Source organism: Arvicanthis niloticus, chromosome 3, assembly GCF_011762505.2.
Source record: "Arvicanthis niloticus isolate mArvNil1 chromosome 3, mArvNil1.pat.X, whole genome shotgun sequence".
NCBI classification, from domain to species: Eukaryota; Metazoa; Chordata; class Mammalia; order Rodentia; family Muridae; genus Arvicanthis; species Arvicanthis niloticus.
In genome coordinates this window covers 61,925,757-61,997,051 of record NC_047660.1, presented here as the reverse complement: position 1 = coordinate 61,997,051, position 71,295 = coordinate 61,925,757, and the positions used below count along the sequence as shown (strand labels likewise).

General features: G+C 45.7%; 2 protein-coding genes across 5 annotated transcripts; both read right to left on the bottom strand.

Annotated features, from left to right (window-relative positions):
* Window positions 1–22,659: 22,659 nt before the first annotated feature.
* On the bottom strand, window positions 22,660–28,839 carry Gjb2 (gap junction protein beta 2). 2 transcript variants are annotated; one of them, XM_034499229.2, is made up of 2 exons: window positions 28,478–28,839; window positions 22,660–24,966 (listed from the first exon to the last, which is right to left on the bottom strand). In XM_034499229.2, exon 2 carries the CDS (start codon window positions 24,942–24,944, stop codon window positions 24,264–24,266), a length of 681 nt encoding a protein of 226 aa, XP_034355120.1. In that variant the 5' UTR covers window positions 24,945–24,966; window positions 28,478–28,839; the 3' UTR covers window positions 22,660–24,263. The 2 variants fall into 2 exon arrangements, with proteins under 2 accessions (XP_034355120.1, XP_076787057.1); XM_076930942.1 differs by lacking the exon at window positions 28,478–28,839 and adding an exon at window positions 28,156–28,370.
* Window positions 28,840–47,476: 18,637 nt separating this feature from the next.
* Window positions 47,477–58,505, bottom strand: Gjb6 (gap junction protein beta 6). Of its 3 annotated transcripts, none has more exons than XM_034498069.2 (3): window positions 57,736–58,505; window positions 55,293–55,457; window positions 47,477–48,972 (listed from the first exon to the last, which is right to left on the bottom strand). In XM_034498069.2, the coding sequence occupies exon 3, from the start codon at window positions 48,956–48,958 to the stop codon at window positions 48,173–48,175; it is 786 nt and encodes a 261-aa protein (XP_034353960.1). In that variant the 5' UTR covers window positions 48,959–48,972; window positions 55,293–55,457; window positions 57,736–58,505; the 3' UTR covers window positions 47,477–48,172. The 3 variants fall into 3 exon arrangements, with proteins under 3 accessions (XP_034353960.1, XP_076787056.1, XP_034353961.1); XM_076930941.1 differs by lacking the exon at window positions 57,736–58,505 and adding an exon at window positions 56,960–57,370; XM_034498070.2 differs by lacking the exon at window positions 57,736–58,505 and adding an exon at window positions 56,549–56,900.
* Between the last annotated feature and the right edge of the window lie 12,790 nt (window positions 58,506–71,295).

Below are 71,295 nucleotides of genomic sequence, written 5' to 3'. Positions count from 1 at the left end.
AACCATGAAAAAAGCCAGCCACATCACATATAGCTGTATCCCAGTGCTGAGGGACAGGCAAAGACAGGAGGATCCCAGAAGCTCCCTGGCAGGCAATCCTAGTTGAGTCACTGAACGTCGTGTTCAGCAAGAGATGCTCTGTCAAGGAACTACTGTTACAAAGGTGGTAAGTGACTGAGCAAAGATCATCTTCTGAGATGGAGGGGTCCCCAATATCTTACTACTAATCTCATTTCCTTTTCTTTGTAAAACCTCCCTGCTGTGTCACTGGATCATCAACAGATTCCACAAATGTTGAAGGAATCCACTGCAAATCAAGCTGCCTGCTTAGTCTTCGGGGAGAAGAAACAGATTAAAAGGAAAGGCAGCTCCCCAGCCTCCTGCCCACTCTCTTTTGTGCCTGTGGTAACACCTGTTCTGTTATTAGCCCAGCTAAGAATGCATGCTAGTGCGCTCAACCTGCCCCTGAGCAGTCACACTTGATAAACCTAGACCAGGAACTCCAAGTCCCCATCCAAGAGAACTAACTGCCCCCACCCCTTTGCACTGACAGAGTTTCAAGGTGTAGCCCGGGCCATCCTGGAACTTGCTTTGTAGAACAGACTGGCGTCAAACTTAGAGTTCCACCTGCACAAGAGGACACATTTCATTTTCTACTCATCGAAGAATTATTTTGTCTCTTTGAGGACAGCCTGGTTATAAGTAGCTAGCTACTGTAAAGATTATAGAAGGGCAGCATTTCTTCAATAGACAAAGTCATCATGTCTCCTGAGGAAAAACTGACATCATTTTCGATAGAATCCCTTTGTGACGTCCACATTGCATAGCATGTTTGTCTTAAATCAAAATGGAAGACCTCAAGCATGTGGGTTTCAGCTTACAAAAGCCTTCTGTTTACAAAGGCCAGTTGTTTGCCAAGGAAAAGCAAGCAAGCAAGAGCTTTGTCAGAGCTCTCACAGACAGGACTCACATCCTTCTTCCTCTAAGGGTGAGGCAAGGTAAGCCCTTACTCTAGTGTCAAGGAGCACAGGCCCAGGGAGCACAGGCCCAGGGAGCACAGGCCCAGGGAGCATGAGATGTGACCTAGCATAGCTACTGTTCTTGGGTGTGTCTAAGTGCCAGTTCAGGAAGCATAGTGTATTCACTGGCTTATAATTCAATATGGATTAACATCAATTGTTTCCTAGCAATTCATCAAATACCTGGTGAGCACAGAGAGCCAAAGCTCGATAACATCTTCCATTTTGATTTAAGGCCCTGGTCCCTGTTGTGTTGGGATTTACAGATGATGGAGACATACCCACATAGGTAAGCACAAGCTAACATGTACCACATTTCATTGAAACCAAGATATTATTGATCATAAAACATTCTATAGAGGGCAGGCATGGGCAATGTCAAGGACCCCAGAGCCTCAAACCCATGGAGGAATGGCAAAGTCTCCTTACCCTCATCCCCAGGGTGAGGGTCGGAGGGAAATGTCAAAGCTTTTCTCTGGTCCATGTGTGGATTTGTTATTATGCACAGAAAATGTCCAAAGCAATGCCCTCCCCAGTTCTATGGATGTTTAAGTCCTAAAGCCTGCTCCCTACAGAGACTACTTCTGCTGAGATCAGCTAAACTTGTCCCTTGATCCAGCCGTTTGCCATAAACCCGCCTCCTGTTCAACTGTATGCAACAATCCCACCTCTCCATCCAACTCACAACACACTTAGTGTTCTGCATGCTGTGGTTTCGCCAGCAGATGGCCCAGTTCACCAGCCCAAGTTTTCCTGTCTGTCTTTTCTTCATTTGCTTGCCACTGGTTGTGACCCTGGAGTCCATATATGAACAATACATCATAGCATCACTCACATGCCAACAAAATAGAAGCTACAGCCATGGTCAGGGGTCACCAATTCTGAGACCCAGCTCTCCATTTTAGAGATGTGGCAGTAGGAAAGGATGCTGTGTCTTTGTCTCTCTGTGTTGGAGGAGTAGCCCAGTTGATAGAATGCTTGCCCAACACCCACTGAACCTCAAGTTCCATCCTCAATATCTAATAAGGCAGCTGTGGGGAGTCACCCCTGTGATCCCAGTACTTAGGAGGTGGAGGCAGGTGGATCTTTGAGTTCAATACCCATCAGGTCTACAGAGTTCCAAAATGGCCAGGACGACACAGAGAAATCCTGTCTAGGGGAAAAGAAAGAAAAGGCACAGGAAAGAGTGGAACCGGAGCTCAGAGTGGGTGGAAACAGTGTGGAGGCAGGAAATGGAGCTGGAGTTTGAATGGTTTGACTCCCAGCAGGAAGGGAAGAAGGTCAGCTCTGCCTGATGGCACAAGTTTCTGAAGAAGGCCGAGACAGACTGTAGGACAAAAGCCTGCTTGGGCTGCAGGTGAGTTCAAGGCCAGCCTCAGTAGCCTAATGAGACCCTGTCACGAGATTTAGAAAAAGAGAGCTAGAGATACAGCTCAGTGTGTGAGCACATGTGTGAGGCCTGATCCAATACTTAGTGCAAAAGCAAAACGACCAACCAAAATCAAGAACCAAAAAAGAAAGGAGCACAAGACCCCCGAAAGAACATAGTACTTCACAGCAAAAGCAAAGGTCTAAGCTGAGAAACATTTATCCTGTAAAATGTATCTGGAGTCTCGAGGGATGTCTAGTAGGTCATCTGCAAAAGGCAGAGCAAAACTGACTTCAAAACTCAGCACAAAGTCATCAGAATAGTGTGGTATTGACATAAAGACAGGCAGGCAGATTAACGGGTCGGAATAGAACCCAGAAGGAAACCTTTGTACATGTGGTCACATGACGCATGGTGGGTGCTAAGAGTGTCCCACCGAGGAAAGAACAGAATTTGAATAAATAACATTATTACGAATGTGGAAAATTTAGATGCAAAAAAAAAAAAAATGGTTTAAAGGCCTAAATCACTAGGTGTTTTGTTTTGTTTCGTTTTGAGATAAGTCTTTATTATGTAGCCTTGGCTGGCCCAGAACTCACTGACTAGACCAGGCTGACCTCAAACTCAGAGATCTGCTTGCCTCTGCACCATCATGCCAAGTTACCATATAGCTTTTGAAAACAAACATAGTAAAAAAAAAAATGACAACATTGGCTTTGGCAAGGATTTTTCCAGTGCAATACCAAAAGTATAGGAAACAAAGGCACAAAAACCACAGAGAGAAATTTGTGAATCCTAAAACTATGGTGCTTCCCGGACACTGTCCACAGGGCGTGGACCATGAAAGGAGAGCATAGTAGTGGATCTATGTTGGGTGCTGCCTTTCATGGTCCTACAGGGCAGTGTATCTGGTTAGGGCTAGGAATCTAAAACTGTAAAACACCATAATACACAATATATCCTATAACATGGACAAAAGGAGATGATACCCTGGACAAAGCACTGGCCTGTAACCCCGAGAACTGGAGTTCAGGGTCCCAGTGCACACAGAAACCCGCAGGGGTCCCACCTGTAATCCCAGGGTTCCAGAGGCAAAGGCAGGAGGTCCCCAGAGAAAGCTGGAGAGCTAGACCAGCTGAGTTGGCAAGCTTTGGGTTCAGTGAAAAATCTTGTGTCAGTAAATCAAGTATAGAAAGATCAAGGAAGATACCTGATATCAATGCCTGACCTCCACGTGCCTGCACATGTGTCCCTGTGTGTGTTGCTACACATGTGAACATACACACATGAAAAGTAAGCAAAAGATTTGAGAAGACATTTCTCCAGAGAAGGTCCCTATATGACCAAGAAGTACACAGATACACATCACACTAATCATCAGGGAAAGGCAAATTAAATAAACCCACAATGAGCTGTCACTTGTGTCTCAGAAGGATGGCTACTGACAAAAACAACAGCAATAAAACCAGGAACATAAACACTGTTACTGGATATGAGAGAAAAGTAGAATTTATGCCTGGCGTGGTGATAAAAACCTGTGTTTGGGAGGTGGAGGTAGGTGAGTTAGGAGTTCAAGGCCAGCCTTGGCTACATGAAACCCTACTAATGAAACAAAATCCTAAGACAAATAAGAAGCTTTGCTTAATGTTTATGGGAATATCAAGTGTAAATAAAACATTCAGTTCCTCAAAGATGTAAATATAGAAAAATATGTTATACACATAATTGTTCAATAAATATATAACCACAAGAATAAAAAAGAACAGCGCCTCAAAGTGGCATTTGCTCACCCATGTTCATAGCTTATTCAAAGCAGCTAGCATGTACGCAGACCAAATGTCCATTGACATAGAATGCACAAGCAAAAGGCGGAGTAGATCCATAATGCAACACTCACCCAGTCTCAAGAAGGCAGGACTGTTAGGGTTTCTATTGCCATGATGAAACGCCATGACCAAAGCAACTTGGAGAGGAAAAGGTTTGGTTTGGCTTACACTTCCACACAATTGTTCATCACTGAAGGAAGTGGGGTCAGGAACTCAAACAGGCAGGAATCTAGAGACAATCTAGAGACAATCTAGCTCAATCTAGAGACAGGAGCTGATGTAGAGGGCATGGGGGAGTGCTGCTTACTGACTTTCTTTCCCTGGTTTGCTCAGCCTTCTTCCTTATAGTACTCAGGACCACCAGGCCAGGGATGGCACCACCCACAATGGGCTGGGCCCTCCCCTATCAACCACTAATTAAGAAAAATACTTTACAGCTGGATGTTATGGAGGTATCTTCTCATCTGAGGTCCCGCCTTGCAGCTGACTCTAAAGTTGACACTAAATCAGCAGGACACGCTGTGAAATGCCCTATGCTTTGTAAAATCTTGAAAGCAGACTCTGAACAAGGAGACCATCTCTCGCATCTTTCAAAACTCCTTGTCCTGGGTCAAGTTGACTCTCTAACTCTTTAGCAAGCAGTAAAGGGTATTGAAGCGTCACATGGTCGACTTGTAATAGGCCAAAGTGCCATGCATAAGTAACTCTGAGTGCTCAACTGTGGATCTATGCTGGGTCTGTCAACTTCCCAATGTCCAAGGCTTAGGAACTTCATGGAAGACGTCATGGGAAGAACTTGAGAGCTGGTATGTAGGGCGGAGAGCTATGAAGTGTTGACTTCTAGATATGATGTAGCTGTTGCACTCACCAACCCACAGAGGGCATGGTTTCCTGAACAAGACCTATTCAAGATCAAGCCAGTCAAAATTCCAGGATGGATGGAGGACCTCGGAGGTCCTATGCCTATTGGAGGACCTATTGGCATCTGAGCACCATTGAGGCAAGGAGAGCCACACTCTTTGGGGGACATAACCACTGGTAGATTATTCGTGCCCCAGTGGATGTACACACGCCCATGTACATACGGGCAGCACTAATTTAGATGTGGGGTTATTAATAGCAATAAAAATAAAATAAAGAGAAGACATGCATTTGGGAGTAAGATAGGGTGGGGGCACACTAGGGAAAGTTAGAGGGAGATATGATCCATGTACATTGTATAAATATATGAAACTTTCATAGAGTAAAGAATATTATTTTTAAAATGTCGTTTAGAACAGCTAGAAGGTAAAGTGTTTCCAGCGGAGATTGCTGCTGTTTATGTAATACTACTGAAGTAGAAATGGGAAGCCGGAGGCTTCTCCATGGAGAGGATGGAGAAGACCCTACAGGGACCCTCTCATTTGGGAACTGACTAACTCTGAGTCCCCTGCTAGTTTCTGCCAGATGGTTTTAAGTGCCTGATTTGATGTTATTATCTATCTACTTCAATTTGCTTTTTTTTACATGTCCCTAAGAGGACACTCTGCCTGGCCTGAGAAGCTCCGTTGAGAAGTCCAGGCAGCTGCCTCAACGGGCCTTCTGCAGTTCGTTTCTCCTGGACGTTCATAAACCCTCTATTTGATGGTGGCATCTTTTACTTGCTCTATTAAGTGGGCTAGTCCGGTCTCTGCTTCGTGTTGTGTGCCTCATTTGACTGGATTTGGTTTGCTGTCTGCTGGAGCTGTCTGCTACTCACTCTTTAGCTTTTGCCTTTTTCTTGCTGCGTATCTAGTAAACTCACTCACTTAAAGCTGAAAATACAGCTATCTAGATCATTCTGTAAACCTTAGAGACTGTGCATATTGTGACACAGGTGAACCTTGAAGACATCGTTAAGTGAAACGAGCTAGTCACAAACCAAGAAAATGGTGAGGGGAAGGGTGAGTCGCTCTTGGAGAGCTCTGTCTGGGAAGATGTTCTCGAGCTGGATGGTGGTAAGTACACAGCAATAATGTATTCAAAGCCGCTGCATGTACACACCATAGATAAGGTGATGACTCAGACCCTAACCTTCACTCTGACCCTAATTAACACATGCACAAAAGATAATGCAGCACGTCCATGGGCCCAGCAGTGAAAAGCCTCACTCAAGAAGCAATGAAAAAGTGAGTTTTGGGCTGGGGAGAGAGCTTACTGGGTAAAGGCAGTTGCTGCAAAACCTGATGAGCTGAGTTCAACCTCCTGGACTCACATGGTAGAAGGAGAGAACTGACTTGTGTAAAGTGTCCTCTGACTTCCACACATATGCTGTAGCAGTGCCCACCCCCCAGTGAATGAATGAATGGATGAATGAATGAATGAATGAATGAATTTAACAAGCAAAAGCCCTGAGAGTTAATAGAGGCTTGTTCTTTCAAATGAGATTGGAGCATAGACTGGGGCCAGAGTCTAATAGGTTTGTGAGGAGAAAATGTACCATCTTGGTAAGCAGCAGAAATTTGTGGAAAGATTCTCACTCTCATGAATATCCAGTCTCCAGGTGCCAGAGTTTTCTCAGAAAATGAGCTGAGAACTGATTATCTCTTCCTTTCTTAGATCTTGGAGCGATAGAAGCAAGCGCTTGCTACAGCAGTTGTGTACTGGGCCCCTGGCCTTTAGGAGTAGGAGCCTAAGTTACCTTTGAGCCAAGCAGAGGTGGCCGTGACAGACGGTCCCAGAAGGAATGAGAATCTTTTCTGATGTTCTGAACAGGGGCAGGTACATCAAGGAGGCCAGGTAAGGAGCTCAGATGTTTCAGGTCGGGGACAGAGGCTGAGGGACCACCAGGATGGGAGTGGACAGGGGCATGGGAAGAGGATCTGATGGTAATATCGATGGAGGGTGGAGGCAGTGTGCTCAGAACTCATGGATTTTGATGGGCATTTGCCATGTGTCAGTGGGCGCCTGGGGCTGTGGCGCGTGCAGGCTTAAGCTGGTGTGTTCCCATCTCTTTTGTAAAGGATGACAAGAAAGGACAGTTTCCGGTTTAGTGGTCCATTTTGTATGGTCAGGCCCATTTTAGATTTCATTTGGAATGTTTTGGTCAGGGAATGCAGAGTGCATACCTCCCTGAATCCCTGCTGCTATATCCCTCCAATGCATTGCTCTAGGGGAGACAGGTCACTTTCAAGAGAAAATGTGATTTCTGTCAGTGCTTTGCCCAGGACTGAGCTCTGCCATCCCTTCCTTTTGAGCCTACTAGAGGTGGCTGTGGAGGCCTGCGTGGCCATGGGCCATGTGTTCTGTACACTCGGGTCTTTGCAGGATACCTCCTAGCAGCAGAACCCTCACCATGGTAGAGGAAGACTAGGAGCTCTCCAGACACGGCCAGTTTAAAGTTGGACAAATAAAGGCACCGAGGAGAGTCAGGGAGCATCTCAGTGAACACCTTTGACATCAAGCGAGGATGTGAAGGGCCTTCACTGTGAAACACTGACCCGGATCTCTAAGTAGGTCTGCTGAATGGGGGTCAGCTCCCAGGGAGAAGAGGAACCCGAGAGAGCCCTGGCCTGCACTGAGTCCTGAGGATGTATGATGCTCCTTGAATAGGCTGCCTCACTTTGCTTGGCTTGCCTTAGTGGATTTTGCTTTTCTGTACTTAACATCCTTTCCTACTGATTTGGGAACATTCATACCGCTGTGAAAAATTGTCTAGGCACCTGGAACAGAGGAGACCTCTGGCTTCTTTGTTCTGTAGGTGGAGATGCAACAGGCACAGAGATTAGAAGGGGGGGGGAGTGTACTCTGTGGATCCAGAATTTCACCGGCATGGATCCAAGCCAATGTTCGGTGGTCAGAGCCACCTCAGTCTGAGTCCCCTTTCTGTTGTAGAATGCCTGAATTGAGTGAGTTATAAAGAAAAAAATTTAAAGCTGAATGTGAGGATGCACCGCTGTATTTCCTACACTCAGGAGGCTGAGATAGGAGGATTGCTGTGAGTATTGGGCCAATCTGAGCTATACAAGAAGACTGGCTCAAAACACACTAAAGCAAGAAGCAGTCTCCATGTGTGGTAGGGCATGCCTTTAATGCTAGCACATGGGAAGCTGAGGCTAGTGGATCTTTGTGAGTTCAAGACAGCCTGATCTACATACTGAGTTCTAGGCCAGCCAGGGCTTCATAATGAGACCCCCACCAATATATATATGAAGGAAGGGGGGGGGAAGAAAGGGGTTTTAATTTGCTCTGTGGCCTGAAGGCTGGAAAGCTCAAGATTAGGTGCCAATATCTACCATGTTATGGTGAGGGCTTCATGCTTCTCACAGATGGTGGAAAGGGAGTGGTCCTTGAAGAGCAGGGGAGGTGAACTCTTATGGCCACTAACTGGCTCCCATGAAAAGACATTGTTTTATTCATGATGGCAGATTCCTTGTGGTCTCTTAAAATATCTCACCATCTCTCAGCACCATGGCCTCTACGCTGAGACCATGCCTCAGCACAAGTTTTGGTGATGACAAGCCGTATCCAAATTTGTACTTCCCAAGCTCAGAATGACACAAAAGGTCACACGCAGGATAGGCAGATGGAAACTTAGAGATCTCAGCTTTAAAAACTAGATTAAGGTGGCTTCATATTAATTTGATTTCATTGTTTATTTTTGTGTGGCTGTAGTAGTGTAGTGTGCATGTGTGTGTGCAGGCCAGTGACTGAAGGACCAGAAGCAGAAGCTCTTACTAACCCTGGAGTTTCCTGATTGGCCTTTACTAACCCTGGAGCTTACTGATTGGTCTTTACTAACCCTAGAGCTTCATAATTGGCCTTTACTAACCCTGGAGCTTACTGATTGGCTCTTAAAACCCTGGAGCTTACTGATTGGCTCTTAAAACCCTGGCGCTTACTGATTGGCTCTTTATAACCCTGGAGCTTCTGATTGGCTCTTACTAACCCTGGAGCTTACTGATTGGCTAGGCTGGCTAATCAACAAGCTCTAGGAATACTATCCAGTGAGGAGTTGCAGACAGGTGCCACAGAATGTGGATGCTGAGGATCCAAACTCAGGCCTCCAGGCTTGCACAGGAAACACTTTTTACCAAATGAACCTTTCCTCAGTTTGAATTTTATTTTATTTTCTGAGAGAGGGTCCCACCATCTAGCTCAGGTAGGTTACAAACTTGTGATCCTTCTATCTTGGCCTTCGTGAGTGCTGGGGTTTGCAAGTGTGTGCCACCATGCCAGCTGGAAAGATAACTTTTGATACCTTTTTCTAAAATAGATGCTGGCCTTTTGTAAGGACAGACCAAAAACCCCCTGGGCTTGAGGGTGATGCCACCCAGAACAAGGTAGAGGGAATTGATCCTTGCAGGTTGAATTCATCTTCCAAATGGAGAGGTCAGGGGAATTGTGGGGGTGGGTGGACGGTGGTCAGGGAGGGACATATAGAGGAAGACAGGACATAGATGTTAGTCTGGGTACTCTCTTGAACTAAGAGTGCACAGGGAGGGGCCTCATCTGAGATCAAGGTGTCATTGCATCCTGTATAAGGGGACAGGAGCACCTCCTTTCATGTTAGAGCGCATGGAGCTTACATTCTCTAATGCTTGACTAAGTAGGAGTGAAGATAGACCATGTATCTTCTCCTGGTCACGGCCCAGGGTCCCTGCACTTTCTTACTCTAATCGTCAACCTCACATCTCAGTGGGCTGGTCTCTGGCTGCCTCATCCAGCTTGTCCCCTCAGCTCATACTGACAACCTTGGCTAGTCAGTGCTGGCCTAGGACCCTAGGGCCTGAGTGCCTGTGATCCCCCTGCCTCCAGCTCTTCCTGCCCCAGAGTCTGCAACGATATCATTCTTTCCCTGTCCAGAGACTCGTATGCTTCCTCATTAGATGCCAGAGATGAGGCGCTCAAGCCTCCCACAAACCAGTCCTGACCTCATTTTGGCACGAACTCAAAGAGAAGTCAGAAGCTTGCTGAATCACCCACACTGGCCCAGCACCCTGGCAATGCCTGTAATTAGAGCTTCTTTTTCACACCTTGAATCTTGAGGGCCCCATGTCTGAAATGAGGGTTGTCTTGGTGCCTATTGCAAGTTTATGAGCAGTACATAGTCTCCTTTCTTTTGGAACTCAGGGTCGCTGCCTGCTTCTGGCTTCTGTGGAGGAGGAAGTAATACGTGTGGATTAGTAAAAGATCATTTTCCTACTGTTTGTCTTGGCCTCCGTACCTCAGAATTCAAACACTTGTACTCTTGACCCTGCAGTGGTGGCTGTTTTTGGGTCCACTTCCTGTCTGATTGCTAAAATACTCCCTCTCTGCGGAGCTTTAGTTGAAGTCACTGGCCTGCTAACACTTAATTAACTAATAATTAATATTATAATTAATTTTTGTGCAGGCTTAGCCATGAAACCCAGAGCCTCGTGCGTGCAAGCAGGCAGGGTACCATCAAACCATTTTCTTAATTTTTTACTTTTTTATTTTTTTGTGTGACAGGGTCTCAAGTAACCAGGTTGACCTCAAACTTTCTGTGTGGCCAGGATGGCTTTGAACCTCTGGCCTTCCTTCTCCCTCCCATGGTGCTGAGATTACAGGTATGTACCACCATGCCTGATGCCCTGCTGCTGTGGTGAACTCAAGGAATGCACATATCTAAGGTTGAATGCTAGCTGTTGAAATACTGGAGACATTTAAAATAATTTGCCAGTTACGAAAAGCTTTCTAGGGCACACAGTCCAATTGAGTCATAAAAAAAATACAAGAGGCTTAGGTCTTTAGAATTCCAGCGTGGTGGCTTGTTCCATGTCTTCTTTGGATAAGCCCTTGGGCTCTCCTCTGCTCAGCTGTAACTCAGGAATCATCACGCCCACTTTATTGGCATCCTAGAGATGCCAACATTGGCAAAGAGAAGGGACAATTAAATTCATTGAGGCCCGTGTGGTGTGTCAGCGACTCTGCCAACCACTTTCTTATCTTGATATCATTTAAATGAGTTTGAACACTTAAAAGGTTTTGTAAATGTGGGTGTCTAGTATTAGAAGCTGTTTTATATTATTATAAGTTATTATAAGTTGTATTCCCTCAGGGGAAGTGAGCTGCACTGAGCTCAGTTTCTTTATCTGCAAACTGGGCCTAATACCTCCAGACTCAAATGACTGTCACAGGACTTAGCTATGAAGGAAAAGGTTGAGGCAAAAGTCAGAGCAGTTTACAAATATTAGCCACATTACTGATACTCATGATAAATTCTTCAAATTGTTGTGTGATAAAGATCTAGTCAGGGTTTCTCAGGTCTCTGTCTTTCCCATCAGGGCTGTGTGTCCAAGTTAAAGACAGCTTACTGGAATATTTTTGTATCCTTTTATCCGATCCAGGATTTAAATATACCCTGTGATTAGATTGTAATGCCAATTAAAGAAAAGGGGGTTAATCAGAGCCCAAACCCACACTGTGGCAACCCTGGGGTTGGCATTCTAAATTCTGAGAGGGAGACTCTCTCTGGGAAGAGAGGCTCATGGCTTTTTGCAGTTTTTGCTTCCTGTTTTATCTTAATGAATTTGAACAGCTGTGAAAGCAAGCCAGCAATGCAGCTACTGTTCAGGTAGCCCCGTTCTGCTGTGAAGAGTTTGCATCTGGTAAAGTGAGTTCAGGAAACCCTGAACTTGGCACACCTGAGACTTGCTGAGTGGTGAAGTTTCCTGTCCCCCAAAGAGGAGGCATTTAAAGGAAGAGGAGGAACCAAAGAAATGGTCTCCTGGGCAACAGGGCATCGGATAGGAAGGAAGCCCTGTCTTGTTCACTCCTTGAATGTTGGGAGAGAACAGCCCGCCAAGACCCTGCCCTAGAGCCAAACTTATGAAAGCTGACTCAGGGACAGCGGCTCCTCCCCTCTAACTGCTCCTACTTCTACTGTCTCCAGGGGGGTCCCAAAGGGGCGCTGCGTACATGACCTATATTCTGGTGCCTACGCCCCACTCTGTGGATCCTATCAACTGAGTTAGCCTGAAGTTGGTGTGAGGAAATGTAACATTTAATATTATGGGTCTGGGCCACACCAATAAACTAACAGGCATTGTACTCAAAGCTGCTGATGCCTTTCAGTCACCTGACCTTGGTGGCCATTGAATAAGTGACCTTGGTCTAAAACAATTGCTCCAATGTTCCATTCTGATGCTCTGGGTGGATTTGCTTGTGTAAGAGCTGATGTTTCCAGGCTGTTGCTGGGGCCGATGTTACCATTACTGTTATTTTCACTTTGTTTTTTAGTTCTAGGCAGGGTCTCATTATGTACCCCAGCATGGCTCAAAAATTTCTAATTTTTATTCTTTGTGTATGAGTGTCTTGTGTGCTTGCACATATGTGCACCGTGTGCGTTCCCAGTAGTTCCTAGAAATTAGAAGAGGGGCTCAGATTCTCTGGAATTGGAATTACAGATAGTTATGAGTAACCATGTGGGTGCTAGTAACCAAACCCAGGTCTTAACCACTAAGCAATCTCTGGCTTCCCAGTCTAGATTTGAACTTGCAGTCCACCAGCCTCCAGCTGCTGATATTGCAGCTGTAGCACTGCCACATCTGGCTCTGTCCTTGTTTTGATCAAGGAGCTGACTGGGGGGTGGGGGGTATTGCTCAGCTGCTTCCAGTTCTCTGGGAAAGGATATAACAGGGCTTCTGCTCATAGCTTCTGGATGCATGGACAGGCTGAAAGGGGCAGGGACCTCCATCTGATCTGCCCTAATCCCCTTCCAGAAGCCCACTGTGGACACAAGCAATTCTGATGCTCCACACCCCGCCTTAGAGGTGTGGTGGACAGGCTGAGAAAGCCAGGGGCCCCAGATACTGGGCATAGATGAATCTGTATAGGATTCCCTGTTGCTCGGGAGGGAAAAGACTACAATCCCATGGTTGGTCTCAGTCCTTAAGAGCTCAGCAGGGTGGTGGCAGCAGTGGCTGCGCACACCTTTAATCCCAGCACTTGGGAGGCAGAGGCAGGCGGATTTCTGAGTTCGAGGCCAGCCTGGTCTACAGAGTGAGTTCCAGAACAGCCAGGGCTACACAGAGAAACCCTGTCTCGAAAAACCAAAAAAATAAAATAAAATAATAAAAAACAACAACAACAACAACAACAAAAAAAAAAAAAAAAAAAAAAAAAAAAAAACAAAGCTCAGCAAAGGTGCAGGTAGGACTAAGAGCACAGAGCAGAGCCAGGCACGTGGAGAGACCGGACATACACAGCAAGTCAGGACCCTGCTTCTGCCAGACTTCCATTCACACCCACCGGCTTTTGCCCCAAACCACTCGTGTTTTAAAGTTTTACTTCTCTTGTCATTGACAGAATAACTATCCATGTTTATCAGTCACACATTGTTTCTTTACATGTAAATATATCGCAAATGTCAAATAAAGACCACTTGAAGCCTGAAGGTGGTGACACACACCTTTGATCCCAGCACTCGGAGGTAGAGGCAGGTAGATCTCTGAGTTTGAGGCCAGCTTAGACTACAGATTGAGTTCCAGGACAGCCAGGGCTACACACAGAAACCCTGTCTTGAAAAACAGACAGTAAACATATAAACCAAGTCACTGGAATCTCTGTCAGCTCAGTTACCAGTGTTTTTAATGGTGAGGACACTCAGAATTTATTTCTCCAGCTACTTCCAAAGATTCTCCTTCCCTTCCTTCTTCCCTCCCTCCCTCACTCCCTCCATCTTCCCTCTCTTCTTTCCTTTCTCCTTTTCTCTCTTTTTGCCTCTCTGTCAGAGCCTAGGGCCTAAAGCACGTTCAGCCAGTGCTCTGTCCCTGAGCTGTGCCCCTTCCCAGTAAAGGTGACTATAATCACTGCCCTGTACAGTAGCCACCAAGACTCATTCTTCTACTGCACTCTTGACTCAGCTTCCCACATTCCCCATCCTCACTGTCCCCAGCATCCGGAACTACTTCCTTATTTCCTACTTTCATAAAATTAACCTCGTGAAGCAGTTGACACATACACTATCTGTCTTTCTGCATCTGGCTTATTTCACTTAACACAGTGTCCTTCAGGTTTATCTGTGTGTTTCCAATGGGCAGAATTTCTATTTTAGAATTGTTTTAAAATTAAAACAACTTAACACATTTATTTATGTTTTTTAATCAAGGTCTCCTGTATCCCAGACAACCCTTGAGTTCACTGTAGCTAAGGACCTTAAAATTCTAATCCTCCAATCTCCATCTCCCAAGTGTTACAACTTCTTTCCTCAAAGTGTATTTTTAGCTGACACATTAAAAACATACACATTGTACATGCTTTAAAAACCACATGTGTCTGTACATGCCCTGGAACACAGGTGGAGGCCAGAGCACAACTTGTGGGAGTCTGTTTTGTTTTCTGTTTATGCCATGTGGGTTCCAAGGATTGAACCCAGGGCATCGGGCTTGGCAGCAGGCTGCCCTTACTGACTGAGCTATCTCATTGCCCCTCCCCCCATATGTTTATAGTGTATTTTCCTTCATCCGTTTATCTGTGAGTGGATTCATGTGTTGATTTCATGTCTTGGCCTGTGTGGGTGAGTCACCATGGAAGCTACAGTCAACATGGAATACACACGTGTCTGCTGTATCAGTTTCCCGTCCTTTAAGACTATACTCGATCAGGGTCATAATGTGCGGTTGTTTTTACATCTTGAGGTATTCCCTTGTGGTTTTTACAATGGCTATATTACTTACATTTCCAAGTAAAGCTGTGCAAGGGTCCCTCTGTGCCCACATCTCAGCACTTATTATTTGGTCTTTTTGGTAAGCCATCCTAAGAGCTACGAGCTGTGTTTCCTTGTGATTTTGCTTCACAGTTCTGCTGACTAGGGTTGTCCATCGGCCTAACCAGTGCCCTTCAGTCCTAGCTCCACAGTGTGGCCTTCTCAGCCTCACCTTTGGATTCCTTCCTGCTGCCTGAGCTCTGGACACAAGATTCCCGAACACCGTTCCTGGCCAGATTGCCCCCAGCACCTGCCTTTCATTGGACTTTGCCTGTGAGCTGTCTCACTGTGCTTTCACTAATGATTGACAGGTGTGGGGTATACACGTCCAGTCCTTGTGACTGAACTAGCAGTTCTAAAAGCTCCCTTTTCAGGGAGGCTGTCACCCACTCTAGCTGGCTCAGCCAGGCTCCCTAAGGTTCCCTTCCATGGTCCCTTGCTTTAACCCAAGAGTTACAGATATTCTGTACAGTCACAGTGTTACTCTATGGGATCCCAGTGCCTTTTCTGACCATAGATAGCTCAGAGTTCACTTTTCTTTCTTCTCTTTCCCAGCCCCTGGTACTGTCACTCAGAATTCAGACCTTGCCACCTCCCCTGTGTGCACTTGTCCCGTTTTCCTTCAGTGATTGTGTCCAGAGATGTCCATTACATGACCCCAGATGGAAGCTCAGAGGCCGCTGCCCACATGCATGTTTCTGGCCCTGATGTTTTTGTACAGTGCTGGCGGTGGAACATGGGACATCTTGCATGCTGATCAAGCCCTCTGCCACTGAGCCATGCCCCTAGCCTGTAGCCCTGATCATATGTCATAAGTTTCTGCCGAGCCTTTCTAATGCTTGCCTTATCTCCCCACTTTGAACATAACTCATTTTCAACATGTCTTACCTGTCAACACAGACATCTCAGTTACCTCATTTCTGTTTCCCACTGCTCCGGCATGTCCCCGTGATCCCTCTGCTATGTGACCTAGGCTGGCTTCAAACTCACTATTCAGTTAAGAATAACCGTAAACTTGGTCCTCCTACTTTTATGTGGGGAGTGCTGGGATGATAGTCACACTTCTCCATGCCCCAGAGCTTCTGTTCAGGGGTCTGTGGCACCAGTACTCAGCACCCACCCTGATCCCTGACCCCTGACCCCTGGCCCCCAACACACACACACAGCCCTGAAGCATGATGAAACTCTGCATGGCTGTCCTTTGTTCTACAAGGTTCCAGGCCTGAGTTCAAAGGGCTTCCTAACTACTTCAGAGCCTAGCTGAGTTTATGTTTTTGTTTGTTTTTCTATTAAGTCATTCTTAGATTCAATTAAGCTTTCTCCCAAACCTTCTGAGATTTTTCTATTTAGTTCTGTAAATAAATGTAATAATGTCTCTTATAACACTTTGTGCAGATATAAGTAACTCAGAGAATTAATCTTGTAAATTTGTCATGTCCTCCTTTTTTAGAAGAATTCATCTTAAGTCTCCCATAATATAGTTCTATAAGCACAGGTGTGCCCTGGCTCCCACCTCTCCTGACTCAGTGGCTCTCAACCTTCCTAACGCTGGAGTCTTTTAATACAGTTCCTCATGGTGTGGTGACTCCCAACCATAAAATTATTTTGTTGCTACTTCACAACTGTAATGTTGCTACTGTTATGAATCGTAAATATCTGATATGTGACTGCCAAAGGGGTTGTGACCCACAGATTGGGAACTTCTGCTCTGACTGAACACAGACCCCTCCCTGTCTTCTCCTCTCCTTACCCCAGAATGAAGAAGGAGCCAAGAGGAAAAGCAAGCAAGTAGTAATAAAGTGAATGTTAGTAATAAAAGGTGTCCATTTCCTGCCTCCCTTAAAAATTTAGTTGATAATGGGGCCTGGTGGCGCAGGCTAATAAGTATCCTTACTGTTCAGGAAGCTGAGGCAGGAGGACTGAATCTTCAAGGCCTACTTGGACTATAGAGTGAGTTCGAGGCCAGCCTAAGCAGCTAATGGGAGTTTGTCTCAAAGTTTAAAGAAAAAGCAAAAAACAAAAAAACAGGCCTGGAGGTGTATCTCAGTGGTTTGTTCCCAGAAAAGACAAGCAGAGGAAAGAAAGGAAAAGATAGGAAAGGGAAGAGGATGGAAAGGAGGGGAGGGGAGGGGAAGGGAGAGAAGGGCAGGGAAGGGGGGTGAAGGGCAGGGGAAGAAAAATGCAGCCACTTCCAGGAGTATTGGGGATGTGTTTTTGGAAGACTTTTAAAATTTTCTTTTATTACATTTGTTTATTTGCATGTACATATACAGACACATGTGTTGCAGTCCATACATAGAGGTCAGAGGAAACCTTTTGGGAGTTGGGCCCCCATGTATTAGCTCAGGCAGTTAGTTTTAGTTGGTGGCAACTGTCTTTGCAATCTCTCACGTACTTGTGACTATAGAAGATGTTATGATTATTAAAACTTCTGTTTCTAAATTGGATAGAAATAAAATTCCTAAACAAGATCACTGACATAAATATGAATCCATGCAGGCTTCAGAATTAAGCAGTCATGGGCTCAACCAACCAGGAACCTAGAGAACTGGAGCTCTGAAGAGCTACCTTGGAGCTAGACTTCCATTTTTTAATCAATACTGTTTGAGAATAATATTTACAACATTCAACTCGGCATAGGCTTCCAAGAATACTGTCCGTAGCCTTGAGAGGAGCAAAGGTCCCTCCTGGCTGCCTCATGAGTGTGAGGCAGGATGGTTTTCTGGTATTTCTCCCTTACAGAACTTGAGCAGACTAGAACACAATTGTTTTTCATGAGGCTGGCTAAGCTTCAGTTACCTGTGTCAACTTGTCTCACTCATTTAATGCTTGTGGTTAATTTCTATAGGCTTTGGAGTTTAGTTTGGTGTCACACAGAACCAATAAAGCAAGCCAGAGTCATCAACAGTGTTACGATGTCTGCATTCAGAGCGTGTCTCAATGAGTTGTCTTTCACTCTGGACCATCCACCGTCTATTGTGTGGACAAAAGAGATTTTTTTCTCCTCATTAAAACAATGTGGTAAGAATATTTAAACAAGCTGTCATTTTAACTGTTTTCTTTCTTTCCTTTTCCTTTGAGATAGGGTTTCTCTATGTAGTCCTGCCTGTCCTGGAACTCACTCTGTAGACCAGGCTGGTCTTGAACTCAGAGATATATCTGTCTTTGCCTCCCAAGTGCTGGAATTAAAGGCATGAGCCACCACCACCCAGCTATATTAACTGTTTTTAAGTGTTAATCTTATTGCTGTATGACCAACTCCACCAGTCATCTTCAAAACTGTCTCATGCTCCAAGCTCAGCCAAATGGTACCAATTAATCAATAACCCCTCTCCTCTTTCCTTCCAATTTTTGACAAGCATTCCATCTTTATATTGTCTTGGCCTTTCCTGGAACTACAGGATATTTGTACTCTTGTGTCTGGCCTGTTTAACTTAGAAAGGTTTGTCCAGGGCATGAGTCAGATTCTTTCTCATTTTTAAGGCAGAAAGAGTCTTTATTCGGTGAACAGAGTATACTTTGTTGGTGGACGTCTTGGTGGTGTCAGTTCTGAAACAGGTTTACAAATATGTTCAATCAAGATTGCTTTTACCTTCTGAAAAAGGTTTGGTAGGTGAGAAAAATGCCTTCTTGAGCTATTATGATTCAGAATTTTCCTCAACTCATTTTTTTTGAGGTTTTGAGAAATAAATGCCACATTTGTGAAAGGCCTGGGATTCTTTGAACCGTGACCTCTATCCTTAAGAATATAAAGGGGCCTGGGTGTATCTCGGGGCAGACCACTTGCGTGGTTCGCGGCATGAGGCCCTGAGTTCCATTCCCTACCACAAACAGAGAAGCACAGGGCAGAAAACCAAGGAATCCCGATGTCCCACCTTGATGTTACCTAATAACATCAGAGTAAGGAATGTCCCTGCACAGAAGAGTGTTGAGAAAGAAGTCACCCGACTTCATTGCAGCTATGATAAAATGGTAGGCGTTTAAGACCAAAGCCAGGCAAAGAGTCAACGATTTAAACTATCTAAGACAAAGTACAGTGCGAGGCCTCACAAAGTGGCTAGGGCTGTCTTTGCCCCATTTGTGAGGAAATATTGTGTATGAACTTCAAGCTCCCTTTTACAGTCTCCCTCACTATGAATTTGAAATGTAAACTCCAGAGCCTTCTATGCGGGATGCTTGGGGAATTGCAGAGGCGACACCTTGCAATTACCCACGATGGACTGCAGGTGGCAGAAGAGAGAAGCATTCCACCTGAGGCAGCAGGTTGGGTAAGGGCTTCCAGGAAACCCCTTCAGCCAGTTATAAATGATAACAACTAGTGAAAGGAGCCCTTGGCAAGTTACTGAGCGTCTCACAGAAACAAAAAAAAGACCAAACTAACCACGAGTCTCAGGTCTTCCCTGAAATTAGTTGTCTTTCATGATTTAGCTTTTATGAAATTGTTCTTGAGGGCCCACAAAATCCAACCGAAACCCAAACCGTGCGACCTCCTGCCCGCCTGAGCTGTTGTAGGCTTTGGTACTCTTGTCGCCCGCTCCGCTGCACACAGTACAGCTGCTGCTTCTCCGCTTCTCCGTCTTCCGCCAATATGCTGCCTTCCACGCTCATCTTTGTCTTCGAGATCACAGGAAAATCTCAATAAACGGCCCTTTTTAAATGGGTCATGGGATGGCAGGCACGATCTCTCCATATTAATACAGAAGCCTGAAAACTAGATGTCACTAAGTTATCCTTAAAATCCAAACTCAAACCTTGCAGGTAAGTAAACCCATACAGCGCTGGGAGTCTTTGGTGACATTCCATATTTAACAGTTTTTATTGGCTTAAGTGACCACGAAAAATCACGTTTATTAAACTGATAGATGTTCTACAGTCTGAAGGAATTGCTAATAAGCAGAAGGCAGGGTTTGCGGTCTGGAAGGACAGGGGATGGACAGGCTAGAAAGGAGCCACATATTCTATTTATCAACTCCAGTCCCAGGGACTAATTGTGTCTGGTGCTTAGCTGGTCCTCAGTAGATAGCAGGCAATGAAAAAAAATCAAGAGGGATGTGTAGGAACGGACCACTGAGTCTTGCAGGACTGCAGTTACACCATGAGCTCCAGCAGCATTGCAACAGATGTAGGTTGCAGGCCTGTGGAGTTAGTCTTCCTTGTGGGAGGGATAATTCCACAAGTCCTGTCAACATAACCTCTGAGTGGTTGGACCACTCTTGCTGGCCTTTGATCTTGACAGTTATGAGAGCTTTGCCTTCTTCACCACCCCACCCCCACCCCTCCACAGGTGATGACTCGATGGTTTTTATGTTGCAGTGAGGATGACAGGAAGCAAGAGATGTGGTATACATATTAGGTAGTATGGAGGCCCTGATAGGACAAACCTGTAACATTCATTCTTAACGAACTGGCCCCTTTCCTAGTCGCTTATGTATATTCATTTAATCATTTAGTTTTTGCTGTTTTGATGCAGAGATCAGGCTGGCTTTGAACTAAGTATGCAGCTGAGGATAACCTTGAACTTCAGATTCTCCTACCTTCCTTCTCCCAGGAGCTGGAATTACAGGCATCTACCTCTGAACACCATTTCTATTTATTTACTTTCTCCAAGACAGGGGATGGAGCCTATGGCTGTGTGTGGTAGGGACAGGGGGGATGGAGCCTATGGCTGTGTGTGGTGGGCACAGGCGGGGGATGGAGCCTATGGCTGTGTGTGGTGGGCACAGGCGGGGGATGGAGCCTATGGCTGTGTGTGGTGGGCACAGGTGGGGGATGGACCCTATGACTGTGTGTGGTGGGCACAGGCGGGGGATGGAGCCTATGGCTGTGTGTGGTGGGCACAGGCGGGGGATGGAGCCTATGGCTGTGTGTGGTGGGCACAGGCGGGGGATGGAGCCTGTGACTGTGTGTGGTGGGCACAGGCGGGGGATGAAGCCTATGGCTGTGTGTGGTGGGCATAGGCAGGGGATGGACCCTATGGCTGTGTGTGGTAGGCACAGGCAGGGGATGGACCCTATGACTGTGTATGCTAGGTAGCATCTTGGCATTAATCTACTTACTCTCCAGCCCTTGATTTTTTTTTTTTTTTTTTTTTTTTTTTGAGTGATACAGCTGCCTGTTACTCATCTTTATTCTGCTTCTGTGTTTGCATCCAGTCCTCCTTCCCCTGCTGACATGGCTGGTCTCTGAGGTCACTGTGTTATGTTTCAGTGTCAACCTGCACATTCTCAAGCTTCCAGTTAATTGAGCTTTGCAGGAGACATTCCTATTTACGATGTCATTCACCATGCACTCAGGGTCTACTGAGTGGGAAAGAAATGGCATATTAATGGTAATAGCATTCTGCTGCCCTAGGTGGAGGAGAGGGTCTGTGTAAATCACCCCATTGATTTTCCCAGGCATGGGAAGTGTTCTGGAAGCCCACTGTACGGTGAAGAGCCTAGGCCAGGGTCAACAGGAAGCTCCCTTCTACCCACTGCCATCCAGTCAGCATTTGCAAGCTGCTCCCTGGTGAGTCACCTAGTTAGAACAGTGGCCCCTGAGACAGCTTAGGCCCAGGGAACCCAATAGAACACTCTGTTGTTCCACTTAGATGAGCAGTGGCCTGTCTCTACACAGGTAGTCAGTGAATGCCACCCAGGTTGGGGGGGGGGCATCACCTGTAACCTTTGGAGCTCACTCACACCAAGGCATCTCTTCACAGACAAACTGCCAACTGCTTGTTCAGGATGATCGTATTCCAGAGGCCAAGCTTTAATTTTCAAGCTTGTGGCCAGACCTCTCCGTCAGTCCTATGAAGTGGTTGTTGGTGGTTTGTAATTATTTTGGCCCTGTTCTTTAATACCTTAAGAGTGATAATCTTCATAATGTGTAGGAGTGGAACTAACCATTTAAAAGGCCGTGTGGTCTTTTAACAGGGTCTGTAAAGGGCAGGTGGGAGAGACTGTTCACCTGTTCTTCTGCCCGAGTGCAAGTGGGCTGAGTTTTACCCCTTTCAAGCTATGTTGCTTGGCCCTCCATTAAAAAAAAAAAAAAAAAAATAGTGTCACTGATGTTTAAAATGCTTTGACAGCCTCAGTGTAAAGCTTGTACCTTAAAGGATGAAAGTGTTGGTGCCATCCAGGAAAGAGCTGCATATTGGCAGTCACTTACCTGGGACAGGCTTGCCTGTCAAGGTATGTCCCATGGGAACAGACATTGAGGAAACATAAAGAACATGGGCCACATGCTTCTAGACACACACACACACACACACACACACACACACACACACACACACAATATTGGAAAGGTCCACAGAGGACGGTTCTCATGTCATAGTCTTCACAGTGGAAGATGTTTTATTTTTTAAATATAAAGAGTATTTTTTATTTTTTTTTTTGTGATACTGTTGTTGCAATATGGGGACTCATATATGGAGACAGGTGTTTTAGCACTGATTACACACTGAGTCTAAGGACCTTGTAGACTGTGAGTTCCTCTGGTTCTAGAAACTGGACTGATCCTGTCACCAGGACTTAGCCTCCTCATGCTGCTCTCTAGTTCTCAGACATTACAGTCCTTAGGATGGGTTCACTGAACATCAGACTGCTGTGGGTTGGGCGCCAATGTCCTGTCCCCGTAACTGGAGCAGAACCCCAGAACAGTGTGTGTTATAACATGTAAACATACTTCTGGGATGTTTTAAAATATAAATTATGAAAGACATACATAAACACACACATATATGTATATGTGTGTACACACACACACACACTAGTATAGTTGGGCATGGTGGTGTACACCTTTAATTTCAGTTCTTGAGAGGCAGGGGCAGGCAGATTTCTGACAGTTCTAGGCCGGCCTGGTGACAGAGTGAGGCCCTGTCTCAAAACAAAACAAAACAAAAACCAAAGCCAGAAAAACTTACTATTGATCAAGTTAAAGTTTGGTATTCTATTAAAAACCTTATTTAATTTTAAAGTATACAAAATAATCATATTTTAATAAATGACATTTAGGAGTTTACAAAATTATATCAGTGACAAGCATGAAACCACAACTCTTATTTATTGCTATGAAATGGCTTCCCAGTGACATTCTTGGTAGGAAGAAGTGTCCTCTGTTGGATTTGTTGACTGTCATCTTGTGGGAAACACATTAGACACGGTGGCAATGCTAAGGTTCAGCTTGCCCTAGGAAAGTTACATGCTGACCTAAACTAGTTTCTTCTATTTTTCCCAAATATCCACTTATCTGTTTCCAGTTAAGAAGGCACTGCTGAAGAGGGAGGCAAGCAGACTTTCAAAGTAGAAAAACTCAGTTTTAATCAATAGGATTTAGGGTCTAGAAGTTTCATTGGTTCTTTGAAAACCACCCCATTTGGTTTCTGCACCATTAAATTGTACCATGGCAGTGAAATCCCCAAGCAAACTCATGAAGCTGATCTGTCTTCCGATGCTGACTGCCACATCCCACAGCTACAGAGCTTACAAACTGGTGGGGGTTGGGGGCTGAATTAGACTCATGGCAGTTGTTGGTATATCCTATCTGTCTCTTACACAAAATTACAGTTGAATTTTTAAGTTGAGGCCTCTTCTTGTCAGAAGCCAGCATGAGAAATTTGCAGTTTGTCTCATTCGAGGCAGGCTGTAGCATTGCTGCCCTGTGCCAAGCGCACCGATATGCATACAATAGGTGGGTTCTCAGCTACACTGCAGGTTTCCCACAACCCAAAGGCCGAAGGTTTTAAAGACCTTGTGAGATCTGGTTACACATCAAGCTCACTTCACAAACTGAACTTCTGAAATGGGAGGAATGTATAATGTTTTCCAGACCATTTTAAGAGCAAAAGAACCTATCTTATTTTAAGGTTTTCATTTTTCTTAAAAGTACACAGCGCTTGAAGCATCAAATAGCTTTGCCCATTGTTAAAACTATCAAAGCAAATAACAGAATGGAGATTCTTTACCTTTAACTGGGGGCAACTTGGGGAAGGATACCCTGAAGGAGGAACTTTCCCAGCACCTTCCTCAGGACTGGACTCATCTCTCCTGTCCTCAGAGGAAGAGAAACAATGTGAGATCCCTTTGTTTAAACTGTGAATGTATCCTACAAGCATAGCCGCTACCAGCACGGGGTCTCAGTGGAACTAACTTTAGAACCCATTAATGCAGGCATAGAATTGGGCCTTTGTTTAGGAGCTTTGGGGGAAGGGAGGCCCATGGAGGCTTCTGGAGTTTCATGGGAGGCCTACAGGGACTTCAGATGGCGGCATTTAAGATGGGAATGTTTGTCTTGGGAAAAGCTGGTGGCTGAGCTTTGACCACTAGGCATGGTTGCCTCATCCTCTCCCTCAAGCTTTGCTCTAGCAGCCAGGCAATGCATTAGACTGGTCTTTTGGACTTTCTTGAACAATACCTAATGAACAAATAGCACAGCTCTGTGATATTTAGCAGGATGCAAATCCCAGACACAGAAATCATGAACACGGTGAAGACAGTCTTTTCTGTGGGCCTGGAAATGAAGCAGTCCACTGTATTGGGACAAGGCCAAGCGTTGCACTTCACCAGACGCTGCATGAAGAAGCCATTGTACATGATGTAAAAGACATACATGAAGACGGCTTCGAAGATGACCCGGAAGAAGATGCTGGTGGTGTAGGTCCACCACAGGGACCCTTCGATAGGGACCTTCTGGTTTTTGATCTCTTCGATGTCCTTAAACTCGTTCTTTATCTCTCCCTTCATGAACTTCCGTTTCTTTTCGTGTCTCCGGTAGGCCACGTGCATAGCTACCAGGAGGGCCGGCGTGGACACCATGATCAGCTGCAGAGCCCAGAGCCGGATGTGAGAGATGGGGAAGTGATGGTCGTAGCACACATTCTTGCAGCCAGGCTGGAGAGTGTTACAAACAAAATCAGCTTGCTCATCTCCCCACACCTCCTTCGCAGCCACCACGAGGATCATGATACGGAAGATGAAGAGGACGGTGAGCCAGATTTTCCCAATACTGGTGGAGTGTTTGTTGACACCCCCGAGGATGCTCTGGAGCGTGCCCCAATCCATTTTGTCCTCTGGGTGGTTGGCACTAGAGAAGACAAATAAACATAAAACAGGAATCATTGCTTTGGCCAGACAGTGGGTCCTATCTCTGGTTCTGGGTCTGTATTCTTAACTGTCTTACCCGGCAAACACCACAGCACACACAGCCTCCTCTTGGATGCTGGTGGGTGACAACACAACTTACTTTGCCATAGGATCATAGGATTAAGTGTGGAACTCCCAAACCATCTCCAACATACTTCTGTGTACTCTCTAGTATAGTTCTCAAAAAAAAAAAAAGTTTGTTTACCTGATTTAATTCACCTAGTCTTTTGTGAATAGTAAAGATGTGGGTACGGGGTACACCAAAGCAGAGTACTTGCTACTATAAAAGGCAAAACCAAGTTCTGGCTAAGCCCGCCTCATATGCTTACATTTCCATACAGGTCACTCAGTGGGCTGTGTCGGTAGCAGCAAGCTTTGCAGTGTAGCACAGTGACAGACAAAAACTTGGGCTGACCTCACTATAGAGGTATGGCTGCTGGGTTTGGGTTTATATGGCAGAATCTGTGAAATTCGACAGGACCCTGTGTCGTTTTCCTGTAGTTTCTAGGCTGAAGCTACTTCTTTAAAATATTTTAATATTTATGGGCTTGTCAGGCAAGAGCGCAATGGCATTACTAATGGTTTGTATTTACATTTGAGATTCCTTAACTTAACCTTTCACTTCCAAGCCTTGCTTCCATCTTCTGTGTGAGAGGAACAGGGTAAAACCAACAACAACAACAAACAAACAAAACAAAAGAAAACAAAACAAAAAAACAAAAGAACCCCCCCCCCCCCCAAGGACAAAAACAAACAGACAACACCAACATTAAAATGAGCACTTAGGTCTTTACATGCAGGCTGGTAGTTCCACTGTCAGGTTGGGACTGTTTGGTTAACGCTCCCTGTCTGTTTTGATATGTGTTGCAAGTGAGCACTGCACTGTGGACTATGGTTTTAACCTTGAAGTGATTCTAAAATAAATATATGATGAAAAATGACGGGACATTTAGCTCAGTGGTTCACCAGTTGCTGGTCCAAGGACCCACCTAATGGGATTTTGCCTTGGGTGACACAGTGTACATTGTCTGTGTCCTAGATGAGCTTCCATGAGCCAATGACCTTCTATTTCATCCCTGGGCAGGAACCTTCTGATTCATAGCTACACCTGTCTGTCACAATCAACCCCATCCTCCCTGCTGTCCTGACTCACTTGCTTCCATCCCTTCCAAGCTGTAATGAATCCTCTTGCACTTTCTTAAAAACATCCTACCCTCCTGCTTAGCAAGTTACATCCTGTTTCCCAGTGGACTCAGCAGGCACAGAGAGACGTCCCTCCTTGCCCATACATAGAGCACCAAGGAACCCAGTTGGTGGAACCCCCTCAATTCTGCCTTGGTCAGAGGAGATAGGGTGAGTGAGGGGTACGGAAGTTAGGGGAAGCTGACGTACACTGGTAAAACATCAAGTCCTATCCAATTTGGAAAACAGAAACACGGCAGGGAGAAACAGAGGCTCGGCAGGTTCTGCCCTGACCCATTTATACCTAGACTGTCAGGGCCCTTAGGGAAACTGGTTGTCCTTTGAACGTGTTACAGTTCCATGTGGTCTGCCCCTAACAGCAGGAGGATTGAAAAGCAACAGTGTTCCTTTAACAAAACAATCTGATTGGAATTAGACCTCCTGTTCTTCCTGTCTGCCTCTGCTGAGTGGAGCTCAGGACATTGAAATAAACATTCACAAACCTAACCCAAAATACAGAGCTGGAGGATCCCTGGGGCACGTACCTCTGCCTGTCTATAACACCCACAAACTAGCCCAATTACCAACATAGAAAACAAAACCAACTTCTGTGTAAACTTTGCACTTGTTTATAAAATTACTTTAAAGTGATTACTTGTTGAGTGTGAGCTTGCTGTGTTACCCGGCTCTGCTTCTAAATCCATGCAGCCGGGGTTAGCACAACAAGGGGTATAGATTTATAACAGCAGAACTGTGGAGGCTGAGGCAGGAGGATTGTGCTAACTTGAGGAAAACTTTTCTGCGCAGCAAAACCCTGGCTCAAGAAACAAACACCAAAAGAGACAAAAACAAAACACAACAGAACTAAAACAACAACAACAACAAAAAGGCAAACCAAAAATAGGAAAGGGGTGACCGGAATGAACAAATAAGGCCAAAACAAAAATGGAAAAAAAACAAAACCTCCAAAAGAAAACCAAGTAGCAGGGTCATAGCTGTGAGTCCCAGCATATCTGATTGCAGCTGCTTGTCTTAAAATGGCCTAAGAAGAGGGCGAGGTTAAAATTTGACCTCACAAAGGGGTTAGGAGTACTACGCCAGCAGGTGAAATGTCAATATTCAACTGCGGTGTGGGAGGTGATTTCCAGGCTGGCCTTAGGACTAGGAGGTCACATGGCAGGTCCCTACCTGGCCTGGGTCACCTGCAGATTGCCTTGAATCATGAATCTTTAGCTCCTGAAAAGAAGGGTGCTTCTCCTTGTTTATAGTGTATACAGCGTATGTGACCCGTATTTGCCTTAAAGAACACTTGAGAGAGCTGGTGGAACACCTCCAGATGCTGACCCCACTGCACCCTTCTCACAATTATGAGCTTAGCCCATAATTCCCAAAGGATTCCAGGGTAAGTGGAGCCACCACTGTGCCAGGCTTCTCAGGACAGTCCCGTGGACCTGAGCAATTGGTCCCATTTAGGCTTAAGCTCCCTTCCAGTGTGGCAGCACCGAGGGGCTGATGCAAGAGTCCTAAGGGACACGTTTCTCAGCAGTACACCCTCTGTGAACCTGTGCCTGGAAGCTTCCCTTCCAGCTGCAGCGTCTGGCCTGGACGCAAATCCTTTTTTAAAAAAAGCATTTAAGAAAGGAGAAAAAGCAATCAAACTCTCCACCCGAGTGCAGGCTGGGGTTCTGCAGTTCGCGGGAGCGGCTACGGACGCGCGTTTTGGGCCGTCGCCCACGTCACCCCAGTGCTTTAGGTGGTAAAGGTCACTGTCTTCCCACGGAGGCCTCCTGCTTAACAAATGAAACCGAGTTTTCCTGCTAAGCTTTCGGTTAGTTACAAACGTTCAATGGCGGTAGACAACGCAGTCAGGAAGCCTCGGGAAAATTCTAGCAAAGAAACACTGGCGACACGTCGCAGTCCCACGCGGAACAGCCTGGCCCCCACGTACCTCCCCACCCCGCGCTGTGCCGGACCTCCCGGCTCAGGCTGTGCGCGGCGGCGACAGCAGCCGGCTCCAACCCGGAGCCCGGGCAGACGCCTCCAGCCTCAGAAACAGGTTCACGGCTCGGGTCCCTATGCACCGGTGGCCCGTGGGGACCGCGCAGCGCGTTCCGGCCTCGGTTTCCCAGGACTGCGGCAGACCGCACCCATCCTCGCACCTCACAACTGAGTCCCTACTGGCTGAATCTCACCCCCCAGCCGCCGTGGGGCGTCCCGGTCGAGGGCGCGCTACATCAATGTGACTCGGTGGCGCGGATTGGCGGTCGTACCTGTGTCCCGAGGAGCGAGTAGCACTGGGTGGCGGGAAGCGGCGAGGCGCTGTCCCTCGTAAGGAGCAGGTCTGGAGTGGGTCCCGGGGTCGGTCCCAGGTTGGTCCGGAGTGGGTATCGGGCTGCTCCTGGGTTGGTCCGAAGTGGGTCGCCGGCTGATCCCGAGCTGGTCGCCGCGGGTCCCTGCTGGAGGCTGCGCTCAGTAGGCGGGAGCGCCGCCGACTGGCTGTGAGTTGAGAGAGCGGAGCGCGCCGCGCGCTGCGATCTTGGACACCTGTCGGCCGCGGCGCCTTTTAATCGAACCCCTCACCCCGCCTCTCTCACCCTGGAGCGATTGAGAAAGTTGCGGAGGAGGCGGCTCCCACTAGCCCGCCACCTCCAGCGCCGCGGGCGGGGCTCTCCGGGTACCCAGAGCCGTCAGGGCCAGCGAGCCGCGAGCTCTCCTGGAGCCTAGGTTACTCCCCGCCCCACTCCGCCCCACCCCACCCCACCCCCCAGCTCTCTTTGAGCTCAAGGCTCTCGCAGTGTCCTGTCCGTCTGGAGCGCAGCCTGAGCGGAGCCTGTAGACACTGTGTCTTCACTCAGGACGCAGGTCGCAAAGCTCCCAAGTCCCAGCTCCTGGCTTTTGGGGGAGTGGGTGGTATTGAAAGAGAGTTGATGTCGCTATTACTGCTCTCACTAGTGGAAAGCCTGCTGTTGCATTCGAAGCTTCGTTGTAGTAATATACATTATATATATTAGATAAACGGACGTTCCAGTTTTGTGTAGGCCTGCAGCTCCCAGTAGCGCACATGAGGCTCCTCTCCTGTAGGGGACCCGCAGCACAGTGAGCCAAGGAAGCTAAAATTTGGGTTCAAGGCTGACTAACAGAGAGCACCTTCAGGGCTGGCCAAATTCTGGCTTCTATTTCCCTGAATTCCCGATTTAATTCGATCACTTTTAACAGGGTGCCAGTGACAAGGACAGGAGGAAATATAGAGGTGAGTCTTCAAGGCTGGCCTGGAAGTGGACATGCCACAGTCTCTGAAGGGTTCTCTGTCTGTGCTCCGCTCTCTGTGTCCACTTTTCCACAACCGAGATCCTTGCAAGGAAGGGGCGCCCAGATTCTGCCGGGGGAGGCGGTGTAGAAGGGCAGGGGGAGCAGAAGAGATTAGGCGTGCCCAGCCCTCTTGGAGTCCAGGCTGCTGGGACGACCCTGGGCAGCCTGAGTCTACCACTCAATTCTCTCTCCGACAAGCTGGACGTGGGTTATGAAGACCCAGTGTTCACATTGCTTGGCTGTCTGCATAGTTTTGAGAGGCAAGTGACCTTATGTGGACATTCACAAGAGCCAGCTACGCTTGGGGATACCTAGGCCAGCTAGCTTCACCCTACTCAGTTACTTGCAACCCGAGTTTGGGATGCAAACAGCACATCCTCGCAAAGTTTTTTCAGATCAGGTTTACACAAAGTGAAGAGACAGTGATTCATTCTGACATTCATCTGGTGTAAGGAATGGCTTTCAATAAAAAGGGCCATAGTTGAAGGTACATGCTTTTCCTGCAAAGCTGGCTCATTGCCCTGGGCAGACATGGCTGCTCTTACTTGGGCAGAGGAGGGTTTTGCATGGGCGCTATTACCCTCACCTACTTCCTAACTGTAAGTCTTAATCTAAGAGGGAGTGTCTCAAAGGAAGAGAGCCTCAGATCCTTGTACCGCCCTTGAGAGAGAGAGAGAGAGAGAGAGAGAGAGAGAGAGAGAGAGAGAGAGAGAGAGAGATGCTGAATCAGCTTGTGAGAAATAACTGGCCAAGCCAGATGAGGTGGTACAACTCCCTTGGTCTGAGGACATCTAGAGATGAATCGAAGAGGTGATGAGGCGGTGGCAGCAGCCAGGGTGGAAGGATGTTGGCACCTTTAGCTTCTCATGGGTAGTATGGTTTTCAGTCATGGAGCTTCAGTTCAATGAGAATAAAAGAAACTTCTCGAGTCATTGTAGACAGCTGGCTGGTAAAAGATTCGTTGTAGATCAGAGCTGATTCACTTTCCCCATTGAACAATTTCTCGTGAGGTTTAGTGTCCACGTTATGATTACAGGCTCAGTGTCTAGTCCCCTAGCTTGCTTCCACAGATTTGCATAATGGCTGTGCGTTGGCTGATGGTCACAGCTGCTGGGAATATTGGGATTTATAGTTGGCCTCGTCCTTTGTTCCAGCCATTCCTTCTTCTTTCTTTGAGTTATGTTTCCTTCCCAACTAGACCAGAGGCTCCTCTAAGGCAAGAAATGCTAAATTTATTTGTGTATGTGCATACTCCAGAGGGGGAGACGAGAGAGGCGAGGAGGGGAGGGGAGAGGAAGAGAGGGGAGGGGAACAGAGGGGAGAGGAACAGAGGAGGAGAGGGGAGGGGAGGGGAGCAGAGGGGGAGAGGGGAAGCTAGAATAGAGCTGGAACGGGTGAGGTAGAGATTCTCTTCAAATGAGTCCAGACGTGTGTCTGATTAGCAAATCATAAGAAAGAATTTGTGTGCTCCTTATTGCGTGTTTCCATGATAAAGTGAGCACTGAAACTGAACCAGTCTTCTCATCCCAGCTCCCCAAGTCTTCCTGTTTCAACACTTGGGTCCATGAGAAGCTCCGCTCCAGCAACAGAGCAGGAAGGGAACAGGAAGCAGCAGGACCACTCACCTTTGTCTCAGTCATGTGTAGAAACTAACCAGACAGAGAATAGTTGTTGGTTTGGCTTTAAGCAGAATCCCACTGCATCTTCTAGGTTGGCCATGAATGAAGGGAACGGCAAGGCCAGATGTGGTGAGGGGTGAGCAGGGGCCTATGGAGCTGCTATTGATGATTAATCAGCGAGGATCTCTGAGCACTGCACCTTGTCACATCCACGTGTCTGGACAGGCTAGGGGCTGCTTTGCTCTGGTCAATTCCGAGAACATAAACCTTAGTTCATTACTGCTCAGCTGAACTTTCCTGATGATACTGAAAGCTCTTTTGAGGTGAAACAGCTAATATTTAGGCTACTTGTTATTATATATATATGTATATATATGTATATATATATACATATATGTATACATATATGTATATATGTATATATATATACATACATATATATATATATATATATCTAAAAGAACCTGCTATTGTGCAAAAAATCAGTGCAAGATAAATTGTAAGTACAACTTGCCATTTTGACAGATGACTGCTTGCCTTGCCGGCTCCCTTCTGGGGCCGTCTCTTGAATCCTGGGAAGGTTGCTCTGAACACACATAAAACACGTCTCACATTTCTGACTCATAGATCAAATGTAGGTGATGGCAGAGAATGTTTCAGAGCAAGAAAAGGCTTGTGAGTGCCTAGAGCCTCTGTCCTTCCATTTGACAAGTTTTCAGGCAAGTTGGGCCCATTGATCGCCTCTGGGAGAGTTGTCAACCTTTTGGGTTCCATACTCTTTTCCTGGGTTTCTACTGAGCCATTAATCCTATGGGCGTGATTAATAAATCATATTCAGCTCTTCCCAAAATAGCCTTTGGAAACTGAAGGGCCTCTGGCTTCTCTGGATAGTTAATGACTCCTTACACTTGGTAATGTAATGGCATGGCAGAAATGGCTTCTTGGCCCTGCCAGTCTGCGTGGGTGATTATTATATGGGATACGCTTTCCCCACAAACTACTGTTGTTATTTTGTTTGTTTTGAGTCAGCTTCTCCAGCCCAGGCTGGCCTTGGCCTCCCTGTGTGGCTCAGGATGGTGTGAATTCATGCTTCTGCCCTGCAACTTTAGTGCTGGCCTTGCAGGCTGTGTCTCTGAATTGATGTCTTTATTCATCCCCCAGTCAAACCGATCCCTATGCTTTCTAAAACATATTAATCTGAAACCATTTAGGAAGAAGAAAGCAGTTGTTATATTCAGGGTAAAACCAGTAGGTATTTCAGACTTCCAAAAATCTAACCTCTTCTAAATTAAAGACATCTCTAACATTTTAGCAGCAACAGCCCGCTGTAAGTGATGACGTTTCTTCATTTTTTTCCCCTTTTTCTTTTCTTTTCTTTTTTTTTTTTAAGTGTTGGCACATAAGGTGTTCTGGTGAGACCCAAGTGACCATGTCTCAGCTGCATGCACACGATGGAAGAGGCCAGTCCCAGGCATGGTTGGACGGGCAGGGATTCTTACGGGCATTGCAGTGCCTCTTCTGTGGTTATTTAAGCAGAGCATGGAAGAATTACAAAGGTTCTTTCAAACATGTTTGTGTCAAAAGCACACACAGATTACTCTGAAATGAAGCAACGATAGCCACCTTTGCTGACCAGCAGGAAACAGTCTCTCCTACTGAATATTTACTTCTCTGTGTTACAGTGGTTAGTCAGCATGGAGCCATTATTCACAGAGAGGAGCCAATGGGATTTCTGTATTCTAATTTTTGTGACAATGGTATTGTGTCCTATGTAATTTTTAATTGTTTTTGGAGCAAGTTTTGGGACACTAGGGGAACTAAAAAAAAAAAAAAAAAACATGTACTGTTGTAGAACAGAATTATAGCCAGGATTGATAATAGATCATTGGTTCTTTGCTATACTATATTTGATAGACAACAGTAATTCAATGTAAACCACTTGTCTACAGTGTTCTGAATTCACGGTTTGTTTCATGGAAACCACTGACTATGGTTAAGCTTTTGCTCCCAAGGTCCTAGTTACAGTGTGTTCTGCATCCTGTAAATCCCTCTTTCAAGGACTGAGTATGAAATATTTGGTCTTAGGATTCAGAATAGAACTCATGTGGTAGTTATTTGCTTAAACATCTCCTTAAACTGTTTGGGAAACATTTCTGCTTTTGGGGGGGCAGATGTTCTTAAAAGAGAAAGGGGGAAACTAAATCTCAGGGCCACAAAACAAAACAACAAAAACCAAACCAAACCAAACCAAACCAAACCAAACCAAACCAAACCAAACCAAACCAAACCAAACCAAACCCCACCAAACCCCAAATGCTTGCAATACACAGAATGCACAGTAGATGGCACTGTTAAGACTCACTCAGAAGCCCTGTACTGAGAGAATGTCTTACATTTTATTTTTCTAGTTTAGTGTTGCCCTCTTGATCTCCGGAGTAGGCTGGGAAATACATTTATTTCTTCCTACCCTCTCCCCCTTCCTCTTTTCCATCCCCCCTCTTCTTACTTAAGCAGGCATGAAACAATTAAAAAAGAAGAGAGAATATCAGAATGTATTGCTCCTAACAAGGGTAAGTAATGCTTTGTGAGGTATTTGCACATAAGATCTCCCAGTTCCAGTGTAAAGAGCACTTCTTCTTGCTGTCAGTCTCTTCCACAAGCAAATGTGGAAAGACACTGTTCTGTTCCATTCCCAGAGTGACAAGATCTACCACAGTGACTGCAGGTGAAGAGGCTCTAACAGAGGAGAGGCATGGGGCCTCTAAATGTCTAAAGATCTCTCTGCTGTGCCTTAAGTTCACAGCTGGCAACTCCAACAGGCTCCGAGCTGGTGGGCAGCTTGTGGATGGGCAGCTTAAGCACTTTCTTAAAGGAAAAGGACGTCTGGTCTATTACTACACCTCTTTCCCCAGGACTCCCTATTCTGAGCTGAGAGCAATAGCAATGTCTGGCTAGCTCTTTTTCTTCCCACTCACCCCGTTTTCTCCCTTCCCTTCCCTTCCCTTCCCTTCCCTTCCCTTCCCTTCCCTTCCCTTCCCTTCCCTTCCCTTCCCTTCCCTTCCCTCCCCTCCCCTCCCCTCCCCTCCCCTCCCCTCCCCTCTCCTCCCCTCTCTTCCCTCCCTCCCTCCCTCCCTCCCTCCCTCCCTCCCTCCCATCCCTTCCTTCCTTCCTTCCTTCCTTCCTTCCTTCCTTCCTTCCTTTCTTCCTTCCTTCCTTTTTCTTTGGACAGGGCTGACCTGGAGCTTGCTGTGTAGACCAGGCTGGCCTAGAACTCACAGAGATCCACCTGCCTCTGCCTTTTCATGCTGAGATTAAAGGTGTATGTCACCATGCCTAGCTTTTAGGTCTTTTACTAAATAAAAAGGAGTATAATTGGAGCTTTTGGTAAGTAGCACTGTCACCTATCAGTCATTTTAGTGGAATTATGTATGTAAAGAATGACATGGAAATGTGCATATGCAAGATGGGTGCATATGTATATATGCACTGTGTGTGTGTTGTCTGTGTGTCTGTGTGTCTGTGTGTGTAGGTAGGTAGATAGGTATACATGTAACAGCTGTGTTGGAGGCCTTAGGTTTTAGCCCTTGCCTTCTACCTTGTTTGAGACAGGCTTCCAGGAATTCTCTTGTCCCTGCTTTCTACTTTGCTGTAGGAGCACAGGGATTTCATGGTCCTGGGGATCCAAAGATGGGTCTTTATGCTTGCCTAGAAAGTAACTTACCCACTGGACCATCTTCCCTGCCTCTTCTTGGACACTTTCAATGTGAAAGTTTGCGTTGGAGAATTGGACTCTGAGAAGAGACAGCAAATGCTGAAGCTCTGTATCACCTCCTGGATTTGAAATGAAAGTACTGGCGAGAGTTTAGGGTGCTGGGCTGCTGCTGATTTGGGGATCCTGTACACGTGTAGCTTGCAGGCATGGAAATGGTGCTAAGCAGTTGGCAGAGTCTTGGCATTACCATTGGAAGGGACCATTCACTTTTCTTGACAATTCCATAATGAGCATGCAGTCTACTGGGCTGCTCAGATTGATTTTGATTTTGATTTTTGTTTTTGTTTTTTAAGACAGGGTCTCTTTATGTAGCCATGGATGTTCAGGAACACTCTGTGTAGGCCAGGTTGGCCTCAAACTCACAGAGATTCTCTTGCTTTTGCCTCCAAAGTGCTGGAATTAAAGTTATGTACCACTATGGCTGGCCTCTTGCTAGGCTTTTGAAAGATGGTTGGCGTGTGTGTGTGTGTGTGTGTGTGTGTGTGTGTGTGTTGTTGTTGTTGTTTTTGCTTATGATTCATCAAAGGAAAAGATGTCACAGATGTAACATGACTATGTTGAGATTGTGTAAGTGATAGACAAACACACACACGCACACACACACACACACACACACACAAAGGAATCTCTGGGTATAAAGCAATGCAGATTAGTGTGCTAATCATTTATGCAGAATTGAGTATTCCTACTCATGCAGATGCTTCATGCTTATTTCATTGCAGGAGTCCATGAAGAAAGTTTCTTCTCTCTTGCATGCTTTTCTTGCTTTTTTTCCTAAGACAAGACCTTGTTATGGCATCCCTAACTACCTGGAACTCACCATGTAGACCAGACTGACCTTGTACTTACAGTGAGTACTTCCCTCTACAGCTTCTGCCTTCCAAATCCTGGGTTTATAAATGTGTGTTACCAATCTTTCAACAGACATAGAAACAAAGTTAAGAATTTGAGAGCTGGGCACAGTCAGTGGCTCAGTCCAAAAAGTGGCCATGAATACATGAGGACCTGATTGGATCCACAGCACCTGTGAAATACTGCTGGTGGCAATAATTCAGAGCAAGTGAGGGGAGAAGTCGGATACTTGGAGCTAGCCAGTCTCACTGAATTGATGATGTCCAGTGCTCACCACCATGATGCTCTGCTTGCAACACAGCCAACTGATTAAAACTGTGAAACTTCTCTTCCCTCCCTGAGGATCCACGGCAGTTACTGGTTGGTGAGTGAGGGAGAGGTATTTTCTTTAGTGGAGTAGCTACTGGTAAGTTTCCTGTGTTCATGAGACCTTATAAACTTATAGCCATTTTCCTGTAAGTAACACTAATGAAATTCATTCATTGACACATGCAAACAACAGTAACAACAATAACCCCTCTTCAAAGTAAAAACACCCCAAACCTGACATGAAAGTAGAAGGAAGACTAACTAAGAAGAGGAAGAGGATCAGAAGTGACAGGAACAAAAAGAAGGTAAGGGTCTTGTAAATATTATCAAAGTACACAATATGAAAATAGGAGATATCATACTTGATAGCTATGCTGATAAAAACTTCAAAGGAAAAGTCAACCGTGAAGCCCCCAAAGCTTCTCCTCCCTTTAAGCTTCCTCAGGTATTTGGTCACAGAGACAGAAACCTGACCCAAATGCAGTGATGACGTCTGCGGTTTTTTATCACGCTTTCTCCTTGTTGACTGTAAAAGTGGCAGTTGATATAAGGCTGGAAAACAGAATTAAATAGTTTCTTTGTTTGAATTCTAGAACCATGTTAGAATTGACCACAAGGTATGTCTGGAGCAATACTTACTCTTCCTAGCTCAGACACTGATGAGACCAGAGACAAACCATAGAGAGGTAGGGAGGGAGTAATGAGCTTGGGGTAGGAGCGGAGGGTGGTTGTTTGTTCGTGTCAGGCTTCAGTTATGCACTCACATCTTCAGTCTGACTCAGCCTCAGCTCCACCTTCATCTTGAAATTTGACTCCGAGGGTCTCATTCTAACATCTGGCAGAAAGAAAGGCCTTGTGTTCACTGGAAATAAACAGTAAGACACCCTGGAGGGGGTTTATAGACAATACCCACCATTTGGTAAAAGATTGTAAAGTATGTAAAGAAGCAGGACAATGAAACCCTTTGGTTTCAAGAGGAAAACCAGGGAATAGAAGTAGATCTGCAGATACATGGAAATTAACAGGATGGAGAACAAGTCTAATGTCAACCCAAGTCAAAGGGAAGCCAGAGTGCTATATCATCAAAACACACCTCAAAATAAGATGAGAAGAATTGAAAAGGCATTGCAAATGGGCAGAGGGCCATTTATTTCATCAGGAAGACATGCATATTGACTGTGGAATCACTGCATACCAGAGTTGTAAAACATAAGAATAAAAATTGAAAATATTAAAGGGGAAAGTGACAACTTTGTATTTATAGACTAACAGAATTCATAGAAAATGTTCACAAAATCATTAAGAACATAGAAGATCTAAACCTTAACGTTAATATTTGGGGAGCATCATGAGCCCACCCCCATAAACTTATTTATGCATAACTGTCTCCCACAGACACCATTTGTTACCCCCCCCCAAAGATTCTGAATCATAACAAGTCTCAATAAGTTATAAAGAAGGGAAACTATATGGGTGTTTATAGAACCAAATTTGATAACTATGTATCTAGACATTACCAATAACACATGAATAAAAACATCATTATATGAGAAATTTAAAATACTTTATTTTTATCTTATTTTGTTTTGAGCCAAAATTCCACAGTGTTGCTCAGACTGGCCTTGGTCTTGGAATCCCTTGCCTGAGTCTACAGAATAGCTGAGATTCATATTTCAAATGGATAAAAATAAAAACATAAAGACAAAAATCGTAGGATGTGCTCTAAGTAATGTAAACACAGAGAGAATTACATGTGTGTGTCTAAAACAGAAGACGGTTTAAAGTTGATCGCTCACATTTCTACCTTAAAAAGCTTCGCACAAAGAACAAGTGAAACTCAGTGGTGGTATAAACAGGTAATAAAGATAAAAGTGTTTAAATTGGTGTCTCAGGATCCAAAGGCATATGTGTTGACTGGCAAGAAATACCAATGGACTTGATAACGGATCAGGAGACAGTCACAAACACTCAGACTAGGAAACAAAGTGTCCTTGGGCAGGCTCTGAGTCACCTAGAAGGCTGCTTCTCCCCAGGCCAGTACACTGGGATGTAATATTTGAGGGCAAAATGTAAACAACACCTTGGAATGTCTTTGATGAGACAACCAAGGCAGGCAATCTGCACCTTCACCACATCTCTACCTCCTGTCAGCCTCTGGTCCTTCCCCTGGTCAACTTGGTGGCCATAGGCAGAACGGCTTGACTATCTGCACCTGCTCTTCAGGAACTGAGGTTGTACACATCTTCCATGTAGGGTGGATAACACCTGTTACAGCATCATGGTGGGTTCTTGAGGAAAAGATCCCTTGGTATAACAGAGGGAATCCTGGTTGGAAGGAGGCACTACTAGGCCAGAGTTCTCTCCCTGCCCCCATCCTGGGAGGAGAGACTGATTGGAAGGAGACCTTTCATCCAATAACCACACCATAGTGGGGCTGGATCAATTTCTGGTGAAGGCACAGAGCAAATGGGGACAGTTGGTTCTCACCTGGGGATGATGAGTTTGCCTCCTGACCTTTTGTGGTACCAGAGGAGATAAGAGAGAACATTCTGAAAGAAAGAGAAAGAAGATAGCCCTAAAAACAAAGCAGGCTGCTGACATAGAAGCCATGAGGGCCAGGGCAGCAAAGGACACAGAATGGAGTAAAATAACTGGATAAAGAAAGGACCCAGGGGAACTCAGCAGAGGTCCGAAGTGTGGCCTCGCTCTGGAAGAGAGCAGGTGCAGGGCACTTGGAAAGGATGACTTACTGACCTCTGGAGGCTGATCACCAGGGTAATTCTGGAAACATACATGGGGTGTGGGGCTCTGCTGGGGGATTGGTGGACCACCCCTAGACCCTCTCCTTGAAGGGGAGAAGTAGTGAAAGACCAAACTACTGTTTTGAGCCCACTGGGCTGTAAAGACCCGAATCATTGTAGTGTTAGACAGTTGTTTTATTACTCTGTGGCTGAACAAGACACATTTCCAGGGTGGATATTTCAGAGAAGCAGCTGCTTTACAGCGCTTACTGGAAATTGTAGGTGTTTTGCTCTATTTAGAATGAGCACGAGGATTGCCTAAGGACCTTGAGGATTTCTGGGCTGTGAGATTAGACATTCTGATCATAGACCTCAGAGCCTGTGTCTACCTGTATGTGATTCCTGTGATCCGGTGACCGGATTCACCTGTTGAAATCCGTTTTAGAAGTTTTAGAAGGCAATGGGATGGAAAGGAATCCTGACAAGCTAGCGGAGAGAGCGCAGCCCATCCCTCATTTCTATGAAGACACAGGCAGAAATCATTGTCTGAAGTAAGAGCTGGTTCCTCACTGGACACCAGTGGAAATCTGTGGATGCCTTATCTTGGACCACCTAAGTCTCCAAGCTTCAAGAAATAGAGCTCCATTGTTTCTGAGCCTTGTCTATGCAATTCTGTTAGAGCCACCTCAGCTAAGCCAGGACAATTTTGAAAGAGGTGCTTGGAGGACCCTTGAGACCTTGACCCTTCTCCAGCAAAAGTCACAAATCCTGTGCATCTGGTCCATGGGTGAGAAGTTGGGATATGCTTTTAGCCACAATAAGCTCTGACTCAAATACTAATGCCTTTGTGATATGATTTCACTCTCTAGGGCAAGCTGGCCTTGTACCCACTATCACTTTGCCAGCGCTGGGATTACAGGCATGCGTACTACACCACACTCAGCTCAAACCCCAGCTCTTGACTGCTATGAAACTCCCCTCTCCTGTGACTATTCAGAGGCGCCAGAAGCAGCATTCATTCCCCCTCTGCATTTCTCTCCCCCCTTTCTTGCCCAGGTTAGTCTGGAACTCACTATCTGGCCTAATCCTGATACCCCTGCCTCTGCCTCCTAAATGCTAGGATTACAGGTACGAGCCACAAGTTCAATTTACCCTCCCCATTCCTGAGCGTGGAATGTTGAATGGACTCTGATGACCAGTCTCTAGTTGTATTGCTTTTTTAAAAAGTTTTTTTCTTTTACTGAAAATAGATTTTTTTCCTCAAATAATATTTCTTGATTATGGATTTCCCTCTCTCTATTGCTCCTAGTTCCTCCACACCTCCCTCCTAGCTGGATCCTCCCCCTTGCTATCTCTCAGGAGACAAACAGGCTTCTAAGGGATAATAATAAAATATAATGTAGTAAGATAAAACAAAAACTAACACATCATAATAAGACAAAACAAACAGAAGGAAAAGAACCCAAGAAAAGGCACAAGAAACAGATACAGACACAGAGACTCACTCCTTCTCACACTCTGGAATCCCATAAAAACCCTAAACTGGGACTCTATAATATATATATATATATGCAAAGTACCTGTAGGAAAAAAGAAAGAAAAATAAACATATAAATAAAAGAAGATAGAAAATTATTTTTACAAATGAATTCTGACTAGTAGACTAGTCTGTCAGTGGCACCTGGGAATAACACTGCAAACAGTTAAATAGTTTCTTACAACAAGGTTAGTGCTAACCAAAAGTCAAAATACCACATAAATTCTGAGTCCATAAATACACAAAAATATTAGGAAAAGTGAGAAAGGTTATTTTATTTTATTGCCTGTCTAATAAATCATACGTAGAAATGATCTAGGCTGACTAGTACCTTCACGTTTCTGACGGTGATGAATGACCGGGCCTCTGCTCCTAGTTATTATCTTTAAAGAGATTCTTGGCTGTCAAACCCCAGCTCTCCCACTGCGCCCTGCCCTCTGAATGGTTTCAAGGCATTCTTTTATGGCACCAATCCCCCACCCCCACAAGACAGCCTGAAAAGGCCTTGGCCAGCTCCAGCTCCATTTGTCAATCAGCATTCACCTAGTAGTCCTAGGGGGTAGGAGAAACCATGGCGACCGCACGGTAGTGGTCTTGGAGCCACTACCACTACCGGAAGCTAAGGAGCCTTCATCCCTACCCAACAGCCAGCCAAAAAGTTGGGAACGAAAGCATTGGTATTCCGGGTGCTGATCAATCCGACACATGCTTAGGGGCTCTCATTATGTCGGGGGACAAAGGAGCAGCTCCCCCCCCCCCAAGAGGAGGACCCCTGAAGTAGCAGGAAGAACTCCGGAAAGCTTACATAGCCTAGGAGCAGGCTGGAAAGGGAGAGTGTGGAGGAGTGGGCTTGTCTAAGGCATGGGGGAAATCACCACAGTGAAGACTTTAAACTGGTTCAGAGGACAGGCTGAGAAGACAGACAGGCAGGATGTTCCAGGGTTAGAGAGAGTTTCTGCAGTGCCCAGAGGCAAGGGCAAGCAAGTAGCTTTTGAGAGCGGCAGACACTGGAGGTTGGAGAACTTTGTGCAGATGTGAATGAGAGATCGCCAGAGAGGATTGTGTTGAGGGCAGACAAGCCGGAAATCCAGTGACCTAAAACAGCCATGGGTGCAGACAAAACCACTAAAACCCCACAACCCCCTAGTTAACTAATTAGAAATAACTTTAGAAAGGTCTTTTCTGACCAGGAAAATTGACTCCTAGTGAGACAGAGAGGGTCTAGATACTGCTACTGAACTTCAACCCGTTAATCCAAAAAAGGCCCCAGTGAGGCCAGGCTATCTTGATGAGACTGTGTCTCTCCAGCAAGGCTGTGTCAGGGACGTGCATGCAGGAGCTTGACTTTCATCCCAACTGGAACCCAGGCGGGCCTCTCTGCTCCATGTTATGGTGTCTGTCTGGATTAAGGGATTACCTTCCTAGCCCTGTGTTGTACTGTATGAGCCTTGGTGGAGTCAGGATTTTCTCCCCACCGGGGTGTTGGTGGAGATTACAGTCGGAGCTGGAACTCTAGTCCTGTCTCAGCAGCAATAAGGAGTCCCCACATACCTCGGTTGTCAGTAGAGGCAAGTGCAAACTCTACACTTTCCTTCCAGTCGACAGTGTCCAGGAGCTACCTGCCCTTGCTTTTGGGAGAGATCTTAGAGAACATTGGCTGAAATAACAAATTTTAGTGAAACCCACATGTGCTCTAAATACATTTGGTACTTTCTTTTCATACCAAGAACAAGAAGATTTCAGCATGAATAATAACAAATCAGTAGGGCTGCATTTAATCCCAGCACACCTGTAAAAAGCCAGGCATGGTGACCTGTGTCTGTAATCCCAGGGCTGGGGAGGCTGGGACGGATCTCTGGGCCTTGCTGAGCAGCCAGCCTAGACGCAATAGTGAGTTCCAGGTTCTGTGAGAGAGTTTGCCTCCAAGTTAAAATAAAGAGGGACTGAAGATAAATGGTATCAACTACTGGCCACCATGTACATGTGCATATGCACCTGCATACATATGTATACACACACACACACACCCCACATACTCACACACCAAAAGAGTTCAAGCAACTGTAATAAGAATGCTTCAGTGAGCAATTACAAACGTGTTTGAAACAAATGAAGAAATAGAAACCCTTAATGGAATAATGAGTGATTCCAGGGCTGGTGAGGTGGCTCAGGGCTATCGTAGGAACCCCACATGTATGAGATGTCCATTCGATCCACAACACTGTAAACATGATGGAAAGGAAAACCAAATGGAGATGTCAGAACTGAAAACGACAGCAGATAGAAAGCCCAGTGGGTGGCCCAGAAGCAGGTGAGTAGAAATCAGGGGGCTGGGGGACCAGAGAGCATTCTGTTTGAAAAGGGGGAGAATTCAGACTGGGGAAAAAGAGTTCCAGGAATCCTCTTCCAAGAGACACCCCAATGTTTCTGTGTCAGAAGCATAACTGACTGATAAAGTTCACGGAGATGATATTTGCTGAAAACTTTGCAAATTTTGCAAGAGACCTAGCCTCAGAGCCAAGAAGTGAAAGTTGAGCAGAATAAACCCAAAGAAATTGAGCCAAGACATCACAATTAAACTTATTAAACTACTTAAGTAGTTTTTGCATGAAGTAAAGACCAGGAAAAAAGAACCTTGAACAAATCAGGAGGGACACACTTTACCTGATAAGGTAGGGGTGAGGGGAACAGGCAAACAGAGGTGTTCCTGTTGGAGGTGTCAGGGATGCAGGCGGTGGGACAACTTCCAAATCAACACAGAATTCCTTTTTCAGCAAAAATGCCTCCAAGTACCAGACACACTTGGAATTAGGAGTTAGAGAGAGAGAAAAAAAATGGTATTTGAATGTAGCCTGGGTACATACTGAAATCCTATCTAAAAGAACAAAACAAAACAAAATCCTTTTAGAATGAAGAGTCAGTAGACACACATCGGAGGAAGTCCATCACTAGGAAAGCTGTAATGAAAAGTAAAACAAGCAGGGAAGCACATGCCCATGATTCGAGCACCTCAGAGACGGAAGCGGGAGGACTCAGCTTAAGGCCAGCCTGGGCCAGATAGTAATATCTGGTTCAGCTTGGTCTATATAGTGTGGTCGGGTCATAAACAACAACAAATACTGACCAAGTGAAGTTCTCCACATAGAAAGGAAAAGGCAGAGGAAATCTTCAACCAGGTACGCAAATACACGAGGAAGCACCAAAGGCTCTCTGTGTCTTCTGAATTATGTTGGGTAACTCAACCAAACAGTAATCCCTTCTGGCGTGGCTCTAAACATAGACAAAATAATGAAAACACTCATCAGTGGGGAGGGGTAAGGGGTAGCAAGGGAGGTGGCATTTCTGTATGTTGCTCAAACTGGCAAAATGGTGACACCATTTATGCCTATGATAAAATATATAGAAAGTTTTTAAAAAGTTATTTAAAGATATATACAGAAGTACTAGGTAAGTCAAAGTGAGATTCTAGAAGGACATAAGCGGACCACAAGAAGACAGACACAAAAAAAAAAAAAAAAAAAAAAAAAAAAGGCTTCAGCCATAAAGTATCAAGAGGTTATTGGGCATAACTGGCTTAGCTGTTAATTAAAAGATGGACTGACAGAATGGATTTTAGAATGACCCAGTTACATGCCATCTGTAAGAAAAATTCCAATTTAATGACACAAGTAGGTTGGACATATAAGGACAGGAAGGTTAGACTAGGAAAATATCAATCTAAAAAGAAGCCCCAGCTATGCTAACGACAAGCAAAGATTTCTGAGGGAAGAGAGGGGTGTCAGAATGGGACAAATGTACCCACGAAGAAGACCCATAAATGTGCACACTGAATAAAACTAAAGACGATGGGATGCAAAAATTGCCCTGCAGTGACTTCTGGGGGTGGGGGAAGTTGTCATTTTATGGCTTGATTTCCTATTTCTAAAAGATCCAGTCTAAGAAGAAAAATATATCTGGGGATTTCCTCAGGGTTATTCAGAATTAGGGAGAGGCAGGTGGGGTTGTTTAGAAAAGTGGTTAGCCAGCAGTAGGTCCCGTGTCACATGGGGTAGTCGTGTGTGTTCTCTTTGTTCAGTTTGAGGCAAAGTGTCATGTAGCCTAGGCTGGCTTTGAACTCATGTAGCCGAGGATGACCTTGAACAGATCTTCTGGCCTTCTCTGAGACATTTGGGCTGCTCAGGAAGCTGGTGGGCGGGTTAGTCTCCTGACTTTGCAGACACATTTGGTGTGAATGTTCAATGTTCATTATCTTAGTGACCTTGGACAAGTTATTGAACTTTTTACCCTGCAGGGCGAATACCAGATGCAGACAGATGATGCTACCATGGAAGAATGTAAGATGAGGAAAGGGAGGTTCTTCACAGTCACTTCACCTGTAGGAGGCAGGAGGAAAAATTAGCAGAAGAGAGGCACAGTAGCAGGTGGGGTCAGCGTGCCAGAATCCAGGCAAAGGTTTAAAAGTTGTAGCAGTGAAGAGCTAAGAAGAAGCCCTTAAAGCTGACATTCAGGTCTTTGCTGATAATGGCTTTGGGTTCATGGAGGGCATGGACCCAAATTCAGTGCCAAGAAATAGGGCCTGGCTCTCAGAACAGTGGCAACAAAGGGAGGAGTAGAGTGGCCCAAAGGAAGGGACTCTAGTGAGGTTGAGGAGCAGAGAGAAATTTGAGAGGAAGGTGCAACTGTTTCCATCCCTGGATTCTGTGGGAGGGAAGGGTGCTGTGCACATGAGTGTGAAAATGTATCTTTGGCATTCCATCACTGTGCCAGGTGTGTACTCAAAAGTGCATGTTCTGATTCAGCTGCTGGCTCAGACAGTTGATCTGTTTTCAGTATTTAGTGGAAGCCCAGAACTGTTTTCCATGGCAGCTGCACTGTTTCTCACCGTCCAGCAATGCGGTGACTCCAGGTTCTCCACCGACTCTCCAGCACCTGTGTGTTTTCTTTGCTGTGTTGAAATAGGCACCCTCTGAGATGTCAGGTGATGTCTGGTCATAGACACATTAATGAAGTTTTGACACATTAATGAAGAAAAGTATGGGATATATATATATATATGTATGTAGAAAAATATAGCATACATATATACATTAATATATGTACACGCACACACATATATGTAATGCAATATTATTTAACCTTAAAAGGACGATAATCCTCTCTTAGGCTACAACTGGGAAAACCTGAGGAACATTATTCTCAGTGAAACAGAAGAACACAATGCCAAGTAATTGCACTTCTGTGCTTCTATGAAGTGTCTAAAATTGTCTCATAGAAGCAAAGCATGCAGGGTGGTGTCCAGGGCTGGGGTGAAGCTTGGGGACACTATTGATAGTTTAATTGGTATGAAGTTCCAGTGATCATAGACTTTCAAGCTTTACTGGAGACTTGTGACACACTGTGTCTACAGTTGACAAGTGATCTAGTGCCCTCCAGCACTTGTGCAGACGGTGGATATCACATTTAATGTTCTTGTTTGTTTGTTTGTTGTTTTGCACAAAAATAAAGGGACACCAGGGAACTCGGGAGAGACAGATCACGTGTTACCTTGAATTGGTGATGGGATCCAAGGTATTCATAGAGTTCAAAGCTCATCAAAATAGACATATTAGCTATAGGCAAATCCATGTGTATTAATCATACCTCAAAGCTGGAGAGAGGGAGAGCGGGGAGGGAGGAAAGAAGGAAGGTCAGTCTGTCCTGCAGTAGAAAGGTAGTCTCAAGAGCAAGGTGGGAAGTCATTCCAAGTAGGCTGGGATTGTATCCAAGGCTGCAGTGTCTGTCCCTGAAAGCCCCCTCTTCCTTTGGGGTTTTATTTGATTCTCGTTCAAAAGAAAGGGACAGCAGAGGAGAATCCGGAGTTATAAAGGCTGACTATCTTATTCAGCACGATAGTGATGTTTTGAAAGGTTAGTTTCTGCTTTCTATATTGGCACTAACTTGTTTATAGATAGAATATGTCTAGGACTTGCTTTACCCTGTGGGGAAACCAAGGATTACTTCTTTGTTTTTCTAGAGAGAGGCTCTGAAGCAGGTCTTTTAGGAACTAGTGTGCTGTATCAGGCACTCCTATGCTTGCTCATCATTGACTAGGTGTCCTCCAGTTGGTGACATTAGTCATTTGGGATGGTGAAGCATTGAGCAGCATACTAACAATCCCTTGGCAGAGAGGTTGTGTTCCTACTTCATTATTCTCAAGAGCGGCCAGTGCACTGACTCACTCCCGCCCACTGGGAAGCCTGTGTGTCCAATCTGGAAATCCCTGGGGAGAATGACATTTCCCCTCCCTGGGTGAGGTGCTTTGCTCAGTCACTGTGGACCGGAGGGCTCAGGTGGCAAGTCCTACAAGGTCAGTTTTGTCTGAAGCTGCTACCGGCTGGGTGTTGTTTGAGAAGGTTATGCAACAGTAGTTAGTGGGTGATGTTGATGGCAGATCCTGAGGGAGGAGGAGCCTACCGGAAGGCATTTAGGTCATGGGAGCATGCCCGTAGAAGGATGAACGCTGGTCTTCTGGGAACCCCTAGTTGTGATAAGCAGCCTGACACATCCCCTGACTCACTCACTCTCTCTGTGCCTTGCATATGATCCCTCCCTCTCACACCCACTCCCACCATGAAGCTGTCCCCCATGTCCTGATTACCTAGAAGGCCTCCAGTGTTCAGCAGATGCTAGAAACCTCCAAGTCATGTAGTCTCTGGCACTTTGTTACAATATTACAAAACAGACCAAGATATTTGTATAAGACTTCCTCCCTCTTTTCTTTAAAAAAGGTTTTTTTTTTTTTTTTTTTTTTTTTTTTTTTTTTTTTTTTTTCCCACAGGGTCTTAATATGTAGCCCAGACTAACCTAAAACACATTTCTACATAACCAATGCTGACCTCTTCTTGCCTCTGCTGCATCCTAAGGAGCACCATCCAGGCTGAACTGACAGAGAAGACATTTCCCAGAGCTCTGTGAGCATCTCTTTCCAAGCTGAGGGAGCTAACCTCAGCCTCTGTTGGTGCCTACACCTGTAGGCACCAGTACCTATAGCAACTGCTTCCTCCCCTGAAAAAATTTACTAACACATCACATCTCTAGTGACACTGGTGTGGGGCCTGGAGGGAACAGAAACAAATAGTGTACACAGAGGCTGAAGCAACAGGGTCAAGCTTTATTGGAGTGATCATATTCATTGTTCACCATAGGTGGAAAGGCTAGTTTCAAAAAGGGTACCACTTCCTTAACTCCATTCATATTTAGCAAATGGCAATGTATATTGTCCAATGAACAGTCCCACCTTAAGAGCACACACTAGCTCATTAAACTGTCCTCAGACAGTGTGAAAACAATATAATATGCTAGACCCTTTACAAGTTCAAACTTTAGATACTTGGTGTTGTAAAGCTAACTGTGTATATTTTTTTCCAGGTAAGGAAGGCCAGTCTTTAAAAAAATACTTTATATAAATTCAAAGTCAGAACTAAAATATTCATTCCTATAAAAATATCTTACCGATAAAACTATTAATTTCCAGATAAATTGCTCTTATATAAACAAGCTATATAAATTTTCAGGAAATACTAAGTCATACAGTTCACATACGACTTGTCCAAGTGATTTCATGGCCCAGTTATCACGAGGGCTTGGTTTTCAGAGATAGACCACAATTTTGACTTAAACTATGTGTGAATAGTTCAGGTGTTCTACAATAATTGAACTCAAGTATCTATTTCCTATGAGTCATTTATAGACAAACTCTTGACCTAGAGAAGGAATTGTCAGATGGATGTTGTCTACAAAGAGGGCGAATGCTTAGAAGGGCTCACCTACACCTGACCTTGAAATGTTTAACTTGGGAAACTTGTGATTGCATTCTGACCGCTATCTGAGATCAGCTCATTTATTTCATTCTGCTTGCTCTCTTTCAGGGCATGGTTGGGGTGGTTTCTCTGTGCCTGTGTTCTTTTGGATCTCCTAAAACACAATTTAAGCAGCAGGTAACACAACTCGGCCACATTGAGTAACATGCAAATCACAGATGCAGAAATCATAAAGACAGTGAACACTGTTTTCTCGGTTGGCCTCGAAATAAAGCAGTCCACGAGATTGGGGCAGGGGTCAATGCCGCATTTCAGCACCCAGGGCAGGTGGTACCCATTGTAGAGGAAGTAGAACACGTACATGAAGGCGGCTTCGAAGATGATGCGGAAGAAGATGCTGCTGGTGTATGTCCACCACAGCGAGCCCTCAATGCGCACCTTCTGCCGTTTGATGTCCTCCAGGTCTTTAAACTCATTCCTCTTCTCCCCACGTATAAACTTTCGGGCAGTTTCATGTCTGTAGTAGGCCACGTGCATGGCCACCAGCAGTGCTGGGGTGGACACAAAGATCAGCTGCAGGGCCCAGAGCCGGATGTGGGACACAGGGAAGAAATGGTCATAGCAGACGTTCTTGCACCCTGGCTGCAGAGTGTTGCAGACAAAGTCCTCCTGTTCGTCACCCCACACTTCCTGGGCAGCCACCACTAGGATCATGACTCGGAAAATAAAGATGACGGTGATCCACACCTTCCCTATGCTGGTAGAGTGCTTGTTCACGCCGCCAATGACAGTGTGCAGGGTCCCCCAGTCCATCGTGCAGGCTTATTCTTAAACAGATTAAAAAAGAAGCAAAGCTAATTAGTAGAAGGCACCTCTGAATTAACCGGCCAATACCACGGAGAAATTATAAGTCATGTGAATCTAAGCAAGGCTCAACCACCTAGTCTGCTATTTACTGTGTTTTTCTGATAAGGAACGCCCATGATAAAGATGTTCTCTCCTTCTGACCACAAATAAGAAATAGTGGACAAACTTCATTTATTCCCTCTATGAGGCAACATCAATCAGACAACTCTCTTAGGTGAAGGGTTTGTTTCAATAAGTGATCGGCACTGTAAATAGATACTTGATTTCAGTTTTTGGATGATAATCGTGCCTTTCACATGCAAAATAAGTCATCTAAATTCACAGGAATGTAACACAGGAATGTAACACACAGGTTGTTACTGACTCACCAACGCAGGTAAACAAACATTCTCAAGTTCCTTTTCCTCACTATTGCAAACACGTACATCGTATCAGGGTGGTTTTATTCAAGGACTCAGGTTTTAGTCACTAAGCAGCTTATCCAAGCCCCCAAATACAGCAGAAATCACTGATTAGACTCACACGTTCTGGTTAACTCAGCAGACTATGCAGAAACAACGTCATTAATTGACCTTTTAGAGTGCATATTTATATTTTTAGCTTGAATGGACCATCTGCTACAGTCACGTGTTCGTAGGAAATCTAATATCTTCAACTACCTCTTCCAAAAGAGAATCACAAGGTTTGACACAGACTGTTTCCTTGTTCTCTGGTGGAAGCAGGCCATTTGTCAGCTGTTGCTCAAAAAATACGAGTCCCATTGCATTAGGGGCCACAGCAGCCCAGGGTTGTCCTCCCTTCTGAAAGACTGGTTTGACAGAGAAAAGATCTGTCCACGGCACTGGTCCTCAGCCTTCCTAATCCAGGGACCCCCTAATACAGCTCCTCATGCTGTGGTGACTCCCCCAACCATAAAATTATTTTTGTTGCTACTTCATGACTGTAACTTTGATTCTGTTAGGAATCATAATGTAAACATCAGTGTTTCCCAGTGATCTTAGGCCCTGTGAAAGGTTCCTTCGACCCCCAAAGGGCTTGAGAACTGCTGCGTTATGTTGGCAACTCTTGCTACTACTGATTCTCGGGGAGTTTCACATCTTGCATACTAATCACACTTCCCAATCCTTCCATGTTTGCTCCCCATCCTTGTGCCCTCCCCCTCCCAAGTAAAAATGAAAATAAAAATAAAATAGGAAAGAGAAAAATAACCATTATCTATATACTCACTAGAGCATGGTCAAACTCTCAGTGGCCTGCCCCCTAAACAGAACTGAGTCCTTCCCTCACTGCATCCCGCCCAGAAGCCATCAACTGTAGAGAGCTAAGTTCAGTATCCTAATCACACTTCTAAAGAGTTCTCTTCAGCAGCTTCCTGTCTACAAACAGCTACTTCTTATCTCACATGACCAAGTAGAAAGAACTGGTTGGCAAGCTCAAAAAAAAAAAAAGGTATGTGCTAGTGTAGGGTAATGAATGACACAAACCAGACACTGGATATCCTTGGAAACCAGGACCCTCAGGCAACTTTCATCCACTTGGAGGGGATGAGAGAGTCACCAAAGTCCTTTTGTTGCTGGTCTCAGGAGAACTTTCTCCTCTAAGTGAGTGAGGAGCACTGAACTATGGTCAATGTCTAAGTATACCAGATCCACAGCCTGCCTTCAGCATTGCTGGCCGCTCTTCACCTGACCACCGTGCCCCTTGGGGTGTCCTTGGTTTGACTAATTTTACAGTCTATACTTTTCTCAGAAAGCTGCCCGGTAGCTGCCGTGTCCATCTGACACTGCTGTGCTTATTTCTACCCCTGCAGGGTCAGACAGTAGCATCTGAGGTGCACACAATGGGGTGAAAGCGGGCACGATAGGATATATCTAGAAATTTCCCTGTTTTGATTCCAAGAATTTGTCCCCCTGCCGTGGGCTAGAACCTTGTAATGTTCACGGTCCTGAAAGCTGACACATGCTGTGAGTACAAGGAAGGCATCATCAGAGTGGTGGACTCTTCGAGCCACACTGAACCGTAGCTCTGGTGAACTCACTGAACCTCTTACCTCTCCCCTACTGCAGTGCTAAACTGATGCAATGACTTCAATTTAGCCTGGACTGGTTAAATCTTAATTATTTTTTTAATAAAAAATAAGAACTGAATTTCATCATCAAGGATTTGTAAAAGAGGAGGAAGAAGGGTCCTTAAAAATTGTGTCCCTTGTTGTGAAGGGCAGGTGACAGAGGGAGACCTAAAGCCACAGAGAGATGGGAACAACTCAGAACAAAGGTTAATGGAGAGGCCTAGATCTGTCAAACAAAAAGGAAATGGAAAGACAAAAGTAAAACATCCACACTACGAAAAGGAGAGAGAGACGCGGTGATCTAAGTAACAGACAGTAGTGGGTGCATTCCTGGACTATATTGCTATGGTCAGTGCTGCTGGTTATTTAGTGCTGTTGTTTTTGGTTTTGAGACAGTCTCATGTATCCCAGACTGGCCTGGAACTCCGATTCTTCTTCCTGTACCTCCTGAACGTTGGGTTTACAAGCACATGCCAACATGCCTCACACAGATAGTACCATTTTAATTGTCAACCCAAGAAAGGTATCTATCTATTTATTCCTAATGCTGGGGATTGAACCCCAGAACTTTGTATGTGTTAGGTGAGCAATCTACCAACTGAACTAGGATGCTTTCTGTTTAACCTCCAACAAAGTTCTAAAATGACACCCTTTAACTATTTTGTAATAATTGGTAACAATTATCAGGGCAATGGCATAGACAACATCTTAGGTATAACTGGTGTTTGTAGACATCTCATAACATCAGTAACATAGTTGATCCTGACAGTGCCTTTAATAGCACACCACAACTCTGTAGTTGAAGAGTACCCAAGCTCTGTCATCAGCAGGACATTAGTGTCTTTCCTCTTATGGTGGAAAAATGACTGAGGCTACATGAGAACTGAGTGTCCAGGCTCCCTGAAGACATATTTACTTCGTAGTTTGGGGAAGATTCTGGTATTCTGGGGCACCTGTGGCAGCATAAGCAGGTTTCACAAGCGGAGCAGCTAAGAGGCCCAAGACAAACTAGTCTGAGGGTCCAGACTGTGGAGCACCTGGCAGTAATGTTGGCAGTTGTAGCAGAAAGATTCAAACCCTGTGCTGATCTGGAACTGAGAAGCTGGACTGAGTGTTTAGCATTAACAGCAGCCTGGGGTGTTTGAAAATTTGAAATAGGCTTTTCAGAAACCAATGGTGCTCAGCCCCAGAAGCCTTTAGTTAGAGTCAGGCTGAGGCCCAACAGGCAGATCACTGGGAAGCCATAGCCACATAGGCTCCGCAAGTTAGGAGTATTAAATATCCTCTTTTATTTACTACATACTCCACGCCCCAGAGAGACTTTCGCTGCCTACCATAAGTATCTGTGTGGGGGAAAAAAGGCTACCTTAAATAATATAAATTATACAAATTAAGTTTTAGTCCTTGCTGAAAGCCACTGTTAAATTTCCTTAACTGTCGCTTCCATCCTCTCGAGGCGTATCAGTAAGTGACCCATGGGGAGCAGAAGTGTATAAGTGTATAAGTTCACACAAACTTTGCCACAGCTGTTCCCCCTGAGGCCTTCTTTGTTTTAAAATGTCCTCTCGTTAACCAATTAGCACATGACTCCTACAGTTTGCTCAACAACTTGCCTGATGGATGAGTTTTATCAATTAAAACCTTTCCCTTTCCCCCAAGGCTGCAACATCCATGAGGTCTGAGTGGTCCTGTTGTTAGAGGTCTGCTTCCTCTGTAAGCTCTCTATCACATCCCTTGTCGCTGGTCACCTGACATCTAGAAAGCAAATGGATCAGGGTCTCAAAGGACCACAGACAGGACTTGAATGAATGTTGAAGGGCTGAGGTCAAGAGATCATGTTTTCTCCCTAAGAATATTAGTCCCACAATCCTAAAAGCAGGACAGGTGGAGACAAATGCTGGCACTAGCTTTAATCTTTGCCCCTCCACCGACATTGGGCCTCCAAGACTTTCTATCCTTCTACCATGCCAAAATGGAAGATAATCGATTTTCAATACACTTGCTTAATTTATTATTAAAAGCTAAGAATCTAGCTGTGTGTGGTGGTGTGTGCCTATAATCCCAGCACGTGATAGCTGGGCAGAAGTATTAGAAGTTCCAGGCCCACTCGGGCTACAGGATCCTATCTCAAATACTTCAAACCAAGCAAAAACTACAAAGGGAAGCAACCTCAGCGACAGATCTAAACCTTGAAAGCAGTGGTTCTCAACCTTCCTGTGACCCTTTACACAGGTGTGCCTCACACGATGACCCAACCCTAAAATTCTTTTTGTTGCTACTTTATAACTGTAATGTTGTTACTATTATAAGTCATAAATAAATATCAGATATTTACAGGGGTCTTAGGCAGCCTCTGTGAAAAGGTAGGTTGACCCCAAAGGGATCATGACTCACAAGTTGAGATCAGCTGCTCTAAAGGAAGCCACAGGATGTCTAAATCACTAAGGAAAATAAAGTTAAACTCAAGCATTGGCATGTTGAGCCTACTGGTTACTCAAGACAATCGGGTCAAAAGCAGGGTGCCGGATTCAAGGCATCTTCCTGGAAAGCAATAAAAACTCACTTATTTGTAACAGAAGAAAGGAGTGAGAAAGAGAGCTATGACTAGTTTCTGTTGCTCACTCCAGCCCTAGTTGGCTGCACCAAGGACGTGACATGAACCTGAGCTAGCCCTTTGCATCAGTGAAATGGCTCTTTCGGTTTCTTTGAGATCATGTCATCCCTGAGGGGGTCTTCCATAAAGCCTTGGTTATCTGTCCTACACAGCAGCTTTGCATGGGCCAAAGCAAGAAGGTGGAGATCGCTGTACTAGTACGAGGAGCTAGTTGAGAGTGTTGGATAGTGTGGGAGGTTCCTGAGCCCTACACTTCCCTACACATGACTTCAGCTGCTGGGAAAGCCTGGCTGGTCCCCAGAGATTCTTCCCTGCCCAGAGAGCTCCATGAGGGGTGGACTTGGTGGACAACTGAAGATTAAAGGACGTGTTCCTCCTGCCCTGCCTTCTCAGTGGGAGACAGATGTAGACCGAGCCTGGGAAGTTTCTGCATCCTGTCACCCTGTTGCCCTTGTAGGTACCTGGGACCTGGAGGCATCTTTGGCTAGAGAGGAGAGGAAGTAGCCACTACTCTGAGAAAAGGTCACTAATGCAGAAATCATTTCCCAAATTACTGTAGCCCCCAGAACTCTTTGCTGCCTGCAGTGAACAACCCCCCACCCCCCCACCCCCCCACTTCGCTTCCATGCTTCAGGGGGGTGAGAGCTGGTGGGAGGAGCCTCTTCAGTGAAAATCAAACTATTAACTGTTTCTTTGTACACCAGAGAGCTTCCTCTAATCTGACAGCTTCCTGGCTTGCCTATAAGGAACAAATACATAGATATGCTTGGTCCCATAGATGTCTGTCACCTTACAAGAATGTGGTTCCATTTAGGTTTAGGAAGACAAATCACATCTTTTTTCTGTGATGTATCTAATTACAGTGCATAACTTTGTACTTGATATTATAATTGCAATGTTAAATATTTATCACTAAAGGTAGAGCAGTGCACTCACTTTTAGGACCCACCATTATGAAGTAGCTCTGCTCCTCTCTTTCACATTTCAAATAAGCTGGGTCTACTTTTGTTCCAGCAGTGATGTGTTCCTTGATCACTTTTACAATCCTGTTTTGAAACAGGTCTTGCCGTGTATTTCTAACTGGCCTTGTGCTCCTAGAGTGACCTCAGACTCATAGTAATTCTTCTGTCTCAGCCCTCAAGAAGTTATATATCATAATAACTGGTTTTTGAAAGCTTTGGTATTTGAAGGCTGAGGACAATTTTATTAGAGTTGAAGAGAAAACATCAAGGCAGGCGAGTTGTGATTGTCAGCAGCTGCCAGGAGGAGGGGTGGGCAAGAGGAGAGAAAGCCTGGCCTTCGGCGTTAGACCTGCATGTTCAGCAAGGACGATCTGAAACTTTTTACTTAGGAATTTAATTACAGCTAGCAAAATCATGTCATTTTAACTCCATGGAAGATAGACCCCAAACAAAACCCCTCACCACACAGAAAGAGCTTTCTTTTTCTAAATCAATCTACAGTACACTTCGGGAAAATAAATATCACTTGATGATTATTTAATAGGCCCAAGAGGAAAGCACACTCCTTACAAAGCCCATGTGAGCTCTGAAGAGGTAAAGGTACAAGAAAACCAGGTTCAAGCAAAACACCCATACCTGAGTCTCGTTCCCAAGGACTTCCAGTGCGTCCAGTTAAAGGGCCACTGCAAAATCCCTCTGCAAGGACTTCTGGTTTTTCCTTCTACTCCTCTGGAAGTCAGCAGTGTAAGTGGTGGTGACACTGTACTGCTGCTTTGTTTAGGGCGATATTGGGAATGTCACCTGTTGAATGAAAAGAAAATCACTGTCGTTAATGTTGCCAAGATCTGTGCAAGTTAGTTGGACAAACTTTGTATCACCAGATGCATTGAACGGTCAGTTTGGAAATTGTCAGTTTTCCATGCTTTGTACTCCTCTGCCCCCCAGAAGGCTGTCTCCAGGGTAGCTTTCTGTTCCTGTTAATCACAACAGCAGTGGTGGTAATGATAATCCACCATCCCAACCTCAAACCCAACTTCCAAGTCTGCAAAGAGTTTGAAAAGCTGAGTACAGCCACCTCCCCACTACTAGGGTTTTGTGGTTTGTTTTTTTTTTGTTTTGTTTTTTTTTTTGTTTTTTGTTTTTTTTTTTTTTTTAATCTGAAAAGTCATCCTTTAATCAAGAAATCTCTAGAAATCTCAGGTGACCCAAGAGACAACCTGATAGTCTAGTTTGAAATTTAATGACGCAAACAGTCAGGATCTGTGATTTCAAAACAGTGAGTAGTGATGGCATCAGGTTTAGGATTCATACACCTCGTCAACATCCACTCAGCACCAGCGAAACCTTTGCTGTCCTCTAGATATAAGAATGGGCAACCCACAAAACTGTGTTTCTTCATCCACTCGTTCCAAACGACAATTAATTTCGACATCCCCTCCCTAGGCCTTCTTATTAGTTGCCTATTCCAAGCAAGGCTCTCCCTCTCCACACAAGGTTTAGGTGCAGTTACAATTAAATGACTCTGAAAGGGGGGGGGGGGGGCGGCTCCTGGGGCCTAGTTCCACTCTCCCAGATCAAGCAACAGCGCCTGAAAATCCTGCCCAGGACAGTGTAAGATTATGGCCTCAGGGGCCAAGAAACAACAATCTTCCCATGATTGTACTCCACCTAACCAGTGCACCCAAACCTAGTCTCTGAAAGTTCCAGACTGAGTCAGAACTACATAGTGAGGATGTGCAAGTCAGAATTTTCTTTCTATTGATGAAATTGTTAAAAGACCCTACCTAACTCTTCTCTCACACTGCAAGAGAGAGAGAGAGAGAGAGAGAGAGAGAGAGAGAGAGAGAGAGAGAGAGAGAGAGAAACAGAACAAAGTCACCATAGGAATTTACCTTTCAATAACAGCCACCAGTGTGACCTGGGTTGATGGACCAGTCTTCTGGGTCTCAAGTCCCTGTGTGAGGTGAACTGGAACCCTTCACACCCCCAGTTATGTGACAGGCTAGCACCCAGGAGGCTCTCTCCATCACCACCTCCCTTTCTTGGCACTGTTCAGACAACACCCCCCACAGACTCTGCTGGATCCAAAGAGCTGACAAAGCTCTCCACAGGGGCAGTTCTGAGCAGCATCCTGCAGTTCTCAGGAAACTGCATCAGGACAGGACGTTTTTCTTTTAGAACACTGGTTAGATTCTGCTAGAACTGGGGCAAAGAAAGCGTAGTCTACTTGAAGAAAAACCAGGCTGCAGCGTTAAATTAATCAGGCACGGGTTGACTAAAGTCTCCTGGTTGGTGTCCCTTACCGCGGCTGCAGGTCCGTGGACTTTCCAGTGTCCATAGCTGTATGAATGTCACACTCTCTGAGACCAGAGGCCTGGTCCCCAGGAACAGAAGGGAGCCCAAGACTGCAAAATCCAAGCTGCTAGCACCTGGGACTAGGCTTATTCAGGAAGTATTACCCACGTCTGAACTTTTAAATCCGAGATGTCACCAATTACTTTTAATTACTATTGTGCTCTCTACTGTCATCTTCGTTTCATAAGTTCCCGAGTCTTAATCATGCAGCCTCCAAGTAGCAGTAAACATCAATCCTTGCTCTGCCTTTCTGCCCAAAACCAGCAAAGGAAATGAGAAAAGGGACTTAGTCCGGACTCTGGTCACTTTAAACAACCTGATGTATTTATAAAACCTGTCGTGCAAGTCAGAGGGGCATGGTGCATGTAGAAGTCAACCTAGTCCATCCCAGTTCCTGCTGCAGTGCGGGAAGGAGGGGGCGGCGCGGGTGACAACCACCCCGCTGTGGTTCCAGTCCCTGGCCAGATGCGGATGGGAGGCAGATAAGGATGCGTGCACCCTCCCGCACCCCACCGTCAAGACTCTGCCTGTAACCGCCAGGCCAACTGGGGACACTCACCACCCCCGCGACCCACAAATCTGAGGTGGAAGTAGACAGACCACTTCCTTCACCTGCTCGAGCTTCTGGGAGGAAATGCTTCCACTGGCGCTTACCTGCCCGGCACCGGCACCGGCACCGGCACCGGCACCGGCACCGGCACCGGCACCGGCACCCAGAGCTTACCTGCTCGCATCGGCACCCAGAGCTCCGGCTGTGCGCGTAGATCAGGCGCCGGCGGTTCGCGGCGGGAACGGAATCCGGGACAGTGCGGGTGGAGCCCGGGTTTCCACCTGCGGCTTCTTTTAACCGCGCCCCACCCCGCCTCTGCCTGACGCCGCACGGGAGGGCTGCGGGAAAGGAGCGCGGGCACACGACGCGCCTGCTGCGGTGCGCACCGCCCTCTCTCCGGGGCAGAGGAGGGGCGGGTCCCCTTCTGTGGAGCAGGGAGCAGGGGGGACCTTCCCTGTAGGGCCTGGGGATCAGAGCGAGTCCTCTTCTTAGGGGTAATAGATTAGGGCACTTGTTGGGATCCTTCTTCTGAAGCCAGGGGCCACTGCGAGTGTCCCCTAGGAGAAACACCAGGTGTAGGATGGTCTTCCCTTGGGTTTGGGACACAAGACATGCCCCTTCTTGTGGACGTGGGTGGAGCGTGAACCGCGATGGGCAAGCTCAGCCAGATCCCATCAAGGGCAGGGAAGAGTTGGCCGCTGAGGCCTTGCTGGGGTTGGACACTGGAGGACTCCTTAATGAAGCGAGGGCTGCCCAGAGTACCAAGGGAACAGGCTTGGAGTGAGAGGATCCAGCTAGTATTGTGTCCCTCCTTTTGGTAGTCCTGTTAAGGAGGAAGCTGGCTTGTTCTCATCTTTTCTGGACCCTTTAGGCACCCTCTCCTTTAGAGCAGCCTGGAGGTTCTTTATTCCTTAATGACCACTTAGGAGTCTCAAAGGTTTGTTTTTATTAGTCACCCGAATCCTTTACTGAATCATCCAGGGAAGTGGAGTGGACCTCCCTCTGGAGAGACCCCACTGTGTCTGCTATCACATCTAGGAGGGCAGGGTAAGGGCAGGGCAAGCTTAGAGGGTGGTACAGCAGCTACTGGGCTGGAAATGTTGGAAGCCATTTAAGGACCGGATTTTACAGGGCCTTCCCTCAGATAAGAGATGTGTAATTTGGTTATTTTACAAAATTGGTTGGCAGGTATGTTCTTACCTGTTGGGCTATATTCTCACCTTAGCTACATTCTTCCTGTTAGGTCATATTCTCTTACAAAACAAGGATAATAGTGCTTCTTAAAATGTCTCTCTCAGGTCATGGAGGTTGAGTCAACACTTTATAAAACCCACCTTATAAATATTTGAACACAGGATTCTCAGAAATCATGAAAATTTGGAGCCTGCAGATGGTCTCTGGAATGACCTTGAACCCCAGGGTTGGAGAAAAAAATGAGGCAGCTCTAGGCTGCCCTGGTGTGCCTCCCTGCCTTCCAGTCTGGCCACAGCAGGTTCTTAGTTCCTTCTCCATCTCACCTGAAAGCACACAATCCAGGCAGGCTCACCTGTGGCCATTTCCCCCCCTAAGCAGATTGTAAACTTCTTTGGAGATTGTACAATTTTTTTAAGTTTTAGGTTCTTGCTTTCTTTCTCCTTTCTTCATTTCTACAGCAATGCTCACTTTGCACATAATAGGCATGGGCCCACCAGGACCTGTGCATGGCTTGACAGAGCTGAACCAGCACAGCAGATAATTCTGAAGGACAACTTTTGCTTCTTCCTATAGAATAACATGCTATTACTCCGGTTCTGACTCCTTGTACAACAGTACCAGGGCAGGCAGGTGGAAGATGCTCCAGGACCACACAGGACAGAAGTCAGATGAAAGAGCCCAGAGGATTGCCTTGTCACATGGATGTCCAAAGAGGGGCCCACCCGACACAGAAAACCAGCTCCTTCTTGCTCACACCCTCTGTGTCAGCGCAGAGGCCTTTGATCTTGGATGTATTTCTTGGCACCTTTATTGTTCGATGCTCTCTTCTTGTTAGGCAGTCTTGTTGCAGCAATTAATGCAGACTCGGTGAGCTTACTGATCTGATGAGTTTCCCATCAGGAAACTGAAGTCAGTTAACATCATGTGATAAGCATACAAAGATGCCCAGAGCATGGACCATGTGGCTTTGTGTGTCAGACGTGAAAACTTTCAGGGGACAGATCTACCATCTCAAAGCATCAGACCACCCTGAGACAAACCCTTGTAGACTTGGTTGTAACTGACAAATGGAACTAATCTGAATACTGCCTTCCCTGTGCACGGCACTCATGATTCCTAAGGCCTCAAATTTAATGGGCACAAATGTGTAAAGTGTGAATTCTTCAAGGGACTGAGAGGAGGTGAGCACAGAGGCTCTTGAGAACATTTTTCCCTCCAGCACCCTCTTGTTCCTTTGCAAAAGGAGGAGAGGAGACTCTTCATTCCCCCTGCCTGGCAGCTGGTGTTTGTAAGGGAGAGAGCCCTGTCCCAAAGCTCAGACTTTCACTGTCCGGTCTGGAAACACAGAACCAGACTGCATTTGTCACTGGCATAGTTCTCCGTGCCAGGAAGACAGGAAAATGTGTGATCTTTGAAATAAAAGCAAACATTTGTCTATTCATTCAGCAACAGGCCCAGTTTGTATTTAGCAGACCGTCCCTCGTTGGGGTTTGTCTGATTCTGTCCACAGGATTGACTGGGGGATTAAGTACTTTGAGAGAACGGCCCGGGAAGGGGAGAGTTGTTTTCTACACATCAAAGATCATAACTAATGAACTCCCCTCCCCCTTACTGCTGATGCCCACGTTGGCCAAGTGGCTGAGGTAGTGGCTGTCAGGTGTTGCCACTGCAAGATCGCTCTCTCCCATTTCCACAGAGTACTTCTCCAAAGATCACTTGCATGGCCCACACCATCTGTTAGCATATGCAGATGAGATCTGTCCTCTTTCCCTGGCCACTTCTTCAGCACGTCCTCATGGGTATTTATTCTGCTCTTTGGATGACAATCCAGTGCTGGCTTCATTGTGATTGCTGTTCAGATGGTTTCCACTTTTTCACTTGTCTTTGGCTTCCCTTTGCTGCACACCCACAGTTGTGCATCTGTGTGTCGGCTGCAGCCCTTTCCGTCTGTCACTGTGAGATGCTGCAGGCTCATTTCCGATACTCCTGGCTCCAGCCCAGGGACCAGGCATTTTTCTAAGAAGCGGTGTCCCTTTACTGGAGTTCCACTGTATGTTGCATGCTTGCTTGCATAGTTGTTGTTGGTCTTCCTGCTTTGCTGTGAGATCCTCGCTGACAGCATCCTCTGTCTCTTCAGACCCCTGTACAAGCACAAGTGCTATGTGTTGATGTACTTTGGGATCCCAGCAAGTATCAGGTGAATGCATCCGAGAAGTATCTGTGGGACCGAGGATGTAGCTCAGACTGGTACAGTTGCCTAGAATGCACAAAGCCCTGGCTTTGATCCCTTGAATAGTCTAAACTAGGTGTGGTAGTAGACACCTGTAATCCCAGAATGCAGAAGGAAGAGGCAAGAAGATCAGAAAACAGTATCTTCCACTACATAGTGAGTTCAAGGTCAGCTTGAGTTATTTGATAGTTTATTGCCATCATTAGAAGAATCTGGTTTAAAACAACAACAACAACAACAACAACAACAACAACAGCAACAAGAATGACTCTAACACATTTGACCATCAGTCAAGTGCCTTGTACATAATATGGCTAGAACATAACATTGTGTTTTCTGTAAAGAATGGTTCAATGGTGAAGTGTGGCATATGCTGTTATACGGTAGGAAGGGCACATGACCCAGCCAGCCATTAAAGGTTCTTTTACAGAGAACTATAGGGCATTGTGGTTCTTTACTCTCCAGGTCCGGAAATAATGTTTTGAAGACACCATGCTCAGAAAGGATTACATCTTAGGCCACAAAGCCAGTGCATTTTCTGTTGGAGATGTACCTGCTAGGCAGGACCCACACATGGTCTTCAGTTGAGCCTAGAGAGAGGGTCATAAAAGTTGGGTGATTTGAAGTGTTATTTCCACCATGAAAGCCTGACACACTGGCCTTTGGGGAAACTGATCTGAAGTGTCTACAAGTAGGGCACCTTCCCAAAGAATTCTGCGTTCTCTGTCATTGGTTTCTTGCTGACTAACATGTATCCAGCCTGAAATGGGGCGAATATTCCCTTTGAAATGACCGCACAGGATTTAAGAGTGTGACAGGGCTATGAGGTGATTAGGCTATGGTTAGGTTTCCCCTCTGAAGGGATTGATGCCTTCATAAAAGCTTGGTCCCTGTCTCTGCTCCCTTCCCTTCTCCCATGCGAAGACGAGTGTTTTTGGAAGCAGAACTGTTCAGCGGGCCAGCATCTTGACATTGGCCCTTCCTGGCATTCAGGCCTGGAGCCAGTAACTCTGTTCATTATCAACTGCTCAGTCTGAGGTGTTCTGTTAAGGCAGCGTTAAACCTGCTCAGACAGTAGCCAGCAGCTATGGAAATCTGGATGATATTGTCTAAGCTAGTATGAGCCAACAGTCCCCTGTCATGTACTGATACGGGAAAGAGTAACAGCTGAAAACCAAACAGGCAGCTTGGGTGTGTCTGGCGATACCACACAGAGGCCAGAGAATGGCTCACGGGTAGGGGCTGCTGGGTAGGGCATGGGTGATAGGTTTTCAAGTGACATTGTAGAACAACCGAGCCCCTGGGTCTGGGAATGAAGATGGCTACGCCACAGTTGACTCTCAGGAAGAAGACATTTCCAGTGAGCCAGCAGTACCTGGTGTTGGCGACCTTGGCCTTGGGCTGGGCTGAAAAAGCCCTGTGAAATGAGATGGCAATTAGCAGTGCCGCTCTGGAGGAGAATCCAAGTTCTGCCTCTCACCCCTCTACCCTTACCCCCACTCCCTTCCTGCCCACTGCTTCCTGCAGTCGTGTACCTCACATGCCTTCTTCCCTGGTTTCTTTCCTATGGAATCTTCTAGACCCTGCCTCCTTCTCTCTGACCCGCCCCCACCCACCTACATTCTGGAACACTCTAACAGGTGTCGTGAAACAGTACAGTTCAAATGGAATTGAATCAGCATGCAGTTAGCTGACTGGCAGGAGTGAATTCTTCTCCATCAATACAATACTTCAATACAATACTGGTTTCAATACAATTCAAGCCAGAGGAAGCCTTGGTACTCAAGCCCTTTTGCAACAAAATGCCACCTACTTTAGTGATAATCAATTAGCCAATAAGTTAGTCAGTCTTGACAACTGAGCTTCAATCATTGGACAAATTGAATCAGTGGACCACATGATTGGAACACTACGGCGCGGGGGGGGGGGGGGGGGGGGGGAGAGGGGCAGTTAGGCTGGCCCTTATGTGTTCACTCGGCTCTCTGCCCACAGATACCATGTAGCCAAGCTGCAGCTCTGCAGTTCTCAGCAGCTGCTTTGACACTGAGGGCTATTAGAATTGTGAACACAAGCCAGTTTAGATGTGTTTCCTAGGTTTGTCATAGCTTTGGTTTTTGGTGGGAATTGGTTAGAGACAATATGGAGTATCAGGAGCACACAGGCTCACCTGGGGTGGAGGTGGGGTGAAGAAGGAATTAGGGAGGGTGAAGGTGAGGTAGAGAGGCAGCTGGACCAGGGGGAGGAGCCAGTGTGGCAATGTGTGCCCAGGTGGGGACAGTTTCCTGAAGGATGATGTGGGAGTGAGTCAAGAGTTCTCCAAAGGCAGAGAACCCTCAGGCAGTGTGTGTGTGTGTATTCAGAGAGCTTCACTTTAAAGAACTGGCTTTTGAAATGTGGGGCCACCGAATCAGAAATCCACAGGGCAAACTGGAGAACCAGGTAGAGCAGGTGACTCAGTTCAGAGTCTCATGCCAGTCTGGGGCAAGGTTTCCTCTTCCTTAGCCTACTTCAGCCTTTTCTCTGGTGGCCTTTAGCTGATTGCATGAGGATCACTCACATTACAGAGGGTCATCTGTGTTATTCAATGACATAACTATTATTTACATCTAAAAATTTATATACATCTATAGTCATAGTGACATTTAGACTGATGCTTGTCAAGACCATCTGTGACCTTTGGACTAGACAAGTTTGTATGTAATATTAACTAGCACATGTGACCTCATTCCTCCCTCCCTAGCAGATGCTAACTGATTCCTGTGTTAAGCTTCTGAACCCTGCAGCTCATAAGTTCCTACTCCTTTGAGGGTCATGGTTTGTAAGCAACGAAGTGTAGAACATTGGTAAGGACTGTGCTAAGGTCAAGGGCTACACAGTGTGTCCAAGAGTGTGAGAGTCACATGCTCTGGATGGAGTCAACACTTGTTTAGAGCCCTGTTTTATCTGCGCTATACATTCCCATAAGTGCTGTCATTTGTTATGATCCAGGGGTTTGCTATACAACCCGGGTTGGCCTTGAACTTGAGATCCTCTAGCCTTTGCTTCCTGATCATTGGGAATACATCTCACCCAACAAGACATTAAATGTTATCTGTTGTCTGTAATAAATGACTTTGCAAATAATTTTAATTTTGTATTCTGCTCTCCCCACAATGGATATATAATATATTTATCATGAGAGAAAGGATTAGAAACAAGCCAGATGAGAGTGGGACATTTAACTATAACTACCTTCATTTTTTTCTCTTAAAAAAGATTAATAATACTGAAGATGTTTATATACTTACGTGTGTGTGTGTGTGTGCGTGCGTGTGTGCGTGCGTGTGTGTGTGCGTGCGTGCGTGCGTGCGTGCGTGCGTGTGTGTGTGTGTGTGTGTGTGTGTGTGTGTGTGTGCGCCCTTGGGAATGAAGAGGCTGACACCATTAGAAGTCAGGTTCACTAACTACATCCTTTTAGAGCACTAACTGCTTGTGCTGACTTTTGCCTACTTACCTCTTTCTCTTAACTATTCTCTAAATTAGAAGCTTGAAATTTGGACAGTTTTCGCAGGTGGGTAAATTGCCAATGAACACATTCAGGGCTTGGGCAGAAGATTGCAATGTTTTCACTCCTGAAGGAGAACTAAGGAACCCAGCAGAATTACCAGGCAGCACTGAACACAAGACTTGCTGTGCTAGGAAGTATAAAGCAGACCATGTGCTGATAAGTCTCACTGGAGTCTCCCTTACTGTTTCTGTACAAACTTTCTCAGTAATGTGCCATGATGGTCACCTTCCATTAAAACTTGCCTTGGTTTGGATTTGGAGTCATCTAGGAAACACTGCTCTGGGTGCATCTGTGAGGGCGTTTCCAGACAGAACTGACAAAGGAAGGAAGACCCACCCGAATGTGGGCAGCCATCTTCTGGGCAGAGGTTTCGGGTTGGATTTAAAGGAGAAATGGAACCAAGTGGCATCAGGCAGCTGCAATGTGACCACTTGCCATGATAGCCTGTCTATGCCTGCCTTACCATGGAGGTCTGTGTCCTTCTTAAACAGTGAGTTGAAAAGAAACCCTGAGTTCCCTTTGACAGATAATTTGTCATAGCAACTAGAAGAGTGATGAATATCCTCTCTTTCCACCCTCTCTTGGCTACAATGGCTCTAATCTTTCTTCCTAAAGGTAAAGGACTTTTTTCCTTAGCTAGTGGCTGTATGTTTGGTGCATAGCGGTGGAGGGCGTGTGGGAGCCTTGTTTCCTAGCTCTGGGGTCTCACTCAACGGACAGCACGTTGTGACTGTATTTTCAGACTATTCTGGGTATCATTTGAGAGAGCACAAGGTATCTGAAGCTGAGTGTGCAGGAGGATGGGAAAGCAGCCCCAGGCCTGAGAAAGACAAGGCCTGAGAAAGACAAGACGCAGGAGTCTGTAGTATCTTCCATAGTCCCTAGACACAGGGTTATTTTGGGAAGTTCTGGAAACTTTGGGGGCTTGGGTTCTACCTGATAGAAATAGGTCACTAAGCGTTGTATCTCATCCACATTCCTGCCTTGCCCTCTCTGCTTTCCCCTCCCACCACCCTGGCCTCCATGGACCAAGCTCTCCCATTGTGTCTTCCCAGCCGCAAGGAAACCCTTTGAAACTGTGGCTGACATAAACCCTGAAGTTGTCTACATCAGGCATTTCTGTTACAGTGTCATGACAGTGACTAATACAAACAGCTCCTACAAAATTCCAAACTCCCTGCCCTGCTGGGTCCCTCCCGTAAGTGTGTGCTTCAGAGTTCTAGCCTCGGGAAGGCCTTCCCTTCCTGGGTTTCCAAGCCCAGTAGACCCATCCTCCAGTGGTGAGAACATACTACTAAGAATCATGTCAAGTATCACCTATTCACAGATACCACAGGCATGGCAGGCTCTCTACTGTGCACCAACTCACAAGATGTCTCCTTCCCAGGGAGGTCATTATGAATCTGGGATGCCCCAAACGCTAGGTGCTCTCTGCTGAAGCTGTCATCTGCAACCTTCCCTCATCTACTCTCTTTCATTCTTACTCTTTAAACTTTTGATCCATCTACACTTGGTGATTTCCTGAATGTGACTGTCACTGTGAGCAACCTTCCGTGGCTGTGGCACACCCCTCAGCTAGCATGGTTCTGAAAGCCTCCCCTGGCTGTGTAGGTTGTAGAATGTTTAACTATAGCCCCGACCCAGCTCTCATCAATGATAAATCTCAGCCTAGCCAAGCTGCAATCATAAAACCTTTGAAGGTGCAATGTGGGCATTTAGACAAATTCCCACCAGGAGCTGACACCTGTGCAGGGTGTCCCCGGGGGAGTCACTCTTCCTCCCATTCTCTTTCTTCTTCTCTATGTCATGTTCTTACCCCTTTCTATTAGTGCTGCCCTTGGGACAGAGGAGCTAGCTAAGTGACAGAATCGTGATCTTTAAGGTGACCATGCCTCTGAAAGTCCAGGCAAAGTGTCTGGAGTGTACCGAAGGCTCTGTGTATGCCTCCTCGCTTCCTAGTGACATTTCTCACACAACACACAAACATCTATTTGGACGTTCCTACTCAGGTCTCATTTTCTGTCTTTTGTCATGCTGTGTTAATGGTGTGACTACGTCACTGTGATGTGGGTGGGGAGCAGTGTCCAGTCTAAGTGTGGACTGTGCTATGTTGTCATGGACGGTCCTTTTGTCCCATGGTCTCTGCTGCTTCACTTAGCACCTGCTCTCAGATGAGAGTAGGAGACACATGACAAGAAAATGTGGCAATGTTCCTAGGGCCATAGAGGCCATAGCCAGGGAGAAGCTGGGCTGTAGAAGAGGGCTACCTAGAAGTACTTTAAAGCATAGGCCCTGGGTTCAAAGTGGTCCAATGGGTTTCTTGTGCTTTATTTTGAAATATATTTTTCCAGAAAATCTAATTGTTCCTTTCTGTTGTTCAAGATGTGCTAAATGTGTGTTAGGTATAGCAGCACACACTCAGGCCTGGGCAGTACAGGATGGTGAGACTGAATTTCTGACCAACCTGGGCTACACAGTGAGGCCCTATCTAATAACAAAAGGCAATATCTGTTAGTTCAAACTTCAAAACTTTAGATTTTATGAACAAAAGCAACTCATTGGAGAAAAGATAATCTTTTTTTTAAAAAAAATTGTGACACTTCTCACAAAATGGGTCTCTGACTTAAAATGGATCACAGATCTAAATGAAGCATGCAAAACTATAAATCTTTTTTTGTTTTGTTTTTGTTTTTTTGTTTTGTTTTGTTTTGTTTTGAGATAGGGTTTCTCTGTATAGCCCTGGCTGTCCTGGAACTCACTCTGTAGACCAGGCTGGCCTCAAACTCAGAGATCCGCCTTCCTCTGCCTCCCAAGTGCTGGGATTAAAGGCGTGCGCCACCACTGCCCGGCAAAACTGTAAATCTTATAGAAAACAAGTGGAAGAGAAAATTTAGGTGACTGTGGTTGGTGATATAGCATATCAGGTACAACATTAAAAGCATCATCCCAGAAAGAGGAATTGGAAGCCAGACTCTATGCCCCATTTAAGACACAGTTGGGGGGGGGGATGTAGAAGCTACACACACACACACACACACACACACACACACACACACACACACACTTATCAAAGACAGACAATGACTTTTTAAAACTGGGCTCCAAACTCCCCAAACCATTCAAAGTTGGGAGAGGTGGTTCACATCTGTGATCCCAGCACTTGGGAGACTAAGACAGGACTGCCACAAGTTTGATCCTGGACTATGTAGAGAGTTCTAGGCCAGTCCCTGTCCTGCCCCAGCTACCCAGTTTATAACACAGAAGGGTAAGAACCTCAACAGACATCTCCCCAAAGACACTGACTCATTAGCACTTGAGGATGTCCCACGTGACGTCTCCTTAAGGAAATGAATGTTAAGACAGCAGTGAGGACGTCACCGTACATCTTTAATGCCATGGAAGTTCAGAACTCGGGTGACACCAAGTGCTGGCAAGGATGTGGAGTAGCCAGGACTCTCTCGTCACTCCTGGAGGGGTGAAACCTGGAAGACAGTTTGGGACTTTCTCAAAAAGCTTCTTTATGATCAACCAATCAAATTCCTTGTTATTTACCCAAGAAAGTCAGAACTGGTGTTCACATACAAACTTGTACAGGATACTTATAGAAGTTTTATTTGTGAGTGGTAAAACTTTGAATCAAACAAAATGGCCTCCCTTTTACAGGTAAAACAAAGTACGGTACATCCATATAGTGAAATATTACTCACCAATGAAAAACTCTATGGAACTAAGAACACATGGAGGGACCGTGTGTGTGCTCTGGCGAGCGGAACAAGGCAGTCTGGGAAGCCTGTCTACTGCAGGATTCTGATGGGAGTGGAAATGTCAGTGGATATGAAAGGTTGCTGGATGCAAGAGTGAGGAGGTGTGGCACGGATTTGAGACAGTGAAATGGTTCTATCATGCTCTAATGGGGAGCACATAGTATTATATGTCAGAACTCACAGGGAGTAGTGTACCAACTGTGGGCCCTGAACTGGACTTCAATGAATAACAGTGTATTGACATTGTCATACCAGCTCTAACAAATCCACCATCCCGGTGAAGGATGTGAATAGCAGAGGTGCTTGGGAAAAGGGGCCTGTGGGGACTCCTGATGCAAATGCAAAACTGCTCTCAAATGTCTCTTGCCAGACCTGATGGTGCCTAATGTGTACTTCCAGCACTTGACAGGAATTACAGAGACAGGAGGATCACATGTTTGAGGCCAACCTGGGTCCATTGTAGCTTCAAGAGTAGTTTGGGAAACATAATCAGACATTGTCTCAAAAAAAAAAAAATCAAGGCTGGAGATCAGCTCAGCAGTAAAGAATTTGCACGAGTGAGGTTCTGTACCACAAGAAGTAAAATACAGTAAATGACAGTGATATCTACTAATTAAAAAACCCTTGGTTCTTCAATGCTAGGTATTGTATTAGTTAATGGAAGCATGCTCAATAACAGTGTTTACATAAAGATAAGACAATAAGATATTCAAGCACTCTCTTAATAAATGAGTTGTGTTTTGCTTCTTGCAAAATTATTAATTCATTCACAAGTAGTCAAATACTGTTTGTATCCCAGGCTTAATACTGTGTCTGACGCTTTTTGAATGAATAAATCCAGCTGGGAAATCTTAAGCTATGGCTCATTTAGATTTTAGAATGCATGGATGTCACCTTGCCCCTCACTCCAATCTTCCAATCTTTATAGCTACAGCTGCCCCAGACTCGTGAACAGGTCACTTATTTACAACCTCTGTGATGTGGCCCATTTCCACATCCTAATGGAAGTTTAGAGGCTATATACTCTTTCTTTATGGTTTTGCTGTTGTGTTGTTTCTCCAGAGAGAATCTTCCTCTGTTGCCCAAGTTAGGCGCCAACTCTCATTGATCCTCCTGCCTTGGCCTCTCAATTACTGGGATTAGAGGAGTGGCCACCACACCTAGCTCTGATACTTCCTCATTTTTGTAAGAAGCCAGTCAAGAACAGGACCTAAGACAAGTCATTTAGACAGCTCTGTCACTTTCCCGGGACAGGGTTTTTCAAAGCACTTATAACCTCCTCCTACCCCAGACTCAGAACTGGGGTGCTGAAAGAGTCTAAGAACAGGAGGATTTGGGGGTGTGCTGTGAAATGCTGTCTTCTGGGCATGTGTCATTCATTACTCACGAGCCCACAGCAGCTGTGGTCCTGTCACACAAGATCAAGCTTGTAAACATTCCAGCAAGGAGGGAGGCTGGGCTCCTGAGGCTCCATCCTCACTTTAGAAGCTCCAGGCAGTTGGTGACAGTTGAGAAAGGGGGAGTAGTTCTTCTTTAGGAGTGCGACCCCTGCTCCAGTGGCCCCACAACTACATGGGAGCGAAAATGGACAGCACTAGCTGGACTTAGTGGGTTAGAAAAATAAAGGCGTGAAATTGGTAGGAGGAAGTAGAAATGTGCTGGGGGTGGGGACTGAGGGGAGCTGGAGTGACGTGGTGGGTCTGAGCAAAATACACTGTACATATATACACAATTCTCAAAGAATGAATAAAATGTTATAAATAAATAAAAAAGAAGAAAAGAGATGAGCGATGAGCTAGTTCACAGCAGTATCCAACCTGACTCCAGTCTCTGGCTCTGTGGACCAGACCTGTACCCACACTTTGCCGACTTTGACTGGGAGTCTAAGCTGTTTATCTTCCAGGCTCTTGTATCAAAGCTCCATAGCGACAGCAATCCAAGCAGGCAGGATCCTCTGTCTTAACAGATGAGACAAGATAATGTCTCACTTGAATCTCTAACTAAACACTTGGCTCAGTGGAGAGCTGGCTGCATAATCTCTAACTACAGCCCAGGGAAGGATCAACATCCATCTTAAGACTCCTGATAAAGTAGTCTGTCTTCACCAGGAGCTGTTCCAGCTGGTGTCAGAAATCACCAGAGCAGAAAGCACACCATGATACAGTCTTGTGTCTGGAAGGCGTCAGGCTGAAGGAGCCTCTCTGACGGGTTGGATGATACACCAAAGCTACCACTCACCTACTTGAACCAGGCAAAGAATATCACCTGGCAGATTAGGAGTGAGGTGCTTGATGTTGTTTCTTGTATGATAGTTTCCCAGGGTACAAGGGGATGGGAGAATATCAAAGTAGAGACTCTGAACATCTATTATTTATAAGGCTCAGTTTCAGCTCCTGGCAAGGAGGCGGGAAGCCTGGTGGTTAGTGAACAGGTAAGAACAATCTAAAGATTGAGGGAATCTTCTCTCCCTTCCGGGCCTGTCTCTGGCCAGACTTTGGCAGCCTTCTCTCCTCTGTCTCGACACCTAAGCATCTGCTATGCCTCTGGGGCAGCAGGCAGCCACCACCTCCATTCTTCCCTCTGATTTCAATTCTCTCTCTCTCTCTTTCTCTTTCTCTCTCTCTCTCTCTCTCTCTCTCTCTCTCCCTCTATCCCCATTCCTCTCTTTCTTTCTCTTTCTCCCTCCCTCCCTTCCTCCTTTCCTCCCTCTCCCTCTCTTCCTTCCTCTCCCACCCCCTCTCTCCCTTTCTTTCTCTCCCAGCAGTGCCGGAGCTTGAACACATGGCCTTGTGATGACAGGCAAACTTCCTACCACTGAGCTCTTTCCCCAGCTCTTGGATTTTAGAGACAGGACCTTTCCATGTAGTTCAAGATGGCCTTGAACTCAATCCTCCTGCCTCTACCATCCAGCAGTGCACCACCACACCTGGTCCATTCCTATCTTTTCGATGGTTCCCTTTAGGCCCTTGGATCCCTTTTTATTCATTCAACAATCTGAG

Coding starts and splice junctions, on each gene's coding strand:
- Gjb6 (XM_034498069.2), bottom strand. CDS start 48,958: ATGGACTGGGGGACCCTGCACACTGTCATTGGCGGCGTGAACAAGCAC.
- Gjb2 (XM_034499229.2), bottom strand. CDS start 24,944: ATGGATTGGGGCACGCTCCAGAGCATCCTCGGGGGTGTCAACAAACAC.